This window comes from Engystomops pustulosus, unplaced genomic scaffold (genome assembly GCF_040894005.1).
Source record: "Engystomops pustulosus unplaced genomic scaffold, aEngPut4.maternal MAT_SCAFFOLD_241, whole genome shotgun sequence".
Lineage (NCBI taxonomy): Eukaryota > Metazoa > Chordata > Amphibia > Anura > Leptodactylidae > Engystomops > Engystomops pustulosus.
The window spans coordinates 18,481-90,569 of NW_027285120.1; the positions used below are offsets into that span (position 1 = coordinate 18,481).

A 72,089-nucleotide genomic window follows, 5' to 3' on the forward strand; every position below is an offset into this window, starting at 1 on the left:
TAGGATGAGCCATGTCTATGCCTGGGGGAAGAGAAGACAGACTCCTATTAGGTCCAGACAGTAGGACCATAGGAGGAGCCATGTCTATGTCTGGGGCAAGAGAAGAACGGCTCCTCACAGGTCCAGACAGTAGGACCATAGGAGGAGCCAGGTCTATGCCTGGGGGAGGAGGAGACCAGCTCCTAACAGGTCCAGACAGTAGGACCAAAGGTGGAGTCATGTCTATGCCTGGGGGAAGAGGAGACCAGCTCCTAACAGATCCAGACAGTAGGACCATAGGTGGAGCCATGTCTATGTCTGGGGCAAGAGTAGAACGGGTCCTAACAGGTCCAGACAGTAGGACCATGGGAGGAGCCCTGTCTATGCCTGGGGGAAGAGAAGAACGGCTCCTCACAGGTCCAGACAGTAGGACCATAGGAGGAGCCATGTCTATGCCTGGGGGAAGAGGAGAACGGCTCCTAACAGATCCAGACAGTAGGACCATAGGAGGAGCCATGTCTATGCCTGGGGGAAGAGGAGACCAGCTCCTTACAGGTCCAGACATTAGGACCATAGGTGGAGCCATATCTATGCCTGGGGAAGGGGAGAACGGCTCCTAACAGGTCCAGACAGTAGGACCATAGGAGGAGCCATGTCTATGCCTGGGGGAAGAGAAAACACACTCCTTCAGGTCCAGACAGTAGTACTATTGGAGGAGCCCTGTCTATGCCTGGGGGAAGAGAAGAACGGCTCCTCACAGGTCCAGACAGTAGGACCATAGGTGGATCCATGTCTATGCCTGGGGGAAGAGAAAACAGACTCCTAATAGGTCCAGACAGTAGGACCATAGGAGGAGCCATGTCTATGTCTGGGGCAAGAAAAGAACAACTCCTCACAGGTGCAGACAGTAGGACCATAGGATGAGCCATGTGTATGTCTGGGGCAAGAGAAGAACGGCTCCTCACAGGTCCAGACAGTAGGACCATAGGAGGAGCAATATCTATGCCTGGGGGAAGAGGAGACAGGCTCCTAACAGGTCCAGACATTAGGACCATAGAAGGAGCCATATCTATGCCTGGGGGAAGAGAAGACCAGCTCCTAATAGGTCCAGACATTAGGACCATAGGAGGAGCCCAGTCTATGCCTGGGGGAAGAGGAGACCAGCTCCTAACAGGTCCAGACATTAGGACCATAGAAGGAGCCATGTCTATGCTTGGGGGAAGAGGAGACCAGCTCCTTACAGGTCCAGACATTAGGACCATAGGAGGAGCCATATCTATGCCTGGGAGAAGAGAACGACTCCTAACATGTCCAGACATTAGGACCATAGGAGGAGCCATGTCTATGCCTGGGGGAAGAGGGGACAGGCTCCTAACAGGTCCAGACAGTAGGACCATAGGTGGAGCCATGTCTATGCCTGGTAGAAGAGGAAAAAGGCTCCTCACAGGTCCAGACAGTAGGACCATAGGAGGAGCCATATCTATGCCTGGTAGAAGAGGAAAAAGGCTCCTCACAGGTCCAGACAGTAGGACCATAGGAGGAGCCATGTCTATGACTGGGGGAAGAGGAAAACAGCTCCTAACAGGTCCAGACATTAGGACCATAGGTGGATCCATGTCTATGCCTGGGGGAAGAGGAGACAGGCTCCTAACAGGTCCAGACAGTAGGACCATAGGAGGAGCCATGTCTATGCCTGGGGGAAGAGGAGACAGGCTCCTAACAGGTCCAGACAGTAGGACCATAGGTGGAGCCATGTCTATGCCTGGGGGAAGAGGAGAACGGCTCCTCACAGGTCCAGACAGTAGGACCATAGGTGGAGCCATATCTATGCCTGGGAGAAGAGGAAAAAGGCTCCTAACAGGTCCAGACAGTAGGACCAAAGGAGGAGCCATGTCTATGACTGGGGGAAGAGGAAAACAGCTCCTAACAGGTCCAGACATTAGGACCATAGGAGGAGCCATGTCTATGTCTGGGGCAAGAGAAGAACGACTCCTCACAGGTCCAGACATTAGGACCATAGTAGGAGCCATGTCTATTCCTGGGGAAGGGGAGAACGGCTCCGAACAGGTCCAGACAGTAGGCCCATAGGAGGAGCCATGTCTATGACTGGGGGAAGAGGAAAACAGCTCCTAACAGGTCCAGACAGTAGGACCATAGGATGAGCCATATCTATGCCTGGGGGAAGAGGAGATCGGGTCCTAATAGGTTTTACGTCTCACGATTTCATTCTCCCTAAACCTCATTTATCTTCTGCATAAATGAATATATTTCCGTCAGTAAAGTATAACAGACTAATACACAAAGGGCACAGATATTGAAGTGTTTTCTGCTGGTACATGGATTTATATGCCAGTTTAGTGTCACAACAGAACTTTGTCCCACGCACCACAAACGTCTGCAGGTAAAGGAGAGTCCGGTGCTTAGTCGGATCTTGCGACACATTAATTATAGCGACATGTAATTGTGTTGTACGGTCTATGTTAATGGCACTTCCGGAGCAGTGCAGGGGGCGCTAGATTCATGAGGAATGGAGCCAGTATTCAGTAATCTGCCACCTCCTGCACATCAGTGACTGCACCTAGTACACACTGCACTCATACTGGTAAATCTGGGCCAGTGAGTCCGGTGGGTCCAGGTCCCGCCAGGCCTTGCTACTGTTTAGGAGAGAAGTTGCAGAGTTTGTACAAAGCGGCTGATGATGGAGTTTCTTCGGGTCAGTTCCAGAAATCATCGGGTCCAGATGCTTTATAGTGACACGGGCCGGGATGGATCGGATTTTCGGCTCAGATAATGTAAGGAGAGGTAATGGAGATAGCAGCTAATTACTGCACAACACAGCAAAATCTGCCCAACTCGTTACCAGGGGATATGTAAATCACCGCAATACACAGCGCCTGCGGAAAACGGGGGCGGCCGGGTAATTACTCGCAGGATTAGGAGAAAGTACAGGGGAGATCTGCAGGTCCATCACACAGAACAACAGCCCCGTCCTGAGCCTCCACACATCAAGGACATCACACAGACCGGGTCAGCCCCACAAGTACAGGGGTCACAGTGACCAGAAACATCAGTCACAACACCGTGACCCCCCCGACAAATCCTTCCCCTGCAGGATACATGGGCTGCTTACACTAAAGGGTCATGTGATGCTCTATTGACGGGTCATGTGATGCTCTATTGATGGACCATGTGATGCTCTACTGACGGATCAGGTGATGCTGCATGGATGGATCAGGTGATGCTGAATGGATGGATCATGTGATGATGAATTGATGGATCAGGTGATTCTCTACTGACGGATCATGTGATGCTATATTGACGGATTATGTGATGCTGAATGGATGGATCATGTGATGCTGAATGGATGGATCATGTGATGCTGCATGGATGGATCATGTGATGCTCTATTGAAGGATCATGTGATGCTGAATTGACGGATCCTGTGATGCTCTATTGACGGGTCATGTGAAAGCTCTACTGATGGATCATGTGACGCTATATTGATGGACCATGTGATGCTCTACTGATGGATCATGTGATGCTCTACTGATGGATCATGTGATGCTCTACTGATGGATCATGTGATGCTGAATGGATGGATCATGTGATGCTCTATTGACGGACCATGTGATGCTGAATGGATGGATCATGTGACGCTCTATTGACGGACCATGTGACGCTCAATTGACGGACCATGTGATGCTCAATTGACGGACCATGTGATGCTGCATGGATGGTTCATGTGATGCTCTACTGACGGGTCATGTGCAGGGGGTGTACTATGTGCAGTGTGTACTATGTGCAGGGGGTGTGTACTTTGTGCAGGGGGTGTGTATTATGTGCAGGGGGTGTGTACTATGTGCAGGGGGTGTACTATGTGCAGGGGGTGTGTACTATGTGCAGGGGGTGTGTACTATGTGCAGTGGGTGTACTATGTGCAGTGTTTACTATGTGCAGGGGGGTGTGTACTATGTGCAGGGGGTGTGTACTATGTGCAGTGTGTACTATGTGCAGTGTGTACTATGTGCAGGGGGTGTGTACTATGTGCAGGGGGTGTGTACTATGTGCAGCGGGTGTACTATGTGCAGGGGGTGTACTATGTGCAGGGGGTGTGTACTATGTGCAGTGCCCTGTGTACTATGTGCAGTGTGTACTATGTGCAGGGGGTGTGTACTATGTGCAGTGTGTACTATGTGCAGTGTGTACTATGTGCAGTGTGTACTATGTGCAGTGTGTACTATGTGCAGGGGGTGTACTATGTGCAGGGGCTGTGTACTATGTGCAAGGGGTGTACTATGTGCAGGGGGTGTACACTATGTGCAGGGGGTGTACACTATGTGCAGGGTGTGTACTATGTGCAGTGTGTACTATGTGCAGGGTGTACTATGTGCAGGAGGTGTAGTATGCGCAGGGGGTGTACTATGTGCAGGGGGTGTACTATGTGCAGGGGGAATGTGTACTATGTGCAGGGGGAATGTGTACTATGTGCAGGGGGTGTACTATGTGCAGGGTGTGTACTATGTGCAGGGTGTGTACTATGTGCAGGGTGTGTACTATGTGCAGGGTGTGTACTATGTGCAGGGGGTGTGTACTATGTGCAGGGGGTGTGTACTATGTGCAGGGGGTGTGTACTATGTGCAGGGGGTGTACTATGTGCAGTGTGTACTATGTGCAGGGGGGTGTACTATGTGCAGGGGGTGTGTACTGTGTGCAGGGGGTGTACTATGTGCAGTGTGTACTATGTGCAGTGTGTACTATGTGCAGGGGGTGTGTACTATGTGCAGGGGGTGTGTACTATGTGCAGCGGGTGTACTATGTGCAGGGGGTGTACTATGTGCAGGGGGTGTGTACTATGTGCAGTGCCCTGTGTACTATGTGCAGTGTGTACTATGTGCAGGGGGTGTGTACTATGTGCAGTGTGTACTATGTGCAGTGTGTACTATGTGCAGTGTGTACTATGTGCAGTGTGTACTATGTGCAGGGGGTGTACTATGTGCAGGGGCTGTGTACTATGTGCAGGGGGTGTACTATGTGCAGGGGGTGTACACTATGTGCAGGGGGTGTACACTATGTGCAGGGTGTGTACTATGTGCAGTGTGTACTATGTGCAGTGTGTACTATGTGCAGGGTGTACTATGTGCAGGAGGTGTAGTATGCGCAGGGGGTGTACTATGTGCAGGGGGTGTACTATGTGCAGGGGGAATGTGTACTATGTGCAGGGGGAATGTGTACTATGTGCAGGGGGTGTAGTATGTGCAGGGGGTGTACTATGTGCAGGGTGTGTACTATGTGCAGGGTGTGTACTATGTGCAGGGTGTGTACTATGTGCAGGGGGTGTGTACTATGTGCAGGGGGTGTGTACTATGTGCAGGGGGTGTGTACTATGTGCAGGGGGTGTACTATGTGCAGTGTGTACTATGTGCAGGGGGGTGTACTATGTGCAGGGGGTGTGTACTATGTGCAGGGGGTGTGTACTATGTGCAGGGGGTGTACTATGTGCAGTGTGTACTATGTGCAGTGTGCACTATGTGCAGGGGTGTGTACTATGTGCAGGGGGTGTGTACTATGTGCAGTGTGTACTATGTGCAGGGGGTGTACTATGTGCAGGGGCTGTGTACTATGTGCAGGGGGTGTACTATGTGCAGGGGGTGTACACTATGTGCAGGGGGTGTACACTATGTGCAGGGTGTGTACTATGTGCAGTGTGTACTATGTGCAGTGTGTACTATGTGCAGTGTGTACTATGTGCAGGGTGTGTACTATGTGCAGTGTGTACTATGTGCAGTGTGTACTATGTGCAGTGTGTACTATGTGCAGGGTGTGTACTATGTGCAGTGTGTACTATGTACAGTGTGTCCTATGTGCAGTGTGTACTCTATGTGCAGGGGGTGTACACTATGTGCAGGGTGTGTACTATGTGCAGGGTGTGTACTATGTGCAGGGTGTGTACTATGTGCAGTGTGTACTTTATGTGCAGTGTGTACTATGTGCCGGGGGGTGTACTATGTGCAGGGGGGTGTACTATGTGCAGGGTGTGTACTATGTGCAGTGTGTACTATGTACAGTGTGTACTATGTGCAGTGTGTACTCTATGTGCAGGGGGTGTACTATGTGCAGGGTGTGTACTATGTGCAGGGTGTGTACTATGTGCAGGGTGTGTACTATGTGCAGTGTGTACTCTATGTGCAGTGTGTACTATGTGCCGGGGGGTGTACTATGTGCAGGGGGTGTACTATGTGCAGGGGGTGTACTATGTGCAGGGTGTACTATGTGCAGGGGGTGTACTATGTGCGATGTGGACACTATGGAGGCGATTTATGAACATTGTAACTTTGTAAGAAAAAATTTTACAAAAAAGCCCAAAAGATCCTCACTTTTGTCTCGATAAAGTAAATCCTTGAGGGCGGCGGCTTTTGAAGCTCCTGTCTGCACAGATGTTTCCTGCAAATGAGAAACTGGAAGACAAGAGTTTCGGATCCGCCATCAGGTGCGCGACAAAAATGAGTTGTAATTAGCGGAGTCGTAAATCCAGCGCGATGCTCCCCGGAGCCATTAGACGGCAGGCACGTTCCGCAGTCACTCTCCTTACACCGAGCCGCCATCAGCGTCAGGACCTCATTAAGTCTGGAGGAGAAGCCCAAGTGCCCCCCAGCGACCACATCCAGGACCTGCTCCAGGCTCCGCTGCAAAATCCTTCAATGAGCAAATAAAAACATAAAAGGCATCAATTGGGAAGAATATTACGTTTTATGAGGACAACGCAGCGCGGAGAGAGGACCTTGGGGCCGTCGCTTCACACAACGTGATATCAGACAACGGCCTCATAAAACATCAGTCTGGAGGAGACAGAAGCCACATTACTGCTCATCCGCGGGCGCTGCGCCCACATTACACTGACGGATGACTGTACACACAGACAACAAACATCCCGGGGACGGAGGAGGAATAGCAAGTCACAAAGATCGGACCCCCCCCCCCCCACACAGGCATCGGAGAGGACCCCAATACAGGGATCACCCCTCATCCAGGGCTGCCCCACACCAGCTCCATCACATACATACATGGAGTATAAGAGTAGTAAATCCTTCCCCTGCTCCCTGCACTCAGACTGATGATACACAGCCCCACACAGGGGTGACCCCCATACACCTCCACAGGTCACCCCAGAATCCTTAGTCACTGACTAACATATACACCTCTCCAGTGCCCACCCTAGACTGCCCATACAATGTCTTCCTCCTAACACTGTTCTAATATCATAATACACAGAGGTAAATATTCAGGATCCAGCTTCTTCTCTAGTGCTCCACTGAACCCTACATGTAATATATAGTAACACTAAGATACATAGTATAGACCTAAGACCCAGATACATAAGACAGAACATTCAGGGTCCAGCTTCTTCTCTAGTGCTCCACTGGACCGTACGTGTAATGTATAGTAACACTAAGATACATAGTATAGACCTAAGACCTAGATACATAACACAGAGCATTCAGGATCCAGCTTCTTCTCTAGTGCTCCAATGGACCCTACATGTAATATATAGTAACACTAAGATACATAGTATAGACCTAAGACCCAGATACATAAGACAGAGCATTCAGGGTCCAGCTTCTTCTCTAGTGCTCCACTGGACCCTACATGTAATGTATAGTAACACTAAGATACATAGTATAGACCTAACACCTAGATATATAAGACAGAGCATTCAGGATCCAGCTTCTTCTCTAGTGCTGCACTGGACCCTACATGTAATGTATAGTAACACTAAGATACATAGTATAGACCTAACACCTAGATACATAAGACAGAACATTCAGGGTCCAGCTTCTTCTCTAGTGCTCCACTGGACCCTACATGTAATGTATAGTAACACTAAGATACATAGTATAGACCTAAGACCTAGATACATAAGACAGAGCATTCAGGGTCCAGCTTCTTCTCTAGTGCTCCACTGGACCCTACATGTAATGTATAGTAACACTAAGATACATAGTATAGACCTAAGACCTAGATACATAAGACAGAACATTCAGGGTCCAGCTTCTTCTCTAGTGCTCCACTGAACCCTACATGTAATGTATAGTAACACTAAGATACATAGTATAGACCTAAGACCTAGATACATAAGACAGAGCATTCAGGGTCCAGCTTCTTCTCTAGTGCTTCACTGGACCATACATGTAATGTATAGTAACACTAAGATACATAGTATAGACCTAACACCTAGATACATAAGACAGAGCATTCAGGATCCAGCTTCTTCTCTAGTGCTCCACTGGACCCTACATGTAATGTATAGTAACACTAAGATACATAGTATAGACCTAAGACCTAGATACATAAGACAGAGCATTCAGGGTCCAGCTTCTTCTCTAGTGCCCCACTGAACCCTACATGTAATATATAGTAACACTAAGATACATAGTATAGACCTAAGACCCAGATACATAAGACAGAGCATTCAGGGTCCAGCTTCTTCTCTAGTGCTCCACTGGACCCTACATGTAATATATAGTAACACTAAGATACATAGTATAGACCTAAGCCCTAGATACATAAGACAGAGCATTCAGGGTCCAGCTTCTTCTCTAGTGCTCCACTGGACCATACGTGTAATGTATAGTAACACTAAGATACATAGTATAGACCTAACACCTAGATACATAAGACAGAGCATTTAGGGTCCAGCTTCTTCTCTAGTGCTCCACTGGACCCTACATGTAATGTATAGTAACACTAAGATACATAGTATAGACATAAGACCTAGATACATAAGACAGAGCATTCAGGGTCCAGCTTCTTCTCTAGTGCTCCACTGGACCCTACATGTAATGTATAGTAACACTAAGATACATAGTATAGACCTAAGACCCAGATACATAAGACAGAACATTCAGGGTCCAGCTTCTTCTCTAGTGCTCCACTGGACCATACATGTAATGTATAGTAACACTAAGATACATAGTATAGACCTAACACCTAGATACATAAGACAGAGCATTCAGGGTCCAGCTTCTTCTCTAGTGCTCCACTGGACCATACGTGTAATGTATAGTAACACTAAGATACATAGTATAGACCTAAGACCTAGATACATAAGACAGAGCATTCAGGGTCCAGCTTCTTCTCTAGTGCTCCACTGGACCCTACATGTAATGTATAGTAACACTAAGATACATAGTATAGACCTAACACCTAGATACATAAGACAGAGCATTCAGGGTCCAGCTTCTTCTCTAGTGCTCCAATGGACCCTACATGTAATGTATAGTAACACTAAGATACATAGTATAGACCTAACACCTAGATACATAAGACAGAGCATTCAGGGTCCAGCTTCATCTCTAGTGCTCCACTGGACCCTACATGTAATGTATAGTAACATTAAGATACATAGTATAGACCTAACACCTAGATACATAAGACAGAACATTCAGGGTCCAGCTTCTTCTCTAGTGCTCCACTGGACCATACGTGTAATGTATAGTAACACTAAGATACATAGTATAGACCTAAGACCTAGATACATAAGACAGAGCATTCAGGGTCCAGCTTCTTCTCTAGTGCTCCACTGGACCCTACATGTAATGTATAGTAACATTAAGATACATAGTATAGACCTAACACCTAGATACATAAGACAGAACATTCAGGGTCCAGCTTCTTCTCTAGTGCTCCACTGGACCCTACATGTAATGTACAGTAACACTAAGATACATAGTATAGACCTAAGACCTAGATACATAACACAGAGCATTCAGGGTCCAGCTTCTTCTCTAGTGCTCCACTGGACCATACATGTAATGTATAATAACACTAAGATACATAGTATAGACCTAACACCTAGATACATAAGACAGAGCATTCAGGGTCCAGCTTCTTCTCTAGTGCTCCACTGGACCCTACATGTAATGTATAGTAACACTAAGATACATAGTATAGACCTAACACCTAGATACATAAGACAGAGCATTCAGGGTCCAGCTTCTTCTCCAGTGCTCCACTGGACCGTACATGTAATGTACAGTAACACTAAGATACATAGTATAGACCTAAGACCTAGATACATAAGACAGAGCATTCAGGGACCAGCTTCTTCTCTAGTGCTCCACTGGACCACACATGTAATGTATAGTAACACTAAGATACATAGTATAGACCTAACACCTAGATACATAAGACAGAGCATTCAGGGTCCAGCTTCATCTCTAGTGCTCCACTGGACCGTACATGTAATGTATAGTAACACTAAGATACATAGTATAGACCTAAGACCTAGATACATAAGACAGAGCATTCAGGGTCCAGCTTCTTCTCTAGTGCTCCACTGGACCGTACGTGTAATGTATAGTAACACTAAGATACATAGTATAGACCTAAGACCTAGATACATAAGACAGAGCATTCAGGATCCAGCTTCTTCTCTAGTGCTCCACTGGACCCTACATGTAATGTATAGTAACACTAAGATACATAGTATAGACCTAAGACCTAGATACATAAGACAGAGCATTCAGGATCCAGCTTCTTCTCTAGTGCTCCACTGGACCCTACATGTAATGTATAGTAACACTAAGATACATAGTATAGACCTAAGACCTAGATACATAAGACAGAGCATTCAGGGTCCAGCTTCTTCTCTAGTGCTCCACTGGACCCTACATGTAATGTATAGTAACACTAAGATACATAGTATAGACCTAAGACCTAGATACATAAGACAGAACATTCAGGGTCCAGCTTCTTCTCTAGTGCTCCACTGGACCATACGTGTAATGTATAGTAACACTAAGATACATAGTATAGACCTAAGACCTAGATACATAAGACAGAGCATTCAGGGTCCAGCTTCTTCTCTAGTGCTCCACTGGACCCTACATGTAATGTATAGTAACACTAAGATACATAGTATAGACCTAAGACCTAGATACATAAGACAGAACATTCAGGGTCCAGCTTCTTCTCTAGTGCTCCACTGGACCATACGTGTAATGTATAGTAACACTAAGATACATAGTATAGACCTAAGACCTAGATACATAAGACAGAGCATTCAGGGTCCAGCTTCTTCTCTAGTGCTCCACTGGACCCTACATGTAATGTATAGTAACACTAAGATACATAGTATAGACCTAAGACCTAGATACATAAGACAGAGCATTCAGGGTCCAGCTTCATCTCTAGTGCTCCACTGGACCATACGTGTAATGTATAGTAACACTAAGATACATAGTATAGACCTAAGACCTAGATACATAAGACAGAGCATTCAGGGTCCAGCTTCTTATCTAGTGCCCCACTGGACCCTACATGTAATGTATAGTGACACTAAGATACATAGTATAGACCTAAGACCTAGATACATAAGACAGAGCATTCAGGGTCCAGCTTCTTCTCTAGTGCTCCACTGGACCCTACATGTAATGTATAGTAACACTAAGATACATAGTATAGACCTAAGACCTAGATACATAAGACAGAGCATTCAGGGTCCAGCTTCTTCTCTAGTGCTCCACTGGACCCTACATGTAATGTATAGTAACACTAAGATACATAGTATAGACCTAAGACCTAGATACATAAGACATAGCATTCAGGATCCAGCTTCTTCTCTAGTGCTCCACTGGACCGTACGTGTAATGTATAGTAACACTAAGATACATAGTATAGACCTAAGACCTAGATACATAAGACAGAGCATTCAGGGTCCAGCTTCTTCTCTAGTGCTCCACTGGACCCTACATGTAATGTATAGTAACACTAAGATACATAGTATAGACCTAAGACCTAGATACATAAGACAGAGCATTCAGGGTCCAGCTTCTTATCTAGTGCCCCACTGGACCCTACATGTAATGTATAGTGACACTAAGATACATAGTATAGACCTAAGACCTAGATACATAAGACAGAGCATTCAGGGTCCAGCTTCTTCTCTAGTGCTCCACTGGACCCTACATGTAATGTATAGTAACACTAAGATACATAGTATAGACCTAAGACCTCTATACATAAGACAGAGCATTCAGGATCCAGCTTCTTCTATAGTGCTCCACTGGACCCTACATGTAATGTATAGTAACACTAAGATACATAGTATAGACCTAAGACCTAGATACATAAGACAGAGCAATCAGGGTCCAGCTTCTTCTCCAGTGCTCCACTGGACCCTACATGTAATGTATAGTAACACTAAGATACATAGTATAGACCTAAGACCTAGATACATAAGACAGAGCATTCAGGATCCAGCTTCTTCTATAGTGCTCCACTGGACCCTACATGTAATGTATAGTAACACTAAGATACATAGTATAGACCTAAGACCTAGATACATAAGACAGAGCAATCAGGGTCCAGCTTCTTCTCCAGTGCCCCACTGGACCCTACATGTAATGTATAGTAACACTAAGATACATAGTATAGACCTAACACCTAGATACATAAGACAGAGCATTCAGGGTCCAGCTTCTTCTCTAGGCAGTTCCCGGGTTATGTACAGGTTCGGTTCCGTAGGTTTGTTATTAAGTTTTATTTGTATGAAAGTCCGAACTGTATTTTTTATAATTGTAAATCCAGACAACTTATTTTTTTGTCTCTGTGAGAAAGGGATTTTTAAACTATTGGGTTGTCATGGAAACCGTTATTAAGTCGGGGGTCGCCTGTATCTTAGGATAATCTATTCCTGTTTAGCGGATTCTCTAGTGCTCCCCTAGCCCTTTCACACCAGTAAGATGTGGCTGTAGACTTGTCCTGGTTCTGTGTGATTCTGGAGAGACCCCTGTGTATCTGTATGGATCCAGGACAAGGAGGCGCTGGAGGAGAGGATGGGAGTGACAAGCCGTGATGTCAGGCAGTGGGAGCAGAGGATGGGAGTGACAAGCCGTTATGTCAGGCAGTGGGAGCAGAGGATGGGAGTGACAAGCCCTGATGTCAGGCAGTGGGAGCAGAGGATGGGAGTGACAAGCCGTGACGTCAGGCAGTGGGAGCAGAGGATGGGAGTGACAAGCCGTGATGTAAGGCAGTGGGAGCAGAGGATGGGAGTGACAAGCCGTGATGTCAGGCAGTGGGAGCAGAGGATGGGAGTGACAAGCCGTGATGTCAGGCAGTGGGAGCAGAGGATGGGAGTGACAAGCCGTGATGTCAGGCAGTGGGAGCAGAGGATGGGAGTGACAAGCCGTGATGTCAGGCAGTGGGAGCAGAGGATGGGAGTGACAAGCCCTGATGTCAGGCAGTGGGAGCAGAGGATGGGAGTGACAAGCCGTGATGTCAGGCAGTGGGAGCAGAGGATGGGAGTGACAAGCCCTGATGTCAGGCAGTGGGAGCAGAGGATGGGAGTGACAAGCCGTGATGTCAGGCAGTGGGAGCAGAGGATGGGAGTGACAAGCCCTGATGTCAGGCAGTGGGAGCAGAGGATGGGAGTGACAAGCCCTGATGTCAGGCAGTGGGAGCAGAGGATGGGAGTGACAAGCCCTGATGTCAGGCAGTGGGAGCAGAGGATGGGAGTGACAAGCCGTGACGTCAGGCAGTGGGAGCAGAGGATGGGAGTGACAAGCCCTGATGTCAGGCAGTGGGAGCAGAGGATGGGAGTGACAAGCCGTGATGTCAGGCAGTGGGAGCAGAGGATGGGAGTGACAAGCCCTGATGTCAGGCAGTGGGAGCAGAGGATGGGAGTGACAAGCCGTGATGTCAGGCAGTGGGAGCAGAGGATGGGAGTGACAAGCCGTGATGTCAGGCAGTGGGAGCAGAGGATGGGAGTGACAAGCCGTGATGTAAGGCAGTGGGAGCACAGGATGGGAGTGACAAGCCGTGATGTCAGGCAGTGGGAGCAGATTGATGGGAGTGACAAGCCGTGATGTCAGGCAGTGGGAGCAGAGGATGGGAGTGACAAGCCGTGATGTCAGGCAGTGGGAGCAGAGGATGGGAGTGACAAGCCCTGATGTCAGGCAGTGGGAGCAGAGGATGGGAGTGACAAGCCCTGATGTCAGGCAGTGGGAGCAGAGGATGGGAGTGACAAGCCGTGACGTCAGGCAGTGGGAGCAGAGGATGGGAGTGACAAGCCCTGATGTCAGGCAGTGGGAGCAGAGGATGGGAGTGACAAGCCGTGATGTCAGGCAGTGGGAGCAGAGGATGGGAGTGACAAGCCCTGATGTCAGGCAGTGGGAGCAGAGGATGGGAGTGACAAGCCCTGATGTCAGGCAGTGGGAGCAGAGGATGGGAGTGACAAGCCCTGATGTCAGGCAGTGGGAGCAGAGGATGGGAGTGACAAGCCGTGACGTCAGGCAGTGGGAGCAGAGGATGGGAGTGACAAGCCGTGATGTCAGGCAGTGGGAGCAGAGGATGGGAGTGACAAGCCCTGATGTCAGGCAGTGGGAGCAGAGGATGGGAGTGACAAGCCGTGATGTCAGGCAGTGGGAGCAGAGGATGGGAGTGACAAGCCGTGATGTCAGGCAGTGGGAGCAGAGGATGGGAGTGACAAGCCCTGATGTCAGGCAGTGGGAGCAGAGGATGGGAGTGACAAGCCGTGATGTCAGGCAGTGGGAGCAGAGGATGGGAGTGACAAGCCCTGATGTCAGGCAGTGGGAGCAGAGGATGGGAGTGACAAGCCGTGATGTCAGGCAGTGGGAGCAGAGGATGGGAGTGACAAGCCGTGATGTCAGGCACTGGGAGCAGAGGATGGGAGTGACAAGCCGTGATGTAAGGCAGTGGGAGCACAGGATGGGAGTGACAAGCCGTGATGTCAGGCAGTGGGAGCAGATTGATGGGAGTGACAAGCCGTGATGTCAGGCAGTGGGAGCAGAGGATGGGAGTGACAAGCCGTGATGTCAGGCAGTGGGAGCAGAGGATGGGAGTGACAAGCCGTGATGTCAGGCAGTGGGAGCAGAGGATGGGAGTGACGCCGTGATGTAAGGCAGTGGGAGCAGAGGATGGGAGTGACAAGCCGTGATGTCAGGCAGTGGGAGCAGAGGATGGGAGTGACAAGCCGTGATGTCAGGCAGTGGGAGCAGAGGATGGGAGTGACAAGCCGTGATGTCAGGCAGTGGGAGCAGAGGATGGGAGTGACAAGCCGTGATGTCAGGCAGTGGGAGCAGAGGATGGGAGTGACAAGCCGTGATGTCAGGCAGTGGGAGCAGAGGATGGGAGTGACAAGCCGTGATGTAAGGCAGTGGCAGCAGAGGATGGGAGTGACAAGCCCTGATGTCAGGCAGTGGGAGCAGAGGATGGGAGTGACAAGCCGTGATGTCAGGCAGTGGGAGCAGAGGATGGGAGTGACAAGCCGTGATGTCAGGCAGTGGGAGCAGAGGATGGGAGTGACAAGCCGTGATGTAAGGCAGTGGGAGCAGAGGATGGGAGTGACAAGCCGTGATGTCAGGCAGTGGGAGCAGAGGATGGGAGTGACAAGCCGTGATGTCAGGCAGTGGGAGCAGAGGATGGGAGTAACAAGCCGTGATGTCAGGCAGTGGGAGCAGAGGATGGGAGTGACAAGCCGTGATGTCAGGCAGTGGGAGCAGAGGATGGGAGTGACAAGCCGTGATGTCAGGCAGTGGGAGCAGAGGATGGGAGTGACAAGCCGTGATGTAAGGCAGTGGCAGCAGAGGATGGGAGTGACAAGCCGTGATGTCAGGCAGTGGGAGCAGAGGATGGGAGTGACAAGCCGTGATGTCAGGCAGTGGGAGCAGAGGATGGGAGTGACAAGCCGTGATGTCAGGTAGTGGGAGCAGAGGATGGGAGTGACAAGCCGTGATGTCAGGCAGTGGGAGCAGAGGATGGGAGTGACAAGCCGTGATGTAAGGCAGTGGGAGCAGAGGATGGGAGTGACAAGCCGTGATGTCAGGCAGTGGGAGCAGAGGATGGGAGTGACAAGCCGTGATGTAAGGCAGTGGGAGCAGAGGATGGGAGTGACAAGCCGTGATGTAAGGCAGTGGGAGCAGATGATGGGAGTGACAAGCCGTGATGTCAGGCAGTGGGAGCAGAGGATGGGAGTGACAAGCCGTGATGTCAGGCAGTGGGAGCAGAGGATGGGAGTGACAAGCCGTGATGTCAGGCAGTGGGAGCAGAGGATGGGAGTGACAAGCCGTGATGTCAGGCAGTGGGAGCAGAGGATGGGAGTGACAAGCCGTGATGTCAGGCAGTGGGAGCAGAGGATGGGAGTGACAAGCCGTGATGTCAGGCAGTGGGAGCAGAGGATGGGAGTGACAAGCCGTGATGTCAGGCAGTGGGAGCAGAGGATGGGAGTGACAAGCCCTGATGTCAGGCAGTGGGAGCAGAGGATGGGAGTGACAAGCCGTGACGTCAGGCAGTGGGAGCAGAGGATGGGAGTGACAAGCCGTGATGTCACGCAGTGGGAGCAGAGGATGGGAGTGACAAGCCCTGATGTCAGGTAGTGGGAGCAGAGGATGGGAGTGACAAGCCGTGATGTCAGGCAGTGGGAGCAGAGGATGGGAGTGACAAGCCGTGATGTCAGGCAGTGGGAGCAGAGGATGGGAGTGACAAGCCGTGATGTCAGGCAGTGGGAGCAGAGGATGGGAGTGACAAGCCGTGATGTCAGGCAGTGGGAGCAGAGGATGGGAGTGACAAGCCCTGATGTAAGACAGTGGGAGCAGAGGATGGGAGTGACAAGCCGTGATGTCAGGCAGTGGGAGCAGAGGATGGGAGTGACAAGCCGTGATGTAAGGCAGTGGGAGCAGAGGATGGGAGTGACAAGCCGTGATGTCAGGCAGTGGGAGCAGAGGATGGGAGTGACAAGCCGTGATGTCAGGCAGTGGGAGCAGATTGATGGGAGTGACAAGCCGTGATGTCAGGCAGTGGGAGCAGAGGATGGGAGTGACAAGCCGTGATGTAAGACAGTGGGAGCAGAGGATGGGAGTGACAAGCCGTGATGTCAGGCAGTGGGAGCAGAGGATGGGAGTGACAAGCCGTGATGTCAGGCAGTGGGAGCAGAGGATGGGAGTGACAAGCCCTGATGTCAGGCAGTGGGAGCAGAGGATGGGAGTGACAAGCCGTGATGTCAGGCAGTGGGAGCAGAGGATGGGAGTGACAAGCCGTGATGTCAGGCAGTGGGAGCAGAGGATGGGAGTGACAAGCCGTGATGTCAGGCAGTGGGAGCAAAGGATGGGAGTGACAAGCCGTGATGTAAGGCAGTGGGAGCAGAGGATGGGGGTGACAAGCCGTGATGTAAGGCAGTGGGAGCAGAGGATGGGAGTGACAAGCCGTGATGTAAGGCAGTGGGAGCAGAGGATGGGAGTGACAAGCCCTGATGTCAGGCAGTGGGAGCAGAGGATGGGAGTGACAAGCCGTGATGTCAGGCAGTGGGAGCAGAGGATGGGAGTGACAAGCCGTGATGTCAGGCAGTGGGAGCAGAGGATGGGAGTGACAAGCCGTGATGTCAGGCAGTGGGAGCAGAGGATGGGAGTGACAAGCCGTGATGTCAGGCAGTGGGAGCAGAGAATGGGAGTGACAAGCCGTGATATCAGGCAGTGGGAGCAGAGGATGGGAGTGACAAGCCGTGATGTCAGGCAGTGGGAGCAGAGGATGGGAGTGACAAGCCGTGATGTCAGGCAGTGGGAGCAGAGGATGGGAGTGACAAGCCGTGATGTAAGGCAGTGGGAGCAGAGGATGGGAGTGACAAGCCGTGATGTCAGGCAGTGGGAGCAGAGGATGGGAGTGACAAGCCGTGATGTCAGGCAGTGGGAGCAGAGGATGGGAGTGACAAGCCGTGATGTCAGGCAGTGGGAGCAGAGGATGGGAGTGACAAGCCGTGATGTCAGGCAGTGGGAGCAGAGGATGGGAGTGACAAGCCCTGATGTCAGGCAGTGGGAGCAGAGGATGGGAGTGACAAGCCGTGATGTAAGGCAGTGGGAGCAGAGGATGGGAGTGACAAGCCGTGATGTCAGGCAGTGGGAGCAGAGGATGGGAGTGACAAGCCGTGATGTCAGGCAGTGGGAGCAGAGGATGGGAGTGACAAGCCGTGATGTCAGGCAGTGGGAGCAGAGGATGGGAGTGACAAGCCGTGATGTCAGGCAGTGGGAGCAGAGGATGGGAGTGACAAGCCGTGATGTCAGGCAGTGGGAGCAGAGGATGGGAGTGACAAGCCGTGATGTCAGGCAGTGGGAGCAGAGGATGGGAGTGACAAGCCGTGATGTCAGGCAGTGGGAGCAGAGGATGGGAGTGACAAGCCGTGATGTCAGGCAGTGGGAGCAGAGGATGGGAGTGACAAGCCGTGATGTAAGGCAGTGGGAGCAGAGGATGGGAGTGACAAGCCGTGATGTCAGGCAGTGGGAGCAGAGGATGGGAGTGACAAGCCGTGATGTCAGGCAGTGGGAACAGAGGATGGGAGTGACAAGCCGTGACGTCAGGCAGTGGGAGCAGAGGATGGGAGTGACAAGCCGTGACGTCAGGCAGTGGGAGCAGAGGATGGGAGTGACAAGCCGTGATGTCAGGCAGTGGGAGCAGAGGATGGGAGTGACAAGCCGTGATGTCAGGTAGTGGGAGCAGAGGATGGGAGTGACAAGCCGTGATGTCAGGCAGTGGGAGCAGAGGATGGGAGTGACAAGCCGTGATGTCAGGCAGTGGGAGCAGAGGATGGGAGTGACAAGCCCTGATGTAAGGCAGTGGGAGCAGAGGATGGGAGTGACAAGCCGTGATGTAAGGCAGTGGGAGCAGAGGATGGGAGTGACAAGCCGTGATGTCAGGCAGTGGGAGCAGAGGATGGGAGTGACAAGCCGTGATGTAAGGCAGTGGGAGCAGAGGATGGGGGTGACAAGCCGTGATGTCAGGCAGTGGGAGCAGAGGATGGGAGTGACAAGCCCTGATGTAAGGCAGTGGGAGCAGAGGATGGGAGTGACAAGCCGTGATGTCAGGCAGTGGCAGCAGAGGATGGGAGTGACAAGCCGTGATGTAAGGCAGTGGCAGCAGAGGATGGGAGTGACAAGCCGTGATGTAAGGCAGTGGGAGCAGAGGATGGGAGTGACAAGCCGTGATGTCAGGCAGTGGGAGCAGAGGATGGGAGTGACAAGCCGTGATGTCAGGCAGTGGGAGCAGAGGATGGGAGTGACAAGCCGTGATGTCAGGCAGTGGGAGCAGAGGATGGGAGTGACAAGCCCTGATGTCAGGCAGTGGGAGCAGAGGATGGGAGTGACAAGCCGTGATGTCAGGCAGTGGGAGCAGAGGATGGGAGTGACAAGCCGTGATGTCAGGCAGTGGGAGCAGAGGATGGGAGTGACAAGCCGTGATGTCAGGCAGTGGGAGCAGAGGATGGGAGTGACAAGCCGTGATGTCAGGCAGTGGGAGCAGAGGATGGGAGTGACAAGCCCTGATGTAAGGCAGTGGGAGCAGAGGATGGGAGTGACAAGCCGTGATGTAAGGCAGTGGGAGCAGAGGATGGGAGTGATAAGCCGTGATGTCAGGCAGTGGGAGCAGAGGATGGGAGTGACAAGCCGTGATGTCAGGCAGTGGGAGCAGAGGATGGGAGTGACAAGCCCTGATGTCAGGCAGTGGGAGCAGAGGATGGGAGTGACAAGCCGTGATGTAAGGCAGTGGGAGCAGAGGATGGGAGTGACAAGCCCTGATGTCAGGCAGTGGGAGCAGAGAATGGGAGTGACAAGCCGTGATGTCAGGCAGTGGGAGCAGAGGATGGGAGTGACAAGCCGTGATGTCAGGCAGTGGGAGCAGAGGATGGGAGTGACAAGCCGTGATGTCAGGCAGTGGGAGCAGAGGATGGGAGTGACAAGCCGTGATGTAAGGCAGTGGGAGCAGAGGATGGGAGTGACAAGCCGTGATGTCAGGCAGTGGGAGCAGAGGATGGGAGTGACAAGCCGTGATGTCAGGCAGTGGGAGCAGAGGATGGGAGTGACAAGCCGTGATGTCAGGCAGTGGGAGCAGAGGATGGGAGTGACAAGCCCTGATGTCAGGCAGTGGGAGCAGAGGATGGGAGTGACAAGCCCTGATGTCAGGCAGTGGGAGCAGAGGATGGGAGTGACAAGCCGTGATGTAAGGCAGTGGGAGCAGAGGATGGGAGTGACAAGCCGTGATGTCAGGCAGTGGGAGCAGAGGATGGGAGTGACAAGCCGTGATGTCAGGCAGTGGGAGCAGAGGATGGGAGTGACAAGCCGTGATGTCAGGCAGTGGGAGCAGAGGATGGGAGTGACAAGCCGTGATGTCAGGCAGTGGGAGCAGAGGATGGGAGTGACAAGCCGTGATGTCAGGCAGTGGGAGCAGAGGATGGGAGTGACAAGCCGTGATGTCAGGCAGTGGGAGCAGAGGATGGGAGTGACAAGCCGTGATGTCAGGCAGTGGGAGCAGAGGATGGGAGTGACAAGCCGTGATGTCAGGCAGTGGGAGCAGAGGATGGGAGTGACAAGCCGTGATGTAAGGCAGTGGGAGCAGAGGATGGGAGTGACAAGCCGTGATGTCAGGCAGTGGGAGCAGAGGATGGGAGTGACAAGCCGTGATGTCAGGCAGTGGGAACAGAGGATGGGAGTGACAAGCCGTGACGTCAGGCAGTGGGAGCAGAGGATGGGAGTGACAAGCCGTGACGTCAGGCAGTGGGAGCAGAGGATGGGAGTGACAAGCCGTGATGTCAGGCAGTGGGAGCAGAGGATGGGAGTGACAAGCCGTGATGTCAGGTAGTGGGAGCAGAGGATGGGAGTGACAAGCCGTGATGTCAGGCAGTGGGAGCAGAGGATGGGAGTGACAAGCCGTGATGTCAGGCAGTGGGAGCAGAGGATGGGAGTGACAAGCCCTGATGTAAGGCAGTGGGAGCAGAGGATGGGAGTGACAAGCCGTGATGTAAGGCAGTGGGAGCAGAGGATGGGAGTGACAAGCCGTGATGTCAGGCAGTGGGAGCAGAGGATGGGAGTGACAAGCCGTGATGTAAGGCAGTGGGAGCAGAGGATGGGAGTGACAAGCCGTGATGTCAGGCAGTGGCAGCAGAGGATGGGAGTGACAAGCCCTGATGTAAGGCAGTGGGAGCAGAGGATGGGAGTGACAAGCCGTGATGTCAGGCAGTGGCAGCAGAGGATGGGAGTGACAAGCCGTGATGTAAGGCAGTGGCAGCAGAGGATGGGAGTGACAAGCCGTGATGTAAGGCAGTGGGAGCAGAGGATGGGAGTGACAAGCCGTGATGTCAGGCAGTGGGAGCAGAGGATGGGAGTGACAAGCCGTGATGTCAGGCAGTGGGAGCAGAGGATGGGAGTGACAAGCCGTGATGTCAGGCAGTGGGAGCAGAGGATGGGAGTGACAAGCCGTGATGTCAGGCAGTGGGAGCAGAGGATGGGAGTGACAAGCCCTGATGTCAGGCAGTGGGAGCAGAGGATGGGAGTGACAAGCCGTGATGTCAGGCAGTGGGAGCAGAGGATGGGAGTGACAAGCCGTGATGTCAGGCAGTGGGAGCAGAGGATGGGAGTGACAAGCCGTGATGTCAGGCAGTGGGAGCAGAGGATGGGAGTGACAAGCCGTGATGTCAGGCAGTGGGAGCAGAGGATGGGAGTGACAAGCCGTGATGTCAGGCAGTGGGAGCAGAGGATGGGAGTGACAAGCCGTGATGTCAGGCAGTGGGAGCAGAGGATGGGAGTGATAAGCCGTGATGTAAGGCAGTGGGAGCAGAGGATGGGAGTGATAAGCCGTGATGTCAGGCAGTGGGAGCAGAGGATGGGAGTGATAAGCCGTGATGTCAGGCAGTGGGAGCAGAGGATGGGAGTGACAAGCCGTGATGTCAGGCAGTGGGAGCAGAGGATGGGAGTGATAAGCCGTGATGTCAGGCAGTGGGAGCAGAGGATGGGAGTGACAAGCCGTGATGTCAGGCAGTGGGAGCAGAGGATGGGAGTGATAAGCCGTGATGTCAGGCAGTGGGAGCAGAGGATGGGAGTGACAAGCCGTGATGTCAGGCAGTGGGAGCAGAGGATGGGAGTGACAAGCCCTGATGTCAGGCAGTGGGAGCAGAGGATGGGAGTGACAAGCCGTGATGTAAGGCAGTGGGAGCAGAGGATGGGAGTGACAAGCCCTGATGTCAGGCAGTGGGAGCAGAGGATGGGAGTGACAAGCCGTGATGTCAGGCAGTGGGAGCAGAGGATGGGAGTGATAAGCCCTGATGTCAGGCGAGGCGCAGTGACTACTGACAGGCTCTGCGCTCTCTGCGGGACACGTTGTCATATTGTCAGGAATAAGCTGCGGCTTTTTGACTAAACTTGAATTAATTCGGAAAAACATTTGTAGTTCAGCCAAAAATGTTTGGAGCAAAGCGGAGAATTCATCAGCGGCTCCTGACAGCCAGAAATCTCCATCTGCGTCCAGAGATCGCCATCTAATTACATTTTATTATCTGCTCACTTTATTCAGGTGACGGGTGCGGGGCACTGTGAGGAGACGGGTGCGGGGCACTGTCAGGAGACGGGTGCGGGGCACTGTCAGGAGACGGGTGCGGGGCACTGTCAGGTGACGGGTGCGGGGCACTGTCAGGAGACGGGTGCGGGGCACTGTCAGGTGACGGGTGCGGGGCACTGTCAGGGGCCGGGTGCGGGGCACTGTCAGGTGACGGGTGCGGGGCACTGTCAGGTGACGGGTGCGGGGCACTGTCAGGGGCCGGGTGCGGGGCACTGTCAGGTGACGGGTGCGGGGCACCGGGGAGGTGACGGGTGCGGGGCACTGTGAGGTGACGGGTGCGGGGCACTGTGAGGTGACGGGTGCGGGGCACTGTGAGGTGGTGGGTCCGGGGCACTGTGAGGTGACGGGTGCGGGGCACCGGGGGGGTGACGGGTGCGGGGCACTGTGAGGTGACGGGTGCGGGGCACTGTGAGGTGGTGGGTCCGGGGCACTGTGAGGTGACGGGTGCGGGGCACTGTCAGGAGACGGGTGCGGGGCACTGTGAGGTGACGGGTGCGGGGCACTGTGAGGTGACGGGTGCGGGGCACTGTGAGGTGACGGGTGCGGGGCACCGGGGGGGTGACGGGTGCGGGGCACTGTGAGGTGATGGGTGCGGGGCACTGTGAGGTGGTGGGTCCGGGGCACTGTGAGGTGGTGGGTCCGGGGCACTGTGAGGTGGTGGGTCCGGGGCACTGTGAGGTGACAGGTGAGGTTACAGATGTGGGGCACTGTGAGGTGACAGGTGCGGGGCACTGTGAGGTGACAGGTGTGGGGCACTGTGAGGTGACAGGTGAGGTTACAGATGTGGGGCACTGTGAGGTGACGGGTGCGGGGCACTGTGAGGTGACAGGTGCGGGGCACTGTGAGGTGACAGGTGCGGGGCACTGTGAGGTGACAGGTGTGGGGCACTGTGAGGTGACAGGTGAGGTTACAGATGTGGGGCACTGTGAGGTGACAGGTGCGGGGCACTGTGAGGTGACAGGTGCGGGGCACTGTGAGGTGACAGGTGTGGGGCACTGTGAGGTGACAGGTGATGTGACAGGTGTGGGGCACTGTGAGGTGACAGGTGTGGGGCACTGTGAGGTGGTGGGTCCGGGGCACTGTGAGGTGACGGGTGCGGGGCACTGTGAGGTGACGGGTGAGGTGACAGGTGTGGGGCACTGTGAGGTGGTGGGTCCGGGGCACTGTGAGGTGGTGGTCTACGCTGGGCACTTTTTGGCTGCGCACCCCTGCAGGATCACCCCCGGGCCTCCTCGCTCCTCTGTGACTGCTGAGTCACTGCCAGATAATAGCAGAATGTAATTTCCCCTCGTTATATATTCATGGCGGGTGAGTTATTACTCTCCATAAATATTCCTGCGGGTGGTGAGTTATGGGCCCTGCGCCGCGCGGATCCGGGAGAATCCGTCATGCACCTTTAAGAGTTACGGCCAAGGCGCGTCCGCGCAGATAAATGGGAGAACAGGAAGGATCCGCATCTCCCCGGCTGGACCTCACACTTCACAGCTGCAGGTTTGTTACATTGTCAGACAAGTCTCAGGGCAGGTAAGTGCTCACACCTTCAGATTGTCCGACGCAGTTTTTGAAGCATAAGCCAGATGTGGATCTACGCCCCGTAACATGACCCCAAAAGGGGACCTAAAACTACACCCCGAGCCCCTCCCTGCACATCTCTGGGACCCCCACACTCCTCAGTAGTAGTGATATAAGGGGGGACCTCATACTACACCCCGAGCCCCTCTCGGCACATCTCTGGGACCCCCACACTCCTCAGTAGTAGTGATATAAGGGGGGACCTCATACTACACCCCGAGCCCCTCCCTGCACATCTCTGGGACCCCCACACTCCTCAGTAGTAGTGATATAAGGGGGGACCTCATACTACACCCCGAGCCCCTCTCTGCACATCACTGGGACCCCCACACTCCTCAGTAGTAGTGATATAAGGGGGGACCTCATACTACACCCCGAGCCCCTCCCTGCACATCTCTGGGACCCCCACACTCCTCAGTAGTAGTGATATAAGGGGGGACCTCATACTACACCCCGAGCCCCTCTCTGGGACCCCCACACTCCTCAGTAGTAGTGATATAAGGGGGGACCTCATACTACACCCCGAGCCCCTCTCTGCACATCTCTGGGACCCCCACACTCCTCAGTAGTAGTGATATAAGGGGGGACCTCATACTACACCCCGAGCCCCTCCCTGCACATCTCTGGGACCCCCACACTCCTCAGTAGTAGTGATATAAGGGGGGACCTCATACTACACCCCGAGCCCCTCCCTGCACATCACTGGGACCCCCACACTCCTCAGTAGTAGTGATATAAGGGGGGACCTCATACTACACCCCGAGCCTCTCTGCACATCTCTGGGATCCCCACACTCCTCAGTAGTAGTGATATAAGGGGGGACCTCATACTACACCCCGAGCCCCTCTCTGCACATCTCTGGGACCCCCACACTCCTCAGTAGTAGTGATATAAGGGGGGACCTCATACTACACCCCGAGCCCCTCCCTGCACATCTCTGGGACCCCCACACTCCTCAGTAGTAGTGATATAAGGGGGGACCTCATACTACACCCCGAGCCCCTCTCTGGGACCCCCACACTCCTCAGTAGTAGTGATATAAGGGGGGACCTCATACTACACCCCGAGCCCCTCTCTGGGACCCCCACACTCCTCAGTAGTAGTGATATAAGGGGGGACCTCATACTACACCCCGAGCCCCTCTCTGCACATCACTGGGACCCCCACACTCCTCAGTAGTAGTGATATAAGGGGGGACCTCATACTACACCCCGAGCCCCTCTCTGGGACCCCCACACTCCTCAGTAGTAGTGATATAAGGGGGGACCTCATACTACACCCCGAGCCCCTCTCTGCACATCTCTGGGACCCCCACACTCCTCAGTAGTAGTGATATAAGGGGGACCTCATACTACACCCCGAGCCCCTCTCTGGGACCCCCACACTCCTCAGTAGTAGTGATATAAGGGGGGACCTCATACTACACCCCGAGCCCCTCCCTGCACATCTCTGGGACCCCCACACTCCTCAGTAGTAGTGATATAAGGGGGGACCTCATACTACACCCCGAGCCCCTCCCTGCACATCTCTGGGACCCCCACACTCCTCAGTAGTAGTGATATAAGGGGGGACCTCATACTACACCCCGAGCCCCTCCCTGCACATCTCTGGGATCCCCACACTCCTCAGTAGTAGTGATATAAGGGGGGACCTCATACTACACCCCGAGCCCCTCTCTGGGACCCCCACACTCCTCAGTAGTAGTGATATAAGGGGGGACCTCATACTACACCCCGAGCCCCTCCCTGCACATCTCTGGGATCCCCACACTCCTCAGTAGTAGTGATATAAGGGGGGACCTCATACTACACCCCGAGCCCCTCCCTGGGACCCCCACACTCCTCAGTAGTAGTGATATAAGGGGGGACCTCATACTACACCCCGAGCCCCTCTGGACATCATTGGGACCCCCACACTCCTCAGTAGTAGTGATATAAGGGGGGACCTCATACTACACCCCGAGCCCCTCTGGACATCATTGGGACCTCATACTACACCCCGAGCCCCTCTCTGCACATCACTGGGACCCCCACACTCCTCAGTAGTAGTAATATAAGGGGGACCTCATACTACACCCCGAGCCCCTCTCTGGGACCCCCACACTCCTCAGTAGTAGTGATATAAGGGGGACCTCATACTACACCCCGAGCCCCTCTGGACATCATTGGGACCTCATACTACACTCCGAGCCCCTCTCTGCACATCACTGGGACCCCCACACTCCTCAGTAGTAGTGATATAAGGGGGACCTCATACTACACCCAGAGCCCCTCTGGACATCACCGGACCCCCACACTCCTCATCACACGTTAGGCCGGATTCCCACTGAAAGTATTTATTTGCTGCATTTGCTGTTTTTTCTGCTGCTAGGGGGCGCTCTAGGTCCCGGCCAGGGGTCTGTACTGCAGTTCTCTCTCGAATTGCTCTGCAGTCAGCGTCCCCTGAATGGCCTCACAGCCGGGGTTGAAGACGGAGTATGCGCTCTTCTCCCCCTCCTTCCTCCGGCCCGGCCGACGAGTTCCTTCATACAACCAATAGAACATGGAAAGGAGAAAGTAAGCCAGCCCAAACTCAAGTTCTACAAAGAGTCCGAGCAGCGCCAGCCACAGCAGGACCTTCAGCAGGAGGACGACCTTCCACATAGACGAGTCCACGGGCTCAGCCTCGCCTGCCATTACAGACAGCACCTGCAAAGAGTACAGAGAACAAATCATTATACAACGTCCCAGGATCCACAGAACCAGCCTCAGGGTGTACTGGATCCACCCACAGAACCAGCCTCAGGGTGTACTGGATCCACCCACAGAACCAGCCTCAGGGTGTACTGGATCCACCCACAGAACCAGCCTCAGGGTGTACTGGATCCACCCACAGAACCAGCCTCAGGGTGTACTGGATCCACCCACAGAACCAGCCTCAGGGTGTACTGGATCCTCGTCACATGATATCAGCATCCACGGAACCAGCCTCAGTGTGTACTGGATCCTCGTCACATGATATCAGCATCCACAGAACCAGCCTCAGTGTGTACTGGATCCTATACAACTGCAGATATACATAATCAGAGGAGGGGCAGCCTCAGCCAATGAAGACAGGGGGTGTGTCCCAGACTACCTGTGAAGGCCCTGTAGATGGACTATAGCCCCAGCTGTGATCATTATAGGGAGACGTTAGGAGGGAAGTATCACAGCCTCAGTCTTAGGCTACATGCACATGAACGTAAGCCCGCCGGGACGCTTGTGGATGTTTATACATTCCCCCATACAGTCATGTGAATGTGGCCTTACATACGCCGAATAGTCTCACACTACTTATGTGGTGTCCCTATTTTGGTGCTCGGTCCCTCTTGCAGTCCATGTCTCACCTCAGTCCTGGCCTGGGACATGGCCTGGGACATGGCCTGGGCCGCCGGCTCCGGGTTTCTCCACTTGTTGCACGCGCTGAGTATTTGGTCTTTTGCTTTCTGTATCAATGTTTTTGTCCTTGGCCCGGAGCCGGTGCCCCCCTCCCCCGAGTTACTTTCCACAGGTTTCGTCTGAATTTTGGCTTTTCTTGCTCTGAATTCTGCCAGCCTCTGCTCCATGGCTCCTGCGTTATAGAGACAAGAGCAGGCAATCAATGATCAATGTGAATAAACCCTACAATGTGACCACCACGAAGAGAGGACGAGGGGACGTGAGGGACCGGAGAGAGAGGACGAGGGGACGTGAGGGACCGGAGAGAGAGGACGAGGGGACGTGAGGGACCGGAGAGAGAGGACGAGGGGACGTGAGGGACCGGAGAGAGAGGACGAGGGGACGTGAGGGACCGGAGAGAGAGGACGAGGGGACGTGAGGGACCGGAGAGAGAGGACGAGGGGACGTGAGGGACCGGAGAGAGAGGACGAGGGGACGTGAGGGACCGGAGAGAGAGGACGAGGGGACGCGAGCGGCCCGGAGAGAGAGAAAGGACGAGGGGACGGGAGAGACCAGAGAGAACTCGAGGGGCCGGAGAGAGGGGACGCGAGCAGATGGATAGAGAGAGGACAGGGGGACGCGAGCAGATGGATAGAGAGAGGACAGGGGGACGCGAGCAGATGGATAGAGAGAGGACAGGGGGACGCGAGCAGATGGATAGAGAGAGGACAGGGGGACGCGAGCGGCCACAGAGAGAGAGTGAGGACGCGAGCGGCCAGAGAGAAAGGACGCGAGCGGCCAGAGAGAAAGGACGCGAGCGGCTAGAGAGAAAGAGAGAGAGGACGCGAGCGGCCAGAGAAAGAGAGAGAGAGAGGACGCGAGCGGCCAGAGAGAAAGGACGCGAGCGGCCAGAGAGAAAGAGACACGACGCGAGCGGCCAGAGAGAAAGAGAAAGAGAGAGAGAGACGACGCGAGCGGCCAGAGAGAAAGAGAAAGAGAGAGAGAGAGGACGCGAGCGGCCAGAGAAAGAGAGAGAGGACGCGAGCGGCCAGAGAAAGAGAGAGAGAGAGGACGCGAGCGGCCAGAGAAAGAGAGAGGACGCGAGCGGCCAGAGAAAGAGAGAGAGAGAGAGGACGCGAGCGGCCAGAGAAAGAGAGAGAGAGAGAGGACGCGAGCGGCCAGAGAAAGAGAGAGAGGACGCGAGCGGCCAGAGAAAGAGAGAGAGGACGCGAGCGGCCAGAGAAAGAGAGAGAGGACGCGAGCGGCCAGAGAAAGAGAGAGAGAGAGGACGCGAGCGGCCAGAGAGAAAGAGAGAGAGGACGCGAGCGGCCAGAGAGGGGACGGGGGGATGTGAGAGAGAGGACGCGATCGGCCAGAGAGAGGGGACGTGAGCGGCCTGAGAGCGACCGGAGAGGGGAAGAGGGGATGTGAGAGGCTATAGAAAGAGGACAGCAGGATGCGAGTGGCTGCGGAGAGAGGACAGCATTGTCTCCCACTCTCCTGGAGCTCCTCCCTAATGAAGAGACCTGGATGAGCTGGAGCGTTGTCCTCCATGTAGATGACATTATGCCGAAGCACAATGACTGGCTTAGTGAGTTTATACAAGTAGTAAGGGCTGCCACTGGACCAGTCACACAGTGCAGGGCACTTCTGTTTGGCCTAGCCATCTGCCCACCCCTTAGCCCCACCACAGCATCGCCTGGCGACACCAGTGGCTGATGCATATCGCTCTCCAAGATATCTCCATTATTTCTGTGCAACAAAAAATTTTAAAAAAATCACTTATCCGTGTGATTTGTGGTCATAGGGCATCCACACCTTTTTGAGAATATCACATTTCAAGACTCACAATGGCGCGTTACGGCAGATAAATTGGTAAATGTCTTATTGGTCGCATGAAATCAAAGTGTGAACAGAATGATAAGGAGGACTGTATAAATACCAATTCTAATTGAACCAGGAAATTTATTAGTGTTATTAATGAATTAAACACCTGATGTGAATTTAAAGGGAACCTGTCACCACATTTTCAGATACACAGCTTGTGACATGTTCCTATCAGGTCCTATCAACTAACACACAACCTTCTTTTAGCTTAAAATGGTTTTCCCAACATCCACATAAATCAACATTATATTCTGTAGCATCAGGGGGGGGGGGGGTGCATCCTCCACAGAGGCTGCTGTGATTTCATGTGATCAGATACATACATGAGCTAGATATTGCTGATGTAACAGGACCTTAGATGATGTCATTCCGGTCACATGACGGTAAGTGCCTGATGATGTAGCAGAGCCACAATCCGATCGCGTGTGCCAAAATCCCGGGGCAATTCAGGTACAATCGGCGCAAATCGGAAATATTCGGGTAACACGTCGGGAAAACGCGAATCGGGCCCTTAGTAAATGACCCCCAATGTTTCATACAACAGGATATCACAGCACTTAGACCTGTCAATCAGGAACAAGGAGGCAGGGCAATACAAGTCAATTTTAATATGTGTGAATGACTCACATCAGGTGATTTGCATAAGTTTACAAACTGATTTTTGTAACATTGCGGCCGGAGAGGAACCATTTAGGGAGAAGGGCAATGTTTTTCTGAATGTTTAATGAAGCCTTTATTATGAGCAGGTTCATCTGCATGACAGGTTCCCTTTAAGCCTCTTATTGTAGAGGAGCAAGTTTTACATAATGAATCGAAAAGGTAAGAGAAAGTCACATTCGTTTCACCTTCAACTCTCAGAGGTCATTCAAGGTCATCCACAAGGTCATGTGAGTCGTGTATGTGATCTGCGGGCAGCGCAGGAGAAGTTTGGCTGGTGGAGGTCACAGTAATCACTTCTCCCTCACATTATGGGCTTATTCTCACACCCTCCATAGTTTAGCTGCTTTGTGCGGTGTCTATGAGCAGGGACCCCTGGCAGCCTCTGACACAGATGTGAACACAGCCTTAGCCTCATAGTTCTAGCAGGATGGGCGCCCACAGGAGGCAGCATGAAAAGCTTTATACTTCTTTACTCATCAACTCCTTTTTAAAGAAGAAAAAAAATTAAAACTTCTCAGTGACAATCGTAAAAAATTAAAACTGAGAAAAAGGTTTCAAAGCCATAACCCCCCCCCCATGCTGTAAGCCCCCGACTGGAAACAGCCGCCGCACAGACATGAGCTGCTGTGTACAGGTGCAGCGTGAGCCTCTCCTGCAGGGCGTCATAAAGCATCGCCCGCTGTGATGGTATATACAGTAACGATACGACGGTGCAGCGAGCTGTAAACATGCAGATGAGACGAGCCCCATCCAGGCCGCGCCAACTACTGGTGCATTTACATCAGGTTTTATGGAGCTGGATATCTCCTAAGCGCTCATCATCACATCCTCGCAGGTGCCGGCATCAACCGCAGACAGAGAGAAGAACATTAGAGATACCAACCTGATCCCAGACACTAAACACACACCCCGGGGGGCCGCACAGCCCTGAGCCCGTACATACATAAAGGCTTCATGACTGCAGATGTCTACAGCGACACAGGCTCAGACACTGCGGCCCTGCACCTCACAGTCACCAGAGCGGCTCTATGGAGTTACTGATATGGGGGGGCGCTAAGGATCCCTACTTTTATCTCAATCAGGGAGTGGATAAGGGGGATCCGCTAGTCAGACACTCACTGATCTAACAAGTATCCCTTACCATCATCCAGCATTGTGCAACCTCCACTATCAGCCTCTAAGGAGAGACCCTTTCTTTTTGGCCACCAATGTCTTCATTAAATAATCCCAATCTGACCCAATAAGTCCACCTAAAAATCTGTCTGGCCCAGCCTAGGTGGGCTTCAGAGTAACTTACAAGAAATGGGGGTTTTATTTGCATTTGTTCAAGTCTGTGGACTTAACATATTAGTAACTGGAGACATAGAACCTGGTAAGGACCTTGTGATACAACATGGGGGAGTCCTAAGGGGCATAGAAGAAGCCAAGACGTTCTGTAATGTCCCAGGAGGATGCAGGATCCTGAGCTATTACTCACTGACCCCATAGCTCTACTACACACAAGGCATCTGCAGGAACAGGAAACTATTACCGGGCCCTCACATTGCCGATACTAAGTCATTCTGGAGAAGTCGTTAATGAGGAGCTTTAGTTTACAGAAGCCTTTGTGGACACGGTAGTAAGCTGTGCATGAAGGTGTAATGGTGAGATCCTATCCTACAAGGGGGATCATTATGGTCGCTTTTGCAGATAATCGTTTGACAAAATCAGATTAAATTCAACTAAGTTTATTAACAAAAACTAAACAAAACTACGTCAGAAAATGGGGATGTTTCTACATGACGGACGGTAGGTGATCCACACAGTGACTTATGGGCCTCCTGTGGATTTCTGGATCTGCTCCTTTAGGATGAGGATGCTCTGTCTTTGCTCGGGTGGTAACATGGCGATCTGGTCTGGGGTCAGCTGCAGGACCTGCATGATCAGCGCAGCCTTCTCATGGTCCTGCGGGGTGATCTGGTTCTGTCCAGGGCTGAAGCCGCCTTGTCCAGAAGATCCTTGAACATTTGTCACTTGTCTTGGTGGCTGAGGACCTCCGGATCCTGATACTTGCATTCCAGGAATAGGACCTCTGGATGCTGGAGCAGGCACAGAGCCCCTCACATCCATAGGTCGAGGCTCCATCATTCTGGAGTCTCGTGCATCCATCATAGGGAGTCCTCGTGATTCTCCAATAATAGGTCGAGGTGGCTCTCCCATAGGGCCCCCTCTAATTTCAAGGGGTGCAGGACCTCGATCGTGATGTAAAGGTACTCCACCTTGTAAAGATGGAGGCAAATAGCCACGGTTAGGTTGGTCATCATTCGTTACAGTAAGCAGTGTTCCCCCACGTGGGTCATTGGGGCCATCTCCAAGAAGACCACGTGGTGGGACATTAGGTGCTGGAGGACCACGTTGCAGAGGGGCTCGAGGATCCGGCATAGGTACACCTTGAAGTATTGGTCCCGGTGCAGGGTTTATGGGACCTGGGACTCCACTCTGCATTGGTAGTGACTGCATCATTGGTGGAGCACCATTCACGTGCATGCCACCCACAGGCGCCGGCGGCCCGCCTGGGGCATTCCCTTGAGTGAGAGGAACACTAGGCCCTGGACCTGCCTGTTGGTTCCCTTGTAATATTGGTGGTACAATAGTGGGGCGATGAAGGATTTTCATAGCGATTTCCGGGTCCACAATCCTCATGACCACCTGAGCCTGAAGAAGGGCATATGCCAGCTGTGGGTTCTGTAGGAGCATATTTCGGGCTTCTTGGGGACTGTTCTGCACACATAACTTCATTTGTTTCATGAGTTCATACATCTGTTCAGGAGGAAGACTTGCAACAGCTCGACTTATAGACTCTGGAGCTTCCTCGGGGGGCACCGGATCCCCATAGGGAGACTCAATGACAGGCGCCCCGGTGCCCAGACTCTTCAGCTCCTCCTTGTTCTTCTCGCTGGCTGCGTTATCTACCCGCAGGGCTCTGCCGCTAAACTCCCGGCCATTCAGATTGCGCATAGCGCTGAGTGCCGTCTCCTGGTCCTGATACTCACAGAAGCCATAGCCTTTAGGTTTCCCGGTTTCACGATCATACACCAGGCGAAAGCTGACCACAGGTCCCACCTCAGAGAAGATGTCCTTCAGCTGCTCCTCCGTGGCTTCATACGGGATGTTCCCAACAAAAACCGAGCGCAGGGACCGATCCAACGCAGGATCCCGCACGTTTAGTCCTGCCATCTCTCACCGCTTGTTCTCGCTGCCTCCTCCGTGGATGAGATCTTAGATCTGTGTGGAAAATATCTCATCAGTACCAGGAAAAGCTCAGACCCAGAAATTTCACTATGAGAAAAGCTCAGTCCGACTCAGAACCGGAACTCCCCCCTCCCCAAAATATGGAAAGAGTAACCAAGTAATGGAGAGCGACCAGTGGTAAGGGATACCCCCAGCAGACTGGGGGAGCGGGAGCCCACCCTAAGGCCATGTTCACTCTGCCCCTGCCCCAGTATGGGAGGAGCCAGAATCTCCGGACACCACATCTATAGCTACTCTGCTCCAGGACATCTGAACACTAAAGATTTACCAGAATCTGGGGATGAAAGGTTTTTCTATGTACAAGACCTTATGACGTCACATGTGATGGCCGAGGCCTCTGATTGGCTGCACACGACTCTGATCGGACTAGGACCGGAGGGAAAGAGCCACAGCCCTACATCTACCGAGCAACTGGCAAAGACGGCGAAGCACCACTGCGCTGTATCACAAAGGGCTTAGATACAGAAGGCAGACTGTATCACACAAGATGTGATGGGACTGTAGACTGTATCACACATGGCGGGACGAGATACACGCAGCTCAGCAGACAGTATCACACATGGTGGGATGAGATACACGCAGCTCAGCAGACCGCATCACACATGGTGGGACGAGATACACGCAGCTCAGCAGACTGTATCACACATGGCGGGACGAGATACACGCCGCTCAGCAGACAGTATCACACATGGCGGGATGAGATACACGCAGCTCAGCAGACCGCATCACACATGGCGGGATGAGATACACGCAGCTCAGCAGACCGCATCACACATGGCGGGACGAGATACACGCCGCTCAGCAGACTATCACACATGGTGGGATTAGATACACGCAGCTCAGCAGACAGTATCACACATGGTGGGACGAGATACACGCAGCTCAGCAGACAGTATCATACATGGCGGGATGAGATACACAGCTCAGCAGACTGTATCACACATGGTGGGACGAGATACACGCAGCTCAGCAGACTGTATCACACATGGCGGGATTAGATACACGCAGCTCAGCAGACAGTATCACACAAAACGGGATGAGATACACGCAGCTCAGCAGACTGTATCACACATAACGGGATGAGATACACGCAGCTCAGCAGACTGTATCACACATAACGGGATGAGATACACGCAGCTCAGCAGACTGTATCACACATAACGGGATGAGATACACGCAGCTCAGCAGACTGTATCACACATAACGGGATGAGATACACGCAGCTCAGCAGACTATCACACATGGTGGGATGAGATACACAGCTCAGCAGACTGTATCACACATGGTGGGACGAGATACACGCAGCTCAGCAGACTGTATCACACATGGCGGGATTAGATACACGCAGCTCAGCAGACAGTATCACACAAAACGGGATGAGATACACGCAGCTCAGCAGACTGTATCACACATGGCGGGACGAGATACACGCCGCTCAGCAGACTGTATCACACATGGCGGGATTAGATACACGCAGCTCAGCAGACAGTATCACACAAAACGGGATGAGATACACGCAGCTCAGCAGACTGTATCACACATAACGGGATGAGATACACGCAGCTCAGCAGACTGTATCACACATAACGGGATGAGATACACGCAGCTCAGCAGACTGTATCACACATAACGGGATGAGATACACGCAGCTCAGCAGACTGTATCACACATAACGGGATGAGATACACGCAGCTCAGCAGACTGTATCACACATAACGGGATGAGATACACGCAGCTCAGCAGACTGTATCACACATAACGGGATGAGATACACGCAGCTCAGCAGACTATCACACATGGCGGGATGAGATACACACAGCTCAGCAGACTGTATCACACATAACGGGATGAGATACAGCTCAGCAGACTGTATCACACATGGCGGGATTAGATACACGCAGCTCAGCAGACTATCACACATGGTGGGATGAGATACACGCCGCTCAGCAGACTGTATCACACATGGCGGGACGAGATACACGTAGCTCAGGAGACAGTATCACACATGGCGGGATTAGATACATGCAGCTCAGCAGACAGTATCACACATGGTGGGATTAGATACACGCTCAGTAAACATGATGGCGGGAGCAGTTACCGACTGATAAGCGGCGCCTCCACACACCCGCCAGGCGTTCTGTCAGCACTCACCCGCTACTCCCCCCGCCGGGCGTTCTGTCAGCACTCACCCGCTACTCCCCCCGCCGGGCGTTCTGTCAGCACTCACCCGCTACTCCCCCCGCCGGGCGTTCTGTCAGGACTCACCCGCTACTCCCCCCGCCAGGCGTTCTGTCAGCACTCACCCGCTGCTGCGCGACACCCGCCACGACTTCCGCCTACCGCCACTGCCACATCCGCTTAGCGACTACTGACGTCATCAGCGGGAGCGTGCCCTCTGTGATTGGCTGGAGACTGTGGTCACGTGACTATTGCAGTATAAATATTGGGGAAGGCGGGAGATGTGAGGTGAGGCGCTAGCTGTGCCTGAGGCGTATGGATGCGCTGTGTACCCGAGGCATTGGGGTATGTCAGGGACAGTTACCTCAGCCTGAGGCATTGGGGTATGTCAGGGACAGTTACCTCAGCCTGAGGCATTGGGGTATGTCAGGGACAGTTACCTCAGCCTGAGGCATTGGGGTATGTCAGGGACAGTTACCTCAGCCTGAGGCATTGGGGGTATGTCAGGGACAGTTACCGCAGCCTGAGGCATAGGGGTATGTCAGGGACAGTTACCTCAGCCTGAGGCATTGGGGTATGTCAGGGACAGTTACCTCAGCCTGAGGCATTGGGGTATGTCAGGGACAGTTACCTCAGCCTGAGGCATTGGGGTATGTCAGGGTCAGTTACCTCAGCCTGAGGCATTGGGGTATGTCAGGGACAGTTACCTCAGCCTGAGGCATTGGGGTATGTCAGGGACAGTTACCTCAGCCTGAGGCATTGGGGTATGTCAGGGGCAGTTACCTCAGCCTGAGGCATTGGGGTATGTCAGGGTCAGTTACCTCAGCCTGAGGCATTGGGGTATGTCAGGGTCAGTTACCTCAGCCTGAGGCATTGGGGTATGTCAGGGGCAGTTACCTCAGCCTGAGGCATTGGGGTATGTCAGGGACAGTTACCTCAGCCTGAGGCATTGGGGTATGTCAGGGACAGTTACCTCAGCCTGAGGCATTGGGGGTATGTCAGGGACAGCTGCCTCAGCCGGAGGCGTTGGGGGTATGTCAGGACAGTTACCTCAGCCTGAGGCATTGGGGTATGTCAGGGGCAGTTACCTCAGCCTGAGGCATTGGGGTATGTCAGGGTCAGTTACCTCAGCCTGAGGCATTGGGGTATGTCAGGGTCAGTTACCTCAGCCTGAGGCATTGGGGTATGTCAGGGGCAGTTACCTCAGCCTGAGGCATTGGGGTATGTCAGGGACAGTTACCTCAGCCTGAGGCATTGGGGTATGTCAGGGACAGTTACCTCAGCCTGAGGCATTGGGGTATGTCAGGGACAGTTACCTCAGCCTGAGGCATTGGGGTATGTCAGGGACAGTTACCTCAGGAGCCGCCATGCTGGAGACCTCCTGTGTCCTCTCTCACACCGTGACCCGCAGTCCAGACACAACCGTATTGTATCTCAGGTCTAAGGGCTCTCTGTCCTGGTGGTGCCGCTTTCTGCGAGTGATCATATCCCCGGTCATGTGATGTCACACAGGTGCACGGCTTGTTATATCCCCGGTCATGTGATGTCACACAGGTGCACGGCTTGTTATATCCCCGGTCATGTGATGTCACACAGGTGCACGGCTCGTTATGTCCCTGGTCACGGGATGTCACACAGGTGCACGGCTCATTATATCCCCGGTCATGTGATGTCACACAGGTGCACGGCTCGTTATGTCCCTGGTCACGTGAAGTCACACAGGTGCACGGCTCGTTATGTCCCTGGTCATGTGATGTCACACAGGTACAGGGCTCTTTATATCCCCGGTCATGTGATGTCACACAGGTGCACGGCTTGTTATATCCCCGGTCATGTGATGTCACACAGGTGCACGGCTCGTTATATCCCTGGTCATGTGATGTCACACAGGTGCACGGCTCGTTATATCCCTGGTCATGTGATGTCACACAGGTGCACGGCTCGTTATATCCCTGATCATGTGACGTCACACAGGTGCGCGGCTCGTTATATCCCTGGTCATGTGACGTCACACAGGTGGCTTGCATGTTGTATGTCCCCGGTCATGTGACGTCACACAGGGGGCTTGCATGTTGTATGTCCCCGGTCATGTGACGTCACACAGGGGGCTTGCATGTTGTATGTCCCCGGTCATGTGACGTCACACAGGGGGCTTGCATGTTGTATGTCCCCGGTCATGTGACGTCACACAGGGGGCTTGCATGCTGTATGTCCCCGGTCATGTGACGTCACACAGGGGGCTTGCATGCTGTATGTCCCCGGTCGTGTGACGTCACACAGGGGGCTTGCATGCTGTATGTCCCCGGTCGTGTGACGTCACACAGGGGGCTTGCATGTTGTATGTCCCCGGTCGTGTGACGTCACACAGGGGGCTTGCCTGCTGTATGGACCTGGTGTTATCAGGCACACCTCCAGACCCCGGGCTGATGTGTCTCTAAGACTCCGCTCCGGATACACTATCTGTTTCTACTATACTTTTGTGTTGTAAATGTAATGAAATGATGGTGGACACCTGAGGATGTAAGAGTGGTGCATGAGTTGCCGCAGTCTGGGCCATGACCGGTGACCACCAGGAGTTATTGCATTCAGAGAGATTGGAATATATTATTAGCCGTGGATTATGGCCAATTAAAGGATCCATGTCCATTACAGGCCATCTGCAGATGAAAGTGTTTAGCTCATGGTAACAGAACCGTACGCAGGTCTGATCCCACAAACTGAACACAATGCACAGGATGGGAGTCCTAACGTCAGACAGAAATGTGATGCAAGGACTCCGTCTGCCAGGCCAAACATTGCAACAGTATAGTCTGTAGTTTTTAAAGAACTGGCACTGCTGTTTTCTGTATGGCTTCCATCCTGTGCAGTGGGTTCAGGCCCTGGGATTGGACCAGCCTATGGTTCTGTTTCCATGGGCTGAACGTGTTTGTCTGCAGGAGGCCTTCGCCTACATTTCATACATTTTGTGTAACCACTGATTGGCCACAGTCCATTATATTTCTACTGCCTCCATATGTGAGCCGTCTCTTTGCCCTCGGGCGGCTCTGGTTGCTGTGCAGGTAGCCTTGGCTCAGACTACATGTAATATACATTGCTAGTTGGATTTTCCTTTTTTCTTCCTAGGAGGTGAGAGTGCAGTGAGGGACTTGTAGCAGTTGTGTCACTGCAGGTCAGCCTAGCTACTAGATAACGAGAGACGATGCAGTCACATCACCCGGTGAGTTACATATAATGTGGGAAAATTCGCTTCATCACTGAATTGTCTGCACGTAGTAAGAAATATGCAAGGACTTGTCCTGTGGCTCACATATGATGTGTTGGAATACAAAGTTCTGTGCTTGATCTACAATTTGTGTGTCTGCCAACATCTACCCCCTCACCCCTTCCCTTCTCCTTGAGTAAGCCCAGCAATGTTCATGGCAGACAAAGCACCCCAGAGATACAAAACATTCACCCTCTCACTGCAGATTTATAGGTAAATGAATAGACTTTTAGTTTATTGGACCTCTTGTCCTGGAAGTTGCTACTTTTAGGCTTGTTAAAAGGGAAAACATGTTTTGCAACTTAACAAACTGAAGCGTTTTGGTCTAAATGAATATTTATTTGGGGAGGACTTTCTCCCAATGAAATGCACAAAGTGTACACACACGCGTCATTTACGTTATGTGTTTTGAAACGCAATACAACAATGTATAGTGTTCAAAATGCATCAAAACACAATGTTAACGGGGGGGGGGGGTTGCCTGGCTAAGCGGCCGACAACAGCAGTCGCTTGTAAGGAGAGATCCGTGCTCACCCAGCGATAACCAGCTAATCCTGCAGATATCCTGCTGTCAAATACAAAGCTAAACGTGGCTCCCTTAACATGTAGAGGCCTGACAACACTAGGCCTCGGAGGCCTCATGGACAGCCAGAAACATATGGTAGTAATGTATAATATAGGAGAGGGGATAGAAACATTGCAGATAAATGCTCAGGTGGGTACTTATCACATCACAGTCATGTACTATAGCAAAGTTCCAGATAATGCACGAGTCTAGCGTCGTGGTGGTCTTTTCCTGGTGTTCAGCCAGTTATGGTGCGATCTTCGTACACCACTCGTAGGCGTGCTGAAAATATCATGGAATATGCCACCTGTAGTTCCCAAAGCCAGACAAGGATCCTACCGCCCAATCTCACTGCTTTCCGCAGATTACAATATTCGTACTAGGGTTCTGGTGAAACGCTTGAACCAGGTGGTGGCATCTGTGTCCGTAGGGATCAGTCCGGGTTTATTCCTGGGCGCAGCACCATGGACAATCTTCTTAGGGTGCAGGTGATGATGCAGATAGGATTGGATGGGGGTGAGGATTGGGCCTTGGCTGCGTCCATTTCTGCAGGGGGTCCTTCGCCTAATGGGGTTTGGTCTAGTTTTCCAAAAATGGGTATCCGTTTTATACCAGGGCCAGTATTCCTCTGACTGGGGTCCTGCTCTGAACAGTTTCTATTGGCGCGGGGTACCCGCCGGGTGTCCGCTTTCTCTGTTCCTTTTTGCACTGGCAGTGATTCTTTGTGCTGATCTGCTGTATAAGGGCATTACGTACAGGGCGCGTGAGGGGAGGCTGGGGCTTTACGCAGATGATCTCCTTATCTTTCTGTCAGACCCAGAGAGATCCCTGAATAGAGCAGGGGAGCTTATAATGAATATGGGAGCTTTTCAGGCTTGTCTATAAATTGGACAAAGTTGTGTGTTATGTATTTGCAGGATAGACAGGCCTCGGGGTTATCGACAGCCAGTCAGGCACTAGAAAAGGTGTCTAATTTCAAGTACCTTGGGATCCATATATCCACATCACCAGCAGAGATGTTGGATAGGAATATATGGTCATTGATTCCACACTTTTAAATCCACATTTGAGATTTGGCCCAAACTCCCTCTGTCGGTGGCGGGACGCATAAACCTCACCGAAATGGTGGTAAAACCGAAGTGTCTCTAGGTGACCTCTAATATTTTTGTTCCCATTCGTAAGTCTTTTTTAAGGCCATTGACTCTTTACTGATTCCCTTTTATATGGGGGTCGGGCCGCTCTAAGCTACAATTAACGAACCTACAACGTCCAAAATCCCTGGCAGGTATGGCACTTCCAGATATTTACTTGTGCGATCTGGCAGGGCAATTGAAACATCTGGGCTCATGGGTGGGGGGAGAGTCAGAGCATCTGTGGCACCTTCTGTATGCGCCACGCTGCTTCAGCATGAAGCTTCTCCAGATACGTAGGGTGGCCAGGATAACTTAGCGAGAAGCCCCCGCCTCATTACACCCCCTGGAGTCAGCTCTGTGGAATAACCCTGGTCTCCCTCATTTCTCCCAAGAGGTTAGCCCACCATTATAGCGTGCCCGTGGGATATGCACAATAAGTGATGTTACGCAGGAGAATGTTTTTATGTCCTTTTGAGCAGTTATCTACAAAGCACCAACTCCATAAGCACGACTTATACGGATACTTCCACCTAAGGCTCGCATGCCACACAATTACCAACAGCCTCTGACCACTCCTTCTCCTCATGTCCATTCATAGGCGTAGTAAGATCTCAGGGACCAGCAGGTTTAATATCTACAATCTACTCTCACCTCATCCCGGCCAAAGCCTATTCCAATCAGGGTGAGGCATTAGCGGAATGGAGGACACTGATCTCCACCTTAAGCGAGGAGGACACTTCGCTGAGTTACCTGAGTCGTACTGTTATGTATCTCCCTCTATTAATGACAAACTTATTCAATTCTATAAGGTTCATCAAAGCTACCTGACCCCGATACGGCTGCACAAAATGGGTCGTATCCCCTCTCTCAGCTGCCATAGGTGTAATTGTGTGCCAGCCACTTTTTGGCACATGATCTGGGCTTGACCATTCCTCCAAACTTTTTTTGGAGGGAGGTAATGGACACTCTGAGTCACCATTTGATCTAACGCCCGCCATATGTTTATTCGTATTTATTAATCTTCCTCCGCGAGGCGCTGTTTATGGCCCCCAAGGCAGTGGTGCTCTGGATGGACCCTCGCCCTCCCAGGTGTTCCCAATGGACAATCCTTGTAAACGGTATAGTCCCATATGAAAGGGTAGTCTTTCTGCATAGACCACGCCCCAAGAAATTTACAAAAGTATGGTGGAAATGGTGCGACTCACCCCTAAGCTTATATTCTGCTCCGGCCATGTCCTCCTCGCTTGATGCCTTCTTGTGATCTGCATTAGGTGCAGTTATGAATTGTGATGCTATATCCACCCGCTGTTACTATGTAATTGTATATGTTGTTTACTGGCTGTATTCCACTCGTGATGCTCGCAGCGATAGAGACAGGATGGACGACCGTATGTGCACCACTTTGATTATTATTTTTGTACACTATTGTATGTATTTTTACTCTTGTTGGCACTATAACGCACCTGTAAACAGTGCCGCTGTGATATAACGCTTGTAAGGGCTAATTTTTCTCTTGCTTGATAAAAGTGTAAAAAAAACACCACAAACAATGTGATCGCATTGGTCCGCGTTCACACGTGCCACTAGCGTTGCGTTCATAGCACAATGTATTCAGGAGTTGGACAGCTCTGGTCAGCGCTCTGCTCCCGATCACCTGTACTCCACCCACATAGCCACAAGATGGCGCTATGTTACTGACTATCCCCACATCCAGTACAAGACACACTATCCCGCAGCCCTGAGGACACCGCAGAGCTCTTCTCAATGTTTATTTGGACTTCTTTCCATGCCGCATTTTAAACTGCAGTGAACTGTGACCAATAACCCCAGCGCCGAGCTGCACATAAGCCCTGCCACTTATATGCTGAATGTTATCGAAGGCTCGTACACACGAGCATCTGCGCCAATATATACAGATTAACCGTCCATGTAACATCTTGTCTTCAGGAACCTAATAAAACATATAGAGGAGATGTATAATCAGTATGATGGGGTCTCCTGGTACTCCATGAGTTACACAAGACTTTCCCTGAGGCTGATTTACTGATAACAGTGCAAGGCCAGGTCCTGGCATTTCTAAAAAATGTGGCCGTGGTCAAGCAATCATGAACTTGCCTACAATTGCAAACCCACAGCTGATTTTAGGCATTTGACATGGGAATTATGTACAGAGTCCATGGTGTATCATCCATGACCTGCCACCATCTATATGTACAGAGTCCATGGTGTATCATCCATGACCTGCCACCATCTATATGTACAGAGTCCATGGTGTATCATCCATGACCTGCCACCATCTATATGTACAGAGTCCATGGTGTATCATCCATGACCTGCCACCATCTATATGTACAGAGTCCATGGTGTATCATCCATGACCTGCCACCATCTATATGTACAGAGTCCATGATCCATCACCAGCCGCCATCTATATGTACAGAGTCCATGGTGTATCATCCATGACCTGCCACCATCTATATGTACAGAGTCCATGGTACATGATCCATCACCAGCCTCCATATATATGTACAGAGTCCATGGTACATGATCCATCACCAGCCTCCATATATATGTACAGAGTCCATGGTACATGATCCATCACCAGCCTCCATATATATGTACAGAGTCCATGGTACATGATCCATCACCGGCCACCATCTATATGTACAGAGTCCATGGTACATTATCCAGCACCAGCCTCCATCTATATGTACAGAGTCCATGGTACATTATCCAGCACCAGCCTCCATCTATATGTACAGAGTCCATGGTACATTATCCAGCACCAGCCTCCATCTATATGTACAGAGTCCATGGTACATGATCCATCACCAGCCGCCATCTATATGTACAGAGTCCATGGTACATGATACATCACCAGCCACCATCTATATGTACAGAGTCCATGGTGTATGATCCATCACCTGCCACCATCTATATGTACAGAGTCCATGGTACATGATCCATCACCAGCCGCCATCTATATGTACAGAGTCCATGGTGTATCATCCATGACCTGCCACCATCTATATGCACAGAGTCCATGGTACATGATCCATCACCAGATGCCATCTATATGTACAGAGTCCATGGTACATGATCCATCACCAGCAGCCATCTATATGTACAGAGCCCATGGTACATGATCCATCACCAGATGCCATCTATATGTACAGAGTCCATGGTACATGATCCATCACCAGCCTCCATCTATATGTACAGAGTCCATGGTACATGATCCATCACCAGATGCCATCTATATGTACAGAGTCCATGGTACATGATCCATCACCAGCCTCCATCTATATGTACAGAGTCCATGGTACATGATCCGTCACCAGCCGCCATCTATATGTACAGAGTCCATGGTGCATGATCCATCACCAGCCGCCATCTATATGTACAGAGTCCATGGTACATGATCCGTCACCAGCCGCCATCTATATGTACAGAGTCCATGGTGCATGATCCATCACCAGATGCCATCTATATGTACAGAGTCCATGGTACATGATCCATCACCAGCCTCCATCTATATGTACAGAGTCCATGGTACATGATCTATCACCAGCCGCCATCTATATGTACAGAGTCCATGGTGCATGATCCATCACCAGCCTCCATCTATATGTACAGAGTCCATGGTACATGATCCGTCACCAGCCGCCATCTATATGTACAGAGTCCATGGTGCATGATCCATCACCAGCCTCCATCTATATGTACAGAGTCCATGGTACATGATCCGTCACCAGCCGCCATCTATATGTACAGAGTCCATGGTGCATGATCCATCACCAGATGCCATCTATATGTACAGAGTCCATGGTACATGATCCATCACCAGCCTCCATCTATATGTACAGAGTCCATGGTACATGATCTATCACCAGCCGCCATCTATATGTACAGAGTCCATGGTACATGATCCATCACCAGCGTCCATCTATATGTACAGAGTCCATGGTACATGATACATCACCAGCCACCATCTATATGTACAGAGTCCATGGTACATGATCCATCACCAGATGCCATCTATATGTACAGAGTCCATGGTACATGATCCATCACCAGATGCCATCTATATGTACAGAGTCCATGGTACATGATCCATCACCGGCCGCCATCTATATGTACAGAGTCCATGGTGCATGATCCATCACCAGCGTCCATCTATATGTACAGAGTCCATGGTACATGATCCATCACCAGATGCCATCTATATGTACAGAGTCCATGGTACATGATCCATCACCAGCCTCCATCTATATGTACAGAGTCCATGGTACATGATCCATCACCAGATGCCATCTATATGTACAGAGTCCATGGTACATGATCCATCACCAGCCTCCATCTATATGTACAGAGTCCATGGTACATGATCCGTCACCAGCCGCCATCTATATGTACAGAGTCCATGGTGCATGATCCATCACCAGCCGCCATCTATATGTACAGAGTCCATGGTACATGATCCGTCACCAGCCGCCATCTATATGTACAGAGTCCATGGTGCATGATCCATCACCAGATGCCATCTATATGTACAGAGTCCATGGTACATGATCCATCACCAGCCTCCATCTATATGTACAGAGTCCATGGTACATGATCTATCACCAGCCGCCATCTATATGTACAGAGTCCATGGTGCATGATCCATCACCAGCCTCCATCTATATGTACAGAGTCCATGGTACATGATCCGTCACCAGCCGCCATCTATATGTACAGAGTCCATGGTGCATGATCCATCACCAGCCTCCATCTATATGTACAGAGTCCATGGTACATGATCCGTCACCAGCCGCCATCTATATGTACAGAGTCCATGGTGCATGATCCATCACCAGATGCCATCTATATGTACAGAGTCCATGGTACATGATCCATCACCAGCCTCCATCTATATGTACAGAGTCCATGGTACATGATCTATCACCAGCCGCCATCTATATGTACAGAGTCCATGGTACATGATCCATCACCAGCGTCCATCTATATGTACAGAGTCCATGGTACATGATACATCACCAGCCACCATCTATATGTACAGAGTCCATGGTACATGATCCATCACCAGATGCCATCTATATGTACAGAGTCCATGGTACATGATCCATCACCAGATGCCATCTATATGTACAGAGTCCATGGTACATGATCCATCACCGGCCGCCATCTATATGTACAGAGTCCATGGTGCATGATCCATCACCAGCGTCCATCTATATGTACAGAGTCCATGGTACATGATCCATCACCAGCCACCATCTATATGTACAGAGTCCATGGTACATGATCCATCACCAGCCTCCATCTATATGTACAGAGTCCATGGTACATGATCCATCACCAGCCGCCATCTATATGTACAGAGTCTATGGTACATGATCCATCACCAGCCGCCATCTATATGTACAGAGTCCATGGTACATGATCCATCACCAGATGCCATCTATATGTACAGAGTCCATGGTACATGATCCATCACCAGCCTCCATCTATATGTACAGAGTCCATGGTACATGATCCATCACCAGCCGCCATCTATATGTACAGAGTCCATGGTACATGATCCATCACCAGATGCCATCTATATGTACAGAGTCCATGGTACATGATCCATCACCAGCCGCCATCTATATGTACAGAGTCCATGGTACATGATCCATCACCAGATGCCATCTATATGTACAGAGTCCATGGTACATGATCCATCACCAGATGCCATCTATATGTACAGAGTCCATGGTACATGATCCATCACCAGCCGCCATCTATATGTACAGAGTCCATGGTACATGATCCATCACCAGCCAACATCTATATGTACAGAGTCCATGGTACATGATCCATCACCAGATGCCATCTATATGTACAGAGTCCATGGTACATGATCCATCACCGGCCGCCATCTATATGTACAGAGTCCATGGTACATGATCCATCACCGGCCGTCATCTATATGTACAGAGTCCATGGTACATGATCCATCACCAGCCACCATCTATATGTACAGAGTCCATGGTACATGATCCATCACCAGCCTCCATCTATATGTACAGAGTCCATGGTACATGATCCATCACCAGCCTCCATCTATATGTACAGAGTCCATGGTACATGATCCATCACCAGCCACCATCTATATGTACAGAGTCCATGGTACATGATCCATCACCAGCCGCCATCTATATGTACAGAGTCCATGGTACATGATCCATCACCAGCCTCCATCTATATGTACAGAGTCCATGGTGCATGATCCATCACCAGATGCCATCTATATGTACAGAGTCCATGGTGCATGATCCATCACCAGCCTCCATCTATATGTACAGAGTCCATGGTACATGATCCATCACCAGCCGCCATCTATATGTACAGAGCCCATGGTACATGATCCATCACCAGCCGCCATCTATATGTACAGAGTCCATGGTGCATGATCCATCACCAGCAGCCATCTATATGTACAGAGTCCATGGTGCATGATCCATCACCAGCCGCCATCTATATATATACAGAGTCCATGGTACATGATCCATCACCAGCCTCCATCTATATGTACAGAGTCCATGGTACATGATCCATCTCCAGCCGCCATCTATATGTACAGAGCCCATGGTACATGATCCATCACCAGCCGCCATCTATATGTACAGAGCCCATGGTACATGATCCATCACCAGCCGCCATCTATATGTACAGAGTCCATGGTACATGATCCATCACCAGCCGCCATCTATATGTACAGAGTCCATGGTGCATGATCCATCACCAGCCGCCATCTATATGTACAGAGTCCATGGTGCATGATCTATTACCAGCCGCCATCTATATGTACAGAGTCCATGGCACATGATACATCACCAGCCACCATCTATATGTACAGAGTCCATGGTACATGATCCATCACCAGCCGCCATCTATATGTACAGAGTCCATGGTACATGATCTATTACCAGCCGCCATCTATATGTACAGAGTCCATGGTACATGATCCATCACCAGCCGCCATCTATATGTACAGAGTCCATGGTACATGATCTATCACCAGCCGCCATCTATATGTACAGAGTCCATGGTACATGATCTATCACCAGCCGCCATCTATATGTACAGAGTCCATGGTACATGATCCATCACCAGCTGCCATCTATATGTACAGAGTCCATGGTACATGATCCATCACCTGCCACCATCTATATGTACAGAGTCCATGGTACATGATCCATCACCAGCCGCCATCTATATGTACAGAGTCCATGGTACATGATCCATCACCAGCTACCATCTATATGTACAGAGTCCATAGTACATGATACATCACCAGCCACCATCTATATGTACAGAGTCCATGGTACATGATCCATCACCAGCTACCATCTATATGTACAGAGTCCATAGTACATGATACATCACCAGCCGCCATCTATATGTACAGAGTCCATGGTACATGATCCATCACCGGCCGCCATCTATATGTACAGAGTCCATGGTACATGATCCATCACCGGCCGCCATCTATATGTACAGAGTCCATGGTACATGATCCATCACCAGCCACCATCTATATGTACAGAGTCCATAGTACATGATACATCACCAGCCGCCATCTATATGTACAGAGTCCATGGTACATGATCCATCACCAGCCGCCATCTATATGTACAGAGTCCATAGTACATGATACATCACCAGCCACCATCTATATGTACAGAGTCCATGGTACATGATCCATCACCAGCCGCCATCTATATGTACAGAGTCCATGGTACATGATCCATCACCAGCCTCCATCTATATGTACAGAGTCCATGGTACATGATCTATCACCAGCCTCCATATATATGTACAGAGTCCATGGTACATGATCTATCACCAGCCGCCATCTATATGTACAGAGTCCATGGTACATGATCCATCACCAGCCTCCATCTATATGTACAGAGTCCATGGTACATGATCCATCACCAGCCGCCATCTATATGTACAGAGTCCATGGTACATGATACATCACCAGCCGCCATCTATATATATACAGAGTCCATGGTACATGATCCATCACCAGCTACCATCTATATGTACAGAGTCCATAGTACATGATACATCACCAGCCGCCATCTATATGTACAGAGTCCATGGTACATGATCCATCACCAGATGCCATCTATATGTACAGAGTCCATGGTACATGATCCATCACCAGCCGCCATCTATATATATACAGAGTCCATGGTACATGATCCATCACCAGCCGCCATCTATATATATACAGAGTCCATGGTACATGATCCATCACCAGCCGCCATCTATATATATACAGAGTCCATGGTACATGATCCATCACCGGCCGCCATCTATATGTACAGAGTCCATGGTACATGATCCATCACCAGCAGCCATCTATATGTACAGAGTCCATGGTACATGATCCGTCACCAGCCGCCATCTATATGTACAGAGATCTTGGGGAAGGGTTCAGTCACAATTCGCTGTGCTAATAATTTGGATTAGAGACATTACACAGGCTGGAGGAGAGGCTTGTGAAAAGTGTGAATGTTACCTGCAGGTAGAGATTGTGATTGACCTTCTGGATGAGTCTTAGGGCACATTTGAAGTTGTGTATTGCTTTAGTATTACTAGGTAGAGCAATCCAGAGAATAGGTTCAGGCCCGTAGAAGTCCTGGAGACATGAGTGGAAGATTGTTGTGCCTATAGCATTGGGGTAGTGGCACAAGTGCAGCAGTCGCTCCATCACTCACAGACATGATACAGGGAGCCCCTGCAGATGGCTACTCCTATGATGCAAGGAATGGCAGTGCACAGCTACCCTTCCAGTGTCACAGTGACATCTCTGTGCTGTATACTGTCACTACTCTCCCCACAATCACAGCGAATGCAGCAATTATACTCCCACAGCTGTCATTCATCTTTTCCCTCCTCAGTAAATTGATGAATTATAATTTTGCTGCTACCCCAATAATGGTGATAACGCTGCATCTCATTGCTCCTAATATAGCCCAGCGATATGACTTGTACTTACAGTAATATCTTTGTATTGAAAGAGGTTGTAATCATTAACTGGAAAACAGGATGCACTTCCTACAGCGTTTTCCCTGTTACTCTCTTTATTCTTAGTAAAATATGTGAAAGTGTTAGGCAGCTTTATGCAAATAACATTCTCTACTACACTTTAAAGTTATCATTACTTATCCTGTACTGATCCTCAGTTACATCCTGTAGATCTTTTACATGTACTGTATAAATTCATGTATAAGCGAGTTTTTCAGTACAAAAATGTGCTGAAAAACCTCACCTTGGCTTATACACGAGTCAATTAAAAAAAAAAAAAATGAATAGTCACCCTGCGGCACCCGGATCCTCAGCGGCGGCTTCCGCTTCTCTCCGCTTTCTTCACTAGCCGGCAGTTGTGTCCATGCGATCTGCCGGCGGGCGCCACATCATAGTGTGCGCCCGCTGGCTAGTGAAGAAAGAAAAGAGAAGCCGCCGCTGAGGACTGGGAGCCGTGCCGAGTATCAAAGGTGAGTATTGTCGGACTTTGAGTATTAAGTTTATTTTTTTTAAAATTAGCTTGGCATACTGGAGGCAGACTGTATACTACACCCTCAGCTTATACTCGAGTCAATATGTTTTCCCTGTTTTTGGTGGTAAAATTAGGGGTCTCGGCTTATACTCGAGTATATACAGTAAAAATGAAAAACATTACAATCTTAACCCCTTAAGGACGCAGCCATTTTACAGCTTAAGGCTCAGTCCCATTTTTTGGATTCTGACTTGCTTCGCTTTATATGGTTATAACTTTTGAACACTGTTACTTATCAAAACGATTCTGAGATTGTTTTTTCCCCACATGTTGTGCTTCATTTTAGTGGTAAATTTTGGCAGATAAGTTTTGCGTTTATTTACAAAAAAAAGAAAATATGATAAATTTTTTGAAAAATTTGCCATTTTCGAAATTCTAAATCATTGCGTTTCCAGGCAGATAGATTTACCACCTAAATAAATTGCTGAATAACATTTCCCATGTGTCTTCTTTACATTTTCACCATTTTTGAAATGTTTGGATAATTTATTTTGAGGTCACGCGGCTTACAAATAGAAAATCGCTTTTCCGGATTTTCAGAATTGACTATTTTGGGGATAAATACAGTTTTGAATGAAATTTTACATATTTAGCATCAAAACCCCCCATATAACCAACCCAATTTCAAATCTGCACCCCTCAAGCTATCAGAAACAGATTTTACGAAGATTGTTAACCCCTTGAGATCTTCATAGTAATTACATGAAAATGGAGGTGAAATTTAGAATAGTCAAATTGTGTCAGTTATACGTTCATTTAGCACTAAAATTTACACATTTCCAAAAGATAAAAATACAAAACCCACCATACAATTTGTTCTACAATTTCTCCCGAGTACAGGGACCCCCCACATGTGGCCGTGACTTGTTTTATGGGCGCACAGCGAGACGCAGAAGGGAAGGAGCGCCCTGCAGCTGCCAGGATTTTACTTTCCTCATTGGCCTCTTTTGAAGGCTGTAAAATTTTCGCTTTTGCGCTATTAGGGCCATGTGACGGCATTTTTTTTGCGGGACGAGATGCTTTTTCCATTGTTACCATTTTGGGGTTGGTATCACCTATTGTTGGAAATTTAGGAACTTCTTTTTGAGAGCAGGAGTAGAAAAGCATCAATTCTCTACTGGTTTTTTTACTTTTTTTTTTGTGGTGTTCACCGTATAGACTAATAATCATGTTATCTTTATTCTATGGGTCGATACGATAACGGGGATACCAGACACGAATATATTTTCTTGCGTTTTACTAAATTTGTAAAACAAAACCCTAATGTGGGGAAAAATCTATCATTTATGTATTGCCATCTTCCAAGTGGCATAACATTGTTACGTTTTTGGCTACGGAGCTGGTTGATGGCTTGTTTTTTGCGGGACACGTTGTACTTTGCACCAGTATCATTCTAGAGTACATATGTTTTTTTGATCACTTTTTATAGCATTTTTTGTGGGATTGAATAGGTAAAAATCATAATTTTTGGAGGGTTTATAACAGTTTTCTTTTACGGCGTTCATTGTGCGGGTTCAATAATTATTTATTTTTATTCTACGGGTTGTTACGGACGCGGTGATACTATATATGTGGGGTTTGTGTTATGATTTTGACTTTTTTTTTAGTTATATGTCTCTTTATATGTTTTGGGGCTTTTGGGCATTTTTGGTGATTTATTACTTTATTTTTTTATTGAATAATTTTTTTTTTACTTTTTCACTTTTATACCATGGGATATGAACAAGCAATAATCTGATTGCTTGTTCATAATAATACCCTGCAATACTTATGTATTGCAGGGCATTATCAGTGTCAGCCTATGCACTTGCATAGGGTGGCACTCTGCCAGTAAGATGACGTCACAGACGCCATCTTACCGGCAGTTCCTGCAGGTAACACTGGGGTCCAGATCGGACCCCAGTGATACCGTAGCAATGATCGGTGCCCCCCGAAAATGATTCGGGGGGGCCGATCGTGGGGGAAAGACCCCCCAGATGCATGTTAGATGCCGTGGTCGCGATGACCGCGGCATTTAATAGGTTAATCACCCGCGATCAGAGACAACTCCGATCGCCGGTGTTACACTGGGGTGCCGGCTATTAGTCACAGCCGGCACCCCGTGTTTCCCGATGTCGGTTCGGCTCAAATCTTGAGCTGAACCGGCATCGGCTCAGCGTCTGATATATCGGACGCTGAGCGTTAAGAGGTTAAATATAAATCAAGCCATAACATCTGGCAAAATAAAACAAAATAATAACAATAATGATATCAAAACAATAATATAAACTAAAAGAGGCTTACAAAAATCTCCTGGCCCAGCCACACACACCACAACACTCAGCATGCAAACAAACGAAACCTTCACCCGGTCCCGCTACCTAAAATTTTTATTTTTTTTAAATTTTCTAATAAATAACTCAACAATACACAGCAATAATAGACATAAACATAAAAAACCCCTTTAAATATAACTAACTAAATCCCACGCTCATTACCCTCCCACCGTGACACTGGTCTGACGTCCAAAGTTTGCATTGAGTAATACAGACCAGCGCCCAGGATCATAGTGTCCAAATCCTGTCCACCCACCTATCAACCTAATCGTTATAGCCCAAACCAACTTATATACACACATACTATTACAATCTACGAGACCTCTGAATGCTCCATAGGCCCACTCCGCATAGGAGAGATCGGCCAACCCGGGCCAACTGATGGAAGCGCCCACCCGGTTGTACACCTCTGTGTTAAAGGGAGTGGTCCATGCTCTCCAGCAGACCACCGCACTCCTCCCGGGGACAACCCCTTTCCTCAGAGCTCCTACACTTCAGATTGTCCCTCACACACAGCTTTCCATGGAAGCAGCGCCAAGTCACGTCCCAAAACTTCAAGGGGATCCTGATAGAATTAAAAAAACCCAACTGGAAATGGGTCAGGATGATCAGGGCAGACCTCCTCATTGACTTCGGCAGAGCGCCCGAGGAAAGACACTCATTGAATACCTCAGTCAAGAGGGGAACCAAGGCGTCCTTAAAGGTCTTATAAAACTCAGATGTTAAGCCATCCGGACCCGGCGATTTCTTGAGGGCGAGCCCTTCAATCGCCCGGCTGACTTCCTCTTCCCTGATCACTTCGGTCAAAACATCAAGAGAGGGGTCTACTCCTGGCTCAGGGACAGCTTCTGCCAGGAAAGCCGACATCACATCCCGATCTAGATCCTTCCTGCCCAAGAGGTGCGAGTAGAAGGATCTGACGACCTCCAGGATCCCTGATCTGGACCTTTTCAGGGATCCCGTACTGTCAACCAGTCCTGTGACAACTTTACCATTCACTGACATCTTGCAGTTTCTGTAAGGGTCGGGCGAGCGGTATTTCCCGTGTCTATCGTACTGACACCTCTTCAGCAAGGATTTCACTCTGGAGATGTCCTCACGACTACCTCCAGTCGAGACGAGATGCTGGAGTTTCCTCCTCAGGCCCTGATACAGGCGGTACCTGTCCAGGCTCCTGAGGCTCGAGAGCTGGCGGAAGAATCTCGCCACCCTTTTCTTGAGCATCTCCCACCACTCTGACTTACTGCTACAAAGGCCCAGCAAAGGTATCCTCATAAAAAGACACTTCCTGTCCCACTTGGACTGGGGACCATAGATGTTAATTAGGCGAAGTTCTTGTCCCTTCATGAGGACATCCAGGATCAGGCACCTCCCCATTTCTAACTCAATAACTCGTCGGCATTCTACCGGTGCGGTAAAAAGGACCGCCACTCCGCTATACGGCTCGGCCGCAAGAGACCAATAGGAAGGCCCGTGTCTCCATTCCCTCTTAGCTTTATACACGGCCGCCAAATCTGGCAGCCTGGTCTCCTGCAAAAATAAAATGTCGGCGTCAACGCGGCCGAGAAAATCAAAGTCCGCCAATCTAGCCGCATCAGACTTAAAGGGGTTTTCTCGTCTGGGCAGTAACATCCAGATTAATATATAAACATTCCTTCTATTAGAACATTCTAAAAATGTTCCTGTGTGAAGATAATTTCTCATAAATGTAGTGATATGATCCCCTAGAGACAAGACTGTGTCCTTGGATACGACCACCTCTGCTGGAGGGATTGCACAAAGACACAAAAGGTTTTTGTATATGACATGTCCGGGAGTTACTGCAGGTCCCACAGCCGTCCTGTGGTAATGATCACTGAGTCCAGGAGGTCAGGCAGGACTCTATAGCGCATGTCTGGCCACTGCTGCCAGAGTGTGAGGGGGTCGTATCCAAGGAAGCTCTCGTTTCTAATGGACATCATGGCGACATTTATGAGAAATTACCTTCACACAGGAACATTTTTTTTAATAACATCCAATTGAAGAAATGTTACATATGGCAAATTAATGAAATGAAATGTAAATGTCCAGATGGGAAAACCCCTTTAACCCCTTCCCGACGCATGCCGTACTAGTACGGCGCGCGCCGGGTCCCAGTGCATGGAGAGGGCTCGCGGGCCGAGCCCTCTCCATAGCCGGTAACTCTTTGCTGCATATTGCAGCAAAGGCTTACCGGTAACACCCGCGATCGGTGCTAGCAATGCTGCCGGCGGCTTCAAAGAGATGGCGCCGCATGGGCGTCGCCATGTTGTCGTCGATCGCTGCTCCCTGATGACGTCACGGGGAGCGGCGATCCGTCGCCATGGTAACCTCGGGTGTTCCGAATACCCGAGGCTACTTCTTTTTAACCCATGCATTACAATGTGCTATCAGCACATTGTAATGAATGAGGAGTAAAATCCCCATATACTGCCATACTGTAGTATGGCAGTATATGATAGGATCGATCAGACAACCTAGGGTTAAAGTACCCTAGGGAGTCTGAAAAGTACTAAAAATAAAAATAAAAAAAAGTTAAAAAAAAAAAAATTATAATAAAAAAACCTAAAAATTCAAATCACCCCCCTTTCCCTAGAACTGATATAAAAATAAATAAACAGTAAAAATCATAAACACATTACATATCGCCTTGTCCGAAAATGCCCGATCTATCAAAATATGATAATGTTTTTTCACTATGTTTAACCCTGTAACGGAAAATAGCGTCCAAAGTCGAAAATGGCATTTTTTTGCCATTTTGAAAAATATAAAAAAATTTATGAAAAGTGATCAAAAGGTCGCACAGTCCCAAAAATTATAGTAATGAAAACGCCATCAAAAGTCGCAAAAAATGACACTATCCACAGCTCCGTACACCAAAGTATGAAAAAGTTATTGGACCCAGAAGATGGCAAAATAAAAAAAAATATTTGTACAGGAGGTTTTAATTTTTTTAAATGTGTGAAAATATAAAATATACAATATAAAACCTATACAAATTTAGTATCCCCGTGATCGTACCGACCCAAAGAATAAAGTAGACATGTCATTTGGGGCGCTTGGTGAAAGACGTAATATCCAAGCCCACAAGAACACGGCACAAATGTGGTTTTTCACCATTTTCACTGCATTTGGAATTTTTTTCCCGCTTCCCAGTACACAACATGGAATATTAAATACCATCACTATGAAGTGCAATTTGTTACGCAGAAAATAAGCCGTCACACAGCTCTTTATGTGGAAAAATAAAAAAGTTATAGATTTTTGAAGTTGGTGAGTGAAAAATGGAAGTGAAAAAACTAAAAAAGGCCAAGTCGTTAAGGGGTTAATGCTGGCGACATTAATGGACGTCAATATAAAGCAGAAAAAAAAAAGAAGTTTGTGCAAATAGGGACAACTTATACCCAAAAGTCACTTACAATGTAGCTTTTATTATCACACTTTAAAACAGATAGAAAAGTGTCCACCCTAAAAAGCGTATGGACCTTAAGTATTGAGGGGACCGAATCTTCCTAGTCCCTGGTATTGTATTGTCAGGGATGGAGATTTTAGTTATTTATATTTGTATTTTTATCACTTCATCTCCAACAAAGATAGCGGTGCAGTAGCAGCATGTTCCCGCTATATGAGTAAGGGGAAGGGGATTATCCCATGCATAACCCCGGCATGCTTCACCACATATAGCCGCGTCCTCAGGAGTATCGGGGCTAGAATACATTAAGAGACTTTAGAAGAAACATTATGCTGACGTCTGGGACATGTGGAAGGGTTTTACTGGTCTCTTCCTTACATTGTTTATCACTACAAGGGATGTACTTTCCAAGGATGCAGCAGCCACTTTCACACACAAACTGGATGTCCGCATCCTACAACACAAGTGCCGTTACTAGAATTAGATGTTTTATCGCTTTGTAGTGGTAAACAGGATGTTCATCAGTAAGTGTTCATTCTTGGCCACCACACGCCCCCATGTCAGAAACGATGAAAATATAGTGTCAGCCGCATCACTTTCTGATGGAAAGTAGAAGATGTTATCATCCAGTGTGTTACAGGCACACGCCATGTACATTATAGTACTGCCCCATACGTACAAGAATATAACTACTATAATACTGCCCCCTATGTACAAAAATATAACTACTATAATACTGACCCCTATGTACAGGAATATAACTACTATAATACTGCCCCCTATGTACAGGAATATAACTACTATAATACTGCCCCCTATGTACAAGAATATAACTACTATAATACTGCCCCCTATGTACAAGAATATATCTACTATAATACTGCCCCCTATGTACAAGAATATAACTACTATAATACTGCCCCATACGTACAAGAATATAACTACTATAATACTGCCCCCTATGTACAGGAATATAACTAGTATAACACTGCCCCCTATGTACAAGAATATAACTACTATAATACTGACCCCTATGTACAGGAATATAACTACTATAATACTGCCCCCTATGTACAGGAATATAACTACTATAATACTGCCCCCTATGTACAGGGATATAACTACTATAATACTGCCTCCTATGTACAAGAATATAACTACTATAATACTGCCCCCTATGTACAAGAATATAACTACTATAATACTGCCCCCTATGTACAAGAATATAACTACTATAATACTGCCCCCTATGTACAGGGATATAACTACTATAATACTGCCTCCTATGTACAAGAATATAACTACTATAATACTGCCCCCTATGTACAGGAATATAACTACTATAATACTGCCCCTATGTACAAGAATATAACTACTATAATACTGCCCCTATGTACAGGAATATAACTACTATAATACTGCCCCCTATGTACAAGAATATAACTACTATAATACTGCCCCCTATGTACAAGAATATAACTACTATAATACTGACCCCTATGTACAGGAATATAACTACTATAATACTGCCCCCTATGTACAGGAATATAACTACTATAATACTGCCCCTATGTACAGGAATATAACTACTATAATACTGCCCCCTATGTACAGGAATATAACTACTATAATACTGCCCCTATGTACAGGAATATAACTACTATAATACTGCTCCCTATGTACAGGAATATAACTACTATAATACTGCCCCCTATGTACAAGAATATAACTACTATAATACTGCCCCCTATGTACAGGAATATAACTACTATAATACTGCCCCCTATGTACAAGAATATAACTACTATAATACTGCCCCCTATGTACAGGAATATAACTACTATAATACTGCCCCTATGTACAGGAATATAACTACTATAATACTGCCCCCTATGTACAGGAATATAACTACTATAATACTGCCCCCTATGTACAGGAATATAACTACTATAATACTGCCCCTATGTACAGGAATATAACTACTATAATACTGCTCCCTATGTACAGGAATATAACTACTATAATACTGCCCCATACGTACAAGTATATAACTACTATAATACTGCCCCCTATGTACAGAAATATAACTACTATAATACTGCCCCCTATGTACAGGAATATAACTACTATAATACTGCCCCCTGTGTACAAGAATATAACTACTATAATACTGCCCCCTATGTACAGGAATATATCTACTATAATACCGCCCCATACGTACAAGAATATAACTACTATAATACTACCCCTATGTACAAGAATATAACTACTATAATACTGCCCCCTATGTACAAGAATATATCTACTATAATACTGCCCCCTATGTACAGGAATATAACTACTATAATACTGCCTCCTATGTACAGGAATATAACTACTATAATACTGCCCCCCTATGTACAAGAATATAACTACTATAATACTGCCCCCTATGTACAGGAATATAACTGCTATAATACTGCCCCCTATGTACAAGAATATAACTACTATAATACTGCCTCCTATGTACAGGAATATAACTACTGTAACACTGCTCCCTATGTACAGGAATATAACTACTATAATACTGCCCCCTATGTACAAGAATATAACTACTATAATACTGCCCCCTATGTACAGGAATATAACTACTATAATACTGCCCCCTATGTACAGGAATATAACTGCTATAATACTGCCCCCTATGTACAGGAATATAACTGCTATAATACTGCCCCCTATGTACAAGAATATAACTGCTATAATACTGCCCCCTATGTACAAGAATATAACTGCTATAATACTGCCCCCTAAGTACAAGAATATAACTACTATAATACTGCCCCCTAAGTACAAGAATATAACTACTATAATACTGCCCCTATGTACAGGAATATAACTACTATAATACTGCCCCCTAAGTACAGGAATATAACTACTATAATACTGCCTCCTATGTACAGGAATATAACTACTATAATACTGCCCCCCGTGTACAAGAATATAACTACTATAATACTGCCCCTTATGTACAGGAATATAACTACTATAATACTGCCCCCTGTGTACAAGAATAGAACTACTATAATACTGCCCCCTGTGTACAAGAATATAACTACTATAATACTGCCCATTGTGTACAAGAATATAACTACTATAATACTGCCCCCTGTGTACAAGAATATAACTACTATAATACTGCCCCCTATGTACAAGAATATAACTACTATAATACTGCCCCCTAAGTACAAGAATATAACTACTATAATACCGCCCCCTATGTACAGGAATATAACTACTATAATACTGCCCCCTAAGTACAAGAATATAACTACTATAATACTGCCCCCTATGTACAGGAATATAACTACTATAATACTACCCCCTATGTACAGGGATATAACTACTATAATACTGCCCCCTATGTACAGGAATATAACTGCTATAATACTGCCCCCTATGTACAGGAATATAACTGCTATAATACTGCCCCCTATGTGCAAGAATATAACTACTATAATACTGCCCCCTATGTACAAGAATATATCTACTATAAAACTGCCCCCTATGTACAGGAATATAACTACTATAATACCGCCCCCTATGTACAGGAATATAACTACTATAATACTGCCCCCTATGTACAGGAATATAACTACTATAATACTGCCTCCTATGTACAGGAATATAACTACTATAATACTGCCCCTATGTACAGGAATATAACTACTATAATACTGCCCCCTATGTACAAGAATATAACTACTATAATACTGCCCCCTATGTACAGGAATATAACTACTATAATACTGCCTCCTATGTACAGGAATATAACTACTATAATACCGCCCCCTATGTACAGGAATATAACTACTATAATACTGCCCCTATGTACAGGAATATAACTACTATAATACTGCTCCCTATGTACAGGAATATAACTACTATAATACTGCCCCATACGTACAAGTATATAACTACTATAATACTGCCCCCTATGTACAGAAATATAACTACTATAATACTGCCCCCTATGTACAGGAATATAACTACTATAATACTGCCCCCTGTGTACAAGAATATAACTACTATAATACTGCCCCCTATGTACAGGAATATATCTACTATAATACCGCCCCATACGTACAAGAATATAACTACTATAATACTACCCCTATGTACAAGAATATAACTACTATAATACTGCCCCCTATGTACAAGAATATATCTACTATAATACTGCCCCCTATGTACAGGAATATAACTACTATAATACTGCCTCCTATGTACAGGAATATAACTACTATAATACTGCCCCCCTATGTACAAGAATATAACTACTATAATACTGCCCCCTATGTACAGGAATATAACTGCTATAATACTGCCCCCTATGTACAAGAATATAACTACTATAATACTGCCTCCTATGTACAGGAATATAACTACTGTAACACTGCTCCCTATGTACAGGAATATAACTACTATAATACTGCCCCCTATGTACAAGAATATAACTACTATAATACTGCCCCCTATGTACAGGAATATAACTACTATAATACTGCCCCCTATGTACAGGAATATAACTGCTATAATACTGCCCCCTATGTACAGGAATATAACTGCTATAATACTGCCCCCTATGTACAAGAATATAACTGCTATAATACTGCCCCCTATGTACAAGAATATAACTGCTATAATACTGCCCCCTAAGTACAAGAATATAACTACTATAATACTGCCCCCTAAGTACAAGAATATAACTACTATAATACTGCCCCTATGTACAGGAATATAACTACTATAATACTGCCCCCTAAGTACAGGAATATAACTACTATAATACTGCCTCCTATGTACAGGAATATAACTACTATAATACTGCCCCCCGTGTACAAGAATATAACTACTATAATACTGCCCCTTATGTACAGGAATATAACTACTATAATACTGCCCCCTGTGTACAAGAATAGAACTACTATAATACTGCCCCCTGTGTACAAGAATATAACTACTATAATACTGCCCATTGTGTACAAGAATATAACTACTATAATACTGCCCCCTGTGTACAAGAATATAACTACTATAATACTGCCCCCTATGTACAAGAATATAACTACTATAATACTGCCCCCTAAGTACAAGAATATAACTACTATAATACCGCCCCCTATGTACAGGAATATAACTACTATAATACTGCCCCCTAAGTACAAGAATATAACTACTATAATACTGCCCCCTATGTACAGGAATATAACTACTATAATACTACCCCCTATGTACAGGGATATAACTACTATAATACTGCCCCCTATGTACAGGAATATAACTGCTATAATACTGCCCCCTATGTACAGGAATATAACTGCTATAATACTGCCCCCTATGTACAAGAATATAACTACTATAATACTGCCCCCTATGTACAAGAATATATCTACTATAAAACTGCCCCCTATGTACAGGAATATAACTACTATAATACCGCCCCCTATGTACAGGAATATAACTACTATAATACTGCCCCCTATGTACAGGAATATAACTACTATAATACTGCCTCCTATGTACAGGAATATAACTACTATAATACTGCCCCTATGTACAGGAATATAACTACTATAATACTGCCCCCTATGTACAAGAATATAACTACTATAATACTGCCCCCTATGTACAGGAATATAACTACTATAATACTGCCTCCTATGTACAGGAATATAACTACTATAATACCGCCCCCTATGTACAGGAATATAACTACTATAATACTGCCCCTATGTACAGGAATATAACTACTATAATACTGCTCCCTATGTACAGGAATATAACTACTATAATACTGCCCCATACGTACAAGTATATAACTACTATAATACTGCCCCCTATGTACAGAAATATAACTACTATAATACTGCCCCCTATGTACAGGAATATAACTACTATAATACTGCCCCCTGTGTACAAGAATATAACTACTATAATACTGCCCCCTATGTACAGGAATATATCTACTATAATACCGCCCCATACGTACAAGAATATAACTACTATAATACTACCCCTATGTACAAGAATATAACTACTATAATACTGCCCCCTATGTACAAGAATATATCTACTATAATACTGCCCCCTATGTACAGGAATATAACTACTATAATACTGCCTCCTATGTACAGGAATATAACTACTATAATACTGCCCCCCTATGTACAAGAATATAACTACTATAATACTGCCCCCTATGTACAGGAATATAACTGCTATAATACTGCCCCCTATGTACAAGAATATAACTACTATAATACTGCCTCCTATGTACAGGAATATAACTACTGTAACACTGCTCCCTATGTACAGGAATATAACTACTATAATACTGCCCCCTATGTACAAGAATATAACTACTATAATACTGCCCCCTATGTACAGGAATATAACTACTATAATACTGCCCCCTATGTACAGGAATATAACTGCTATAATACTGCCCCCTATGTACAGGAATATAACTGCTATAATACTGCCCCCTATGTACAAGAATATAACTGCTATAATACTGCCCCCTATGTACAAGAATATAACTGCTATAATACTGCCCCCTAAGTACAAGAATATAACTACTATAATACTGCCCCCTAAGTACAAGAATATAACTACTATAATACTGCCCCTATGTACAGGAATATAACTACTATAATACTGCCCCCTAAGTACAGGAATATAACTACTATAATACTGCCTCCTATGTACAGGAATATAACTACTATAATACTGCCCCCCGTGTACAAGAATATAACTACTATAATACTGCCCCTTATGTACAGGAATATAACTACTATAATACTGCCCCCTGTGTACAAGAATAGAACTACTATAATACTGCCCCCTGTGTACAAGAATATAACTACTATAATACTGCCCATTGTGTACAAGAATATAACTACTATAATACTGCCCCCTGTGTACAAGAATATAACTACTATAATACTGCCCCCTATGTACAAGAATATAACTACTATAATACTGCCCCCTAAGTACAAGAATATAACTACTATAATACCGCCCCCTATGTACAGGAATATAACTACTATAATACTGCCCCCTAAGTACAAGAATATAACTACTATAATACTGCCCCCTATGTACAGGAATATAACTACTATAATACTACCCCCTATGTACAGGGATATAACTACTATAATACTGCCCCCTATGTACAGGAATATAACTGCTATAATACTGCCCCCTATGTACAGGAATATAACTGCTATAATACTGCCCCCTATGTACAAGAATATAACTACTATAATACTGCCCCCTATGTACAAGAATATATCTACTATAAAACTGCCCCCTATGTACAGGAATATAACTACTATAATACCGCCCCCTATGTACAGGAATATAACTACTATAATACTGCCCCCTATGTACAGGAATATAACTACTATAATACTGCCTCCTATGTACAGGAATATAACTACTATAATACTGCCCCTATGTACAGGAATATAACTACTATAATACTGCCCCCTATGTACAAGAATATAACTACTATAATACTGCCCCCTATGTACGGGAATATAACTACTATAATACTGCCTCCTATGTACAGGAATATAACTACTATAATACCGCCCCCTATGTACAGGAATATAACTACTATAATACTGCCCCTATGTACAGGAATATAACTACTATAATACTGCCCCCTATGTACAAGAATATAACTACTATAATACTGCCCCCTATGTACAGGAATATAACTACTATAATACTGCCTCCTATGTACAGGAATATAACTACTATAATACTGCCCCCTATGTACAGGAATATAACTACTATAATACTGCCCCCTATGTACAGGAATATAACTACTATAATACTGCCCCCTATGTACAGGAATATAACTACTATAATACTGCCTCCTATGTACAGGAATATAACTACTATAATACTGCCTCCTATGTACAGGAATATAACTACTATAATACTGCCCCCTATGTACAGGAATATAACTACTATAATACTGCCTCCTATGTACAGGAATATAACTACTATAATACTGCCCCCTAAGTACAGGAATATAACTACTATAATACTGCCTCCTATGAACAGGAATATAACTACTATAATACTGCCCCCCGTGTACAAGAATATAACTACTATAATACTGCCCCTTATGTACAGGAATATAACTACTATAATACTGCCCCCTGTGTACAAGAATAGAACTACTATAATACTGCCCCCTGTGTACAAGAATATAACTACTATAATACTGCCCATTGTGTACAAGAATATAACTACTATAATACTGCCCCCTGTGTACAAGAATATAACTACTATAATACTGCCCCCTATGTACAAGAATATAACTACTATAATACTGCCCCCTAAGTACAAGAATATAACTACTATAATACCGCCCCCTATGTACAGGAATATAACTACTATAATACTGCCCCCTAAGTACAAGAATATAACTACTATAATACTGCCCCCTATGTACAGGAATATAACTACTATAATACTACCCCCTATGTACAGGGATATAACTACTATAATACTGCCCCCTATGTACAGGAATATAACTGCTATAATACTGCCCCCTATGTACAGGAATATAACTGCTATAATACTGCCCCCTATGTACAGGAATATAACTGCTATAATACTGCCCCCTATGTACAGGAATATAATTGCTATAATACTGCCCCCTATGTACAGGGATATAACTACTATAATACTGCCCCCTATGTACAGGAATATAACTACTATAATACTGCCTCCTATGTACAGGAATATAACTACTATAATACTGCCCCCTATGTACAAGAATATAACTACTATAATACTGCCCCTATGTACAGGAATATAACTACTATAATACTGCCCCCTATGTACAGGAATATAACTACTATAATACTGCCCCCTATGTACAGGAATATAACTACTATAATACTGCCCCCTATGTACAGGAATATAACTACTATAATACTGCCCCCTATGTACAGGAATATAACTACTATAATACTGCCCCCTATGTACAGGAATATAACTGCTATAATACTGCCCCCTATGTACAAGAATATAACTACTATAATACTGCCCCCTATGTACAATAATATAACTACTATAATACTGCCCCCTATGTACAAGAATATAACTACTATAATACTGCCCCCTATGTACAAGAATATATCTACTATAATACTGCCCCCTATGTACAGGAATATAACTACTATAATACTGCCTCCTATGTACAAGAATATAACTACTATAATACTGCCCCCTATGTACAGGAATATAACTGCTATAATACTGCCTCCTATGTACAAGAATATAACTACTATAATACTGCCCCCTATGTACAGGAATATAACTACTATAATACTGCCCCCTATGTACAGGAATATAACTACTATAATACTGCCCCCTATGTAAAGGAATATAACTACTATAATACTGCCCCTATGTACAAGAATATAACTGCTATAATACTGCCCCCTATGTACAAGAATATAACTACTATAATACTGCCCCCTATGTACAGGGATATAACTACTATAATACTGCCCCCTATGTACAGGAATATAACTACTATAATCCTGCCCCTATGTACAGGAATATAACTACTATAATACTGCCCCCTATGTACAGGAATATAACTACTATAATACTGTCCCCTATGTACAGGAATATAACTACTATAATACTGCCCCCTATGTACAGGAATATACCTACTATATTACTGCTCCCTATGTACAAGAATATAACTACTATAATACTGCCCCCTATGTACAGGAATATAACTACTATAATACTGCCCTCTATGTACAAGAATATTACTGCTATAATACTGCCCCTATGTACAGGAATATAACTACTATAATACTGCCCCCTATGTACAGGGATATAACTACTATAATACTGCCCCCTATGTACAGGAATATAACTACTATAATACTGCCCCCTATGTACAAGAATATAACTACTATAATACTGCCCCCTTTGTACAAGAATATAACTACTATAATACTGCCCCCTATGTACAGGAATATAACTACTATAATACTGCCCCCTATGTACAGGGATATAACTACTATAATACTGCCCCCTATGTACAGGGATATAACTACTACAATACTGCCCCCTATGTACAGGAATATAACTACTATAATACTGCCCCTATGTACAGGAGCATAACTACTATAATACTGCCCCCTATGTACAAGAATATAACTACTATAATACTGCCCCCTATGTACAGGAATATAACTACTATAATACTGCCCCCTATGTACAGGAATATAACTACTATAATACTGCCCCCTATGTACAGGAATATAACTACTATAATACTGCCCCCTATGTACAGGAATATAACTACTATAATACTTCCCCCTATGTACAGGAATATAACTACTATAATACTGCCTCCTATGTACAGGAATATAACTCCTATAATACTGCCCCCTATGTACAGGAATATAACTACTATAATACTGCCCCCTATGTACAGGAATATAACTACTATAATACTTCCCCCTATGTACAGGAATATAACTACTATAATACTGCCCCCTATGTACAGGAATATAACTACTATAATACTGCCTCCTATGTACAGGAATATAACTACTATAATACTTCCCCCTATGTACAGGAATATAACTACTATAATACTGCCCCCTATGTACAGGAATATAACTACTATAATACTTCCCCCTATGTACAGGAATATAACTACTATAATACTGCCCCCTATGTACAGGAATATAACTACTATAATACTGCCTCCTATGTACAGGAATATAACTACTATAATACTTCCCCCTATGTACAGGAATATAACTACTATAATACTGCCCCCTATGTACAGGAATATAACTACTATAATACTTCCCCCTATGTACAGGAATATAACTACTATAATACTGCCCCCTATGTACAGGAATATAACTACTATAATACTGCCCTCTATGTACAGGAATATAACTACTATAATACTGCCCCCTATGTACAAGAATATAACTACTATAATACTGCCCCCTATGTACAGGAATATAACTACTATAATACTGCCCCCTATGTACAGGGATATAACTACTATAATACTGTCCCCTATGTACAAGAATATAACTACTATAATACTGCCCCCTATGTACAGGAATATAACTACTATAATACTGCCCCCTATGTACAGGGATATAACTACTATAATACTGTCCCCTATGTACAAGAATATAACTACTATAATACTGTCCCCTATGTACAAGAATATAACTACTATAATACTGCCCCCTATGTACAGGGATATAACTACTATAATACTACCCCCTATGTACAGGAATATAACTACTATAATACTGCCCCCTATGTACAGGAATATAACTACTATAATACTGCCCCCTAAGTACAGGAATATAACTACTATAATACTGCCCCCTATGTACAGGAATACAACTACTATAATACTGCCCCCTATGTACAGGGATATAACTTCTGATATATGATATTTTGGCTTTGTTCCTCTCAGTTCCCATGTTAGTGTTTCCCGTCTTCTCTGGGATGTGATGGATGTTGTGTTGATGACTTCTTCTTCTCCTTATTGTTCCTGACCTTCTCCTTTCAAGGTTGTCCTCTGGCCGGCGGCTGTGGAGTGTTACGTTCTCCTTCCTCCTCTGATCCTCTGGGACTCCTCTAGATTTCGGGAGAGGACATTGTGCTGGTGTTGTTCTCCTGGTCTTGTGCACTTGGATTTGACCCTATTTTAGGCTTCTGCTCGCGCTCTTGTTATGTGGATGCTGTAAATTACCGCTATTGGCCTTTAAGAATTCGTATCCATCAAATTTATTCTTTGAAATTTTAACAATTTTAGAAAACTTAGTTTCCATGTTTTAATGGAAATTGAAAAAATAATATATAAAAATGCTAACTGTAAGAAATCCCTACTAAGTCTCTGGGAGGAATATTTTGGTTTTCTTTCTTAATGTGACAAAGCTGCTAATATTTTGTTGTTTATTGTTTATTACTTCAAATTTGATTTGTGTTCCAGATCTATGATTTTTTTTTTTTTGTTTTGATGGAGCTTTAAATTGTAACATTTTACTTCTATAACCTGCAGCCCATGCCCCGGCTCTCTTATCCTCTGCACCTCCTGACTGTATCATCATCATCATAATTTCTTTAGTAACAACATATGTTGCATCACTCTACAACTTAACCAATTTAGGGTTAACTCAGGAGAGATGTGTAATCAGACCTCACACTGCTGTGCTCTGTGCTCTCTGCAGCCAGTGTTATGTATTGTCCCTGGAGATATGTGTAATCAGACCTCACACTGCTGTGATCTGTGCTCTCTGCAGCCAGTGTTATGTATTGTCCCTGGAGAGATGTGTAATCAGACCTCACACTGCTGTGCTCTGTGCTCTCTGCAGCCAGTGTTATGTATTGTCCCTGGAGAGATGTGTAATCAGACCTCACACTGCTGTGCTCTGTGCTCTCTGCAGCCAGTGTTATGTATTGTCCCTGGAGAGATGTGTAATCATACCTCACACTGCTGTGTTCTGTGCTCTCTGCAGCCAGTGTTATGTATTGTCCCTGGAGAGATGTGTAATCAGACCTCACACTGCTGTGCTCTGTGCTCTCTGCAGCCAGTGTTATGTACTGTCCCTGGACAGATGTGTAATCAGACCTCACTCTGCTGTGCTCTGTGCTCTCTGCAGCCAGTGTTATGTATTGTCCCTGGAGAGATGTGTAATCAGACCTCACACTGCTGTGCTCTGTGCTCTCTGCAGCCAGTGTTATGTATTGTCCCTGGAGAGATGTGTAATCAGACCTCACACTGCTGTGCTCTGTGCTCTCTGCAGCCAGTGTTATGTATTGTCCCTGGAGAGATGTGTAATCAGGCCTCACACTGCTGTGCTCTGTGCTCTCTGCAGCCAGTGTTATGTATTGTCCCTGGAGAGATGTGTAATCAGACCTCACACTGCTGTGTTCTGTGCTCTCTGCAGCCAGTGTTATGTACTGTCCCTGGAGAGATGTGTAATCAGTCCTCACACTGCTGTGCTCTGTGCTCCCTGCAGCCAGTGTTCTGTATTGTCCCTGGAGAGATGTGTAATCAGACCTCACACTGCTGTGCTCTGTGCTCTCTGCAGCCAGTGCTATGTATTGTCCCTGGAGAGATGTGTAATCAGACCTCACACTGCTGTGCTCTGTGCTCTCTGCAGCCAGTGTTATGTATTGTCCCTGGAGAGATGTGTAATCATACCTCACACTGCTGTGTTCTGTGCTCTCTGCAGCCAGTGTTATGTATTGTCCCTGGAGAGATGTGTAATCAGACCTCACACTGCTGTGCTCTGTGCTCTCTGCAGCCAGTGTTATGTACTGTCCCTGGACAGATGTGTAATCAGACCTCACTCTGCTGTGCTCTGTGCTCTCTGCAGCCAGTGTTATGTATTGTCCCTGGAGAGATGTGTAATCAGACCTCACACTGCTGTGCTCTGTGCTCTCTGCAGCCAGTGTTATGTATTGTCCCTGGAGAGATGTGTAATCAGACCTCACACTGCTGTGCTCTGTGCTCTCTGCAGCCAGTGTTATGTATTGTCCCTGGAGAGATGTGTAATCAGGCCTCACACTGCTGTGCTCTGTGCTCTCTGCAGCCAGTGTTATGTATTGTCCCTGGAGAGATGTGTAATCAGACCTCGCACTGCTGTGTTCTGTGCTCTCTGCAGCCAGTGTTATGTATTGTCCCTGGAGAGATGTGTAATCAGACCTCACACTGCTGTGCTCTGTGCTCTCTGCAGCCAGTGTTATGTATTGTCCCTGGAGAGATGTGTAATCAGACCTCACACTGCTGTGCTCTGTGCTCTCTGCAGCCAGTGTTATGTACTGTCCCTGGACAGATGTGTAATCAGACCTCACTCTGCTGTGCTCTGTGCTCTCTGCAGCCAGTGTTATGTACTGTCCCTGGAGAGATGTGTAATCAGACCTCACACTGCTGTGCTCTGTGCTCTCTGCAGCCAGTGTTATGTATTGTCCCTGGAAAGATGTGTAATCAGACCTCACACTGCTGTGCTCTGTGCTCTCTGCAGCCAGTGTTATGTATTGTCCCTGGAGAGATGTGTAATCAGACCTCACACTGCTGTGTTCTGTGCTCTCTGCAGCCAGTGTTATGTATTGTCCCTGGAGAGATGTGTAATCAGACCTCACACTGCTGTGCTCTGTGCTCTCTGCAGCCAGTGTTATGTACTGTCCCTGGAGAGATGTGTGATCAGACCTCACACTGCTGTGCTCTGTGCTCTCTGCAGCCAGTGTTATGCATTGTCCCTGGAGAGATGTGTAATCAGACCTCACACTGCTGTGCTCTGTGCTCTCTGCAGCCAGTGTTATGTATTGTCCCTGGAGAGATGTGTAATCAGACCTCACACTGCTGTGCTCTGTGCTCTCTGCAGCCAGTGTTATGTATTGTCCCTGGAGAGATGTGTAATCAGACCTCACACTGCTGTGTTCTGTGCTCTCTGCAGCCAGTGTTATGTATTGTCCCTGGAGAGATGTGTAATCAGACCTCACACTGCTGTGCTCTGTGCTCTCTGCAGCCAGTGCTATGTATTGTCCCTGGAGAGATGTGTACTCATACCTCACACTGCTGTGCTCTGTGCTCTCTGCAGCCAGTGTTATATATTGTCCCTGGAGAGATGTGTAATCAGACCTCACACTGCTGTGCTCTGTGCACTCTGCAGCCAGTGTTATGTATTGTCCCTGGAGAGATGTGTAATCAGACCTCACACTGCTGTGCTCTGTGCTCTCTGCAGCCAGTGTTATGTACTGTCCCTGGACAGATGTGTAATCAGACCTCACACTGCTGTGCTCTGTGCTCTCTGCAGCCAGTGTTATGTATTGTCCCTGGAGAGATGTGTAATCATACCTCACACTGCTGTGTTCTGTGCTCTCTGCAGCCAGTGTTATGTATTGTCCCTGGAGAGATGTGTAATCAGACCTCACACTGCTGTGCTCTGTGCTCTCTGCAGCCAGTGCTATGTATTGTCCATGGAGAGATGTGTACTCATACCTCACACTGCTGTGCTCTGTGCTCTCTGCAGCCAGTGTTATGTATTGTCCCTGGAGAGATGTGTAATCAGACCTCACACTGCTGTGCTCTGTGCTCTCTGCAGCCAGTGTTATGTATTGTCCCTGGAGAGATGTGTAATCAGACCTCACACTGCTGTGCTCTGTGCTCTCTGCAGCCAGTGTTATGTACTGTCCCTGGACAGATGTGTAATCAGACCTCACTCTGCTGTGCTCTGTGCTCTCTGCAGCCAGTGTTATGTACTGTCCCTGGAGAGATGTGTAATCAGACCTCACACTGCTGTGCTCTGTGCTCTCTGCAGCCAGTGTTATGTATTGTCCCTGGAAAGATGTGTAATCAGACCTCACACTGCTGTGCTCTGTGCTCTCTGCAGCCAGTGTTATGTATTGTCCCTGGAGAGATGTGTAATCAGACCTCACACTGCTGTGTTCTGTGCTCTCTGCAGCCAGTGTTATGTATTGTCCCTGGAGAGATGTGTAATCAGACCTCACACTGCTGTGCTCTGTGCTCTCTGCAGCCAGTGTTATGTACTGTCCCTGGAGAGATGTGTGATCAGACCTCACACTGCTGTGCTCTGTGCTCTCTGCAGCCAGTGTTATGTACTGTCCCTGGAGAGATGTGTAATCAGACCTCACACTGCTGTGCTCTGTGCTCTCTGCAGCCAGTGTTATGTATTGTCCCTGGAGAGATGTGTAATCAGACCTCACACTGCTGTGCTCTGTGCTCTCTGCAGCCAGTGTTATGTATTGTCCCTGGAGAGATGTGTAATCAGACCTCACACTGCTGTGTTCTGTGCTCTCTGCAGCCAGTGTTATGTATTGTCCCTGGAGAGATGTGTAATCAGACCTCACACTGCTGTGCTCTGTGCTCTCTGCAGCCAGTGCTATGTATTGTCCCTGGAGAGATGTGTACTCATACCTCACACTGCTGTGCTCTGTGCTCTCTGCAGCCAGTGTTATATATTGTCCCTGGAGAGATGTGTAATCAGACCTCACACTGCTGTGCTCTGTGCTCTCTGCAGCCAGTGTTATGTATTGTCCCTGGAGAGATGTGTAATCAGACCTCACACTGCTGTGCTCTGTGCTCTCTGCAGCCAGTGTTATGTACTGTCCCTGGACAGATGTGTAATCAGACCTCACTCTGCTGTGCTCTGTGCTCTCTGCAGCCAGTGTTATGTATTGTCCCTGGAGAGATGTGTAATCAGACCTCACACTGCTGTGCTCTGTGCTCTCTGCAGCCAGTGTTATGTATTGTCCCTGGAGAGATGTGTAATCAGACCTCACACTGCTGTGCTCTGTGCTCTCTGCAGCCAGTGTTATGTAT

The 72,089-nt window shown here is 47.9% G+C and overlaps 2 protein-coding genes across 10 annotated transcripts; both read right to left on the reverse strand.

Moving 5' to 3' along the window:
* Window positions 1-26,009: 26,009 nt before the first annotated feature.
* Window positions 26,010-49,711, reverse strand: LOC140110293 (SAYSvFN domain-containing protein 1-like). Of its 6 annotated transcripts, none has more exons than XM_072132145.1 (3): window positions 49,688-49,711; window positions 27,302-27,525; window positions 26,010-26,624 (listed from the first exon to the last, which is right to left on the reverse strand). In XM_072132145.1, the coding sequence occupies exons 2-3, from the start codon at window positions 27,518-27,520 to the stop codon at window positions 26,316-26,318; spliced, it is 528 nt and encodes a 175-aa protein (XP_071988246.1). In that variant the 5' UTR covers window positions 27,521-27,525; window positions 49,688-49,711; the 3' UTR covers window positions 26,010-26,315. The 6 variants fall into 6 exon arrangements, with proteins under 6 accessions (XP_071988246.1, XP_071988244.1, XP_071988245.1 ...); XM_072132143.1 differs by lacking the exon at window positions 49,688-49,711 and adding an exon at window positions 35,398-35,476; XM_072132144.1 differs by lacking the exon at window positions 49,688-49,711 and adding an exon at window positions 35,269-35,352.
* LOC140110292 (cleavage stimulation factor subunit 2-like) lies at window positions 31,591-35,574 on the reverse strand. 4 transcript variants are annotated; one of them, XM_072132136.1, is made up of 2 exons: window positions 35,474-35,574; window positions 31,591-33,143 (listed from the first exon to the last, which is right to left on the reverse strand). In XM_072132136.1, exon 2 carries the CDS (start codon window positions 33,093-33,095, stop codon window positions 31,689-31,691), a length of 1,407 nt encoding a protein of 468 aa, XP_071988237.1. In that variant the 5' UTR covers window positions 33,096-33,143; window positions 35,474-35,574; the 3' UTR covers window positions 31,591-31,688. The 4 variants fall into 4 exon arrangements, with proteins under 4 accessions (XP_071988237.1, XP_071988238.1, XP_071988239.1 ...); XM_072132137.1 differs by having other exon boundaries at window positions 35,436-35,564; XM_072132138.1 differs by having other exon boundaries at window positions 35,398-35,516.
* Window positions 49,712-72,089: the final 22,378 nt, after the last annotated feature.

Bases quoted from the DNA above. Each gene is read 5' to 3' on its own strand.
- LOC140110293 (XM_072132145.1), bottom strand. From the start codon at position 27,520: ATGGAGCAGAGGCTGGCAGAATTCAGAGCAAGAAAAGCCAAAATTCAG. The intron at 26,625-27,301 runs GTGAGACATGGA...TACTCTTTGCAG, and splicing joins TGTCCCAGGCCAGGACTGAG to GTGCTGTCTGTAATGGCAGG.
- LOC140110292 (XM_072132136.1), bottom strand. From the start codon at position 33,095: ATGGCAGGACTAAACGTGCGGGATCCTGCGTTGGATCGGTCCCTGCGC.